Here is a 72,089-nt window from a genome sequence, read left to right as displayed (position 1 = left end):
AAGCATATGTGATCTGCACGGCTCACTAGTTCCCACCTGATAGATCGCCGGTGCAAACAGTTTGCTATTTCCACCCTTTCCTGTGGCTTTGAAATTTATTAAGCCGCCCAGGCATATTACAAATATTCATCAGGTCTTGGGATTAAGGAGATGTGGCCGAAAAAGCACTATGCAGCGCAAATGTCCGCGCACCAATGGCAGTTTTCTGAAACGTGGTAGTTTTCTGAAACTTGGTAACCTATTGTGTTGTGGCGTGGACAGCACATGGGTTTTATTTTGTCTCACAAAAATGACCTGGAAGTATACTTCTGTCATTAGTTCCTTATTTTCGCACCTCGCATGTAATGAAAATACTTTAGTGCAGACATAAATGTCAATTAGAATGGATCACAAATTCATTAATGAATGGATCACTGTAGCTACAAGTACGTGTCAGCAGATTTTAGCGTTGTCTTCCTATAGTAGCAAAGCGACTAAGGTACTGCATGATAAATACTGTGCATTACATATTCATTATATACTTCCTGTAGAAAATATAAATAGTTTCAAGCAGAATGCAGTCGTTTCTGTGCAGATTTTTGTTATGTAGGTAAGTTTTGAAACATGCATAAGATCAATAATATTTGTAATTTACGCTACGAAAGTTCTCAATGATTGCTATGCTGACAGTGTCTTTGCGGTTTGATTCTCGGAATATTCGCGAGAACTTTGGAAAGGCAAGCGAGTTAGAAGTGGGATCACTGGCGTTGGAGTGAGAAAATTATGACACTTTATAGAGACATGGACTCGAATTTAGGCGTCGAGTTGCTAGAAAGTAGGGAGAAATGTTTGACGCATGACCCAATCTGCTTCTTCAAATACGCGCTGATTCGGTCTATCAAGAAATGCGTCTTGCGTGAGAATCTCACGGCTGGAGCCAGCCTTTTGATAAGAGCCTCAAAAACGAATAATATGCGCGTTGATTTAGCGTAGTGCGTTTTGCACTGCATACATGAGTGGTTTCAGGGGAAATTTACAGGGTAAACGGCATTTTATTTTCTGGCCAAGTTTGCAGAAAGTACAGCTCAAACTATTTCATCTGTTCAGGCTCAGGGGTGTATTGTACAAGGCGTAGGAACGACCTACTTAGATTCTGTAATTAAGGCATATGCCAACTACAGTAATCCGTTTGCAGTTATAAAATTCTTGCAAGTTTCGTACAGCTCTGTAAATACTGCTTTATGGGGCGATGAAAGTCTGCTAACATGTAAACAGGTGAATGTTGGAGGTACATCTCCCACTGACTAAATTGGAAAATTATCTGTAAATGAAACACAAAATGCTTCAGCTCACAGACATTTTAACACTTAAGCTGTGGAAGTATGTTCTTTTTTCTGCAGCTGCAAGATGGAAATCTGAGTACTGTCTTCAACCTCCATCATATGGGACCTGCAAAGGGCGTATTGCATCTTGGTACTATGACCCGGGGATAGAAAATTGTAAGATGTTTTACTACTCAGGTTGTGGTGAAAACAAAAACCGATTTTCCTCAGAAGGCTGGTGCCAGTGGTATTGCCTACGTAATTACATAAATTCTTCTTGTAAATTCCAAAAATTTATAAAATGCATACACTTAACAAATGTTGCTATATAATTTAGAATATTGCAAAACATTCGACTCTATGTTGAAAACGTTAACATTGTAGAATATGTCCAACATATATTACAACCTCCAGGATCTTTTCTCAGTGCCTTAACAAACACGTGAGAACGAGGAGATTTCGGCATCAATTAGGCAGGATGACAAACGCCAATGTTCTACATCCACAGACGCTATAAAAACAAGCATTGAACAGTTGTAGCAACGCGTGGCTGAGCAGCTTCGTCTTGCTCCAGCAGCTTCGTCTTGCTCTAACTGTGCTTAACGAGAACTTGTTTCTAAAATAAAGTGATTTAACTTTATATGAGGCTCACAAAGCCGTGCTAAAATTCTTGTGAGCCACGGAATGATACCCTCGACTGTAACGCTCGTAATCTACATGGGACTGGGTGATGTCTTGCGGAGTGTCGACCACTCACTTTTGCTTTCTTTTATCTCTCTTTTCATTTTTTTTTGCCCCGGCGAAGCTGGTTGACATGGTATCCTGTTTGAGAGACAGTTGCTGACGCGCTCATTTTCGCTTTGAGGTGGTTGTAAGAGTTAGCTACTTACTTTTAATAGCATAAGAATGGCTTCAACAATGATGCGGAGCTCAAGTATTTAGAATGTAGACAAATAAGGGGGTCGCCATGGCAAGTACTTGCAGCGAGATGAACCTCCAAAGATATAGCGTCATAACGGGGGTATATAAAGACGGAACATAAAGATCGAACAATAGGCGCATGAGACAATGGCATTAGTGCTTTCGTAACAACAGTATTGCGATTTGAATGTAGCGCTGAACTTTAATTATTATTCACATCATCGTAAAGCATTTTACCGAGACTATAAATAAAAATTCATAATTTACCTTTCAAATGTTTACGAATAGCATTTGAATTTATAATTTACAAATAAACATTTCTAATCGAATGAAGTGCTCAATGATGTCATCAAGCACGTTTTTGAACACGAGCAGCAGCGGAGGCGAATTTCGCTGCTTACTAGCCTTCAATGCGCGGTCTCCTTCCTATTCGCTATCGGCCACTATGACTAAGGGGCTAAGGCAAGCCCACATTCAGGCACCTTCCTGTTTGGCATACGTAGATTTTGCCACACAATAGAAAAATCTGGTAGACAACCCCAAAACTGCAATTCATGCAGGAATTCGTTTGCTTTGTTCCACACCCTTGGGACCTATTCATGCTTCTTCCTATGCGCGAGCATAATCCATCAAGCTTGTCAGGAGCCGAAAACGTCACCTAAACTCCAAATCGTTTCACAAGCTTTTTTAAATTGTCGGAAGTCTTGTGAATATCAGGGAGAACATTACGTTTTTTATCTTTGCGTTCCGTTGTAGCTTCACTAGTATCGTTTTCCGTTTTCATCTTCTTAGGCACTGCTTCTGATACTGAAAAAATGACTGATTGCAGGAAACCAGCTTCTAAACTTACAATCTGTTTGTCAAAGCTTCCCTCTATTGTATGTGTGCATGACTTCTTTAAGGCTAATTTGGTATACTGGGTGACTATTGCTCACTTCACCGTTTTCAAATCAGCCGAATCGTAGTGAAACAATGGGTGCTGGGACTATAATCTTCGCTTATAGCCCCAGCACACATAATTGTAAATGAAGGCTATAGCGTTGTGTAAACACTGGATCCCAATATCCTCTGTTCATGAGTAAAAGTCAACCCTTTGCCAACGCCCTCAAATTTCTGTATTACACCTGCGATGTTGTCGTCATACGTGGAGCACTCTTATATTGGTGTCGTCATACGTAGAACACTCAACTCGGTTATTCTGTGTCAAGGCCCTTTGGGTAGTATCTTGACACACAACAATAATCGTCGTCTGTCTTGCTTGCGTTTCCTTTCTTGAAAACGCTGCGATAGCTTCATTCCTGTCGAAAACGCTCTGCCGTGCTGATAACGCCCGTGTCATTCGTGACTTGTAAGTACCGGGCTCGCAGCGATAAAGAAAGGAAATACGGACAAGACTGATGAAGATTACTGTCGTGTGGCAAGATACAACCCAAAGTGAGTAATTTTGTTTACAAGTGAACTGGCAAGATTTTTTAAAAGTACAAGAAAATCGTAAACATAAAAAACACCGTAGCAATCTGGTCACGGTCGATCCCTTCGTTCACCGCTCTGTAAAATTCCGATGAGAAAATATTGCACAACATAGGAGCAACAGAGGAACCTATGCATATGGCCTGTTTCTGCACGTAAACTTATTCTTCAAGCTCGACGAAGGTACAGTTAAAGTGAAACTCAAGCAACGCTGAAAGCCTATTAACACTCAACCCGGCAGTTTTCTGAAAGGACACTTCGCGGTTAACTTCAATACATTTTCGAACAGCCGTAAGCAATGAAAAGTGGGGATAGAATAAAACAATCCACCTATGTCAAAGGAAAAAGCATGACCAGTGTTGTCGTTCGTCAGTATAAACTTAGTAAGAGCTTCAGAGTTTTTTTTCTTTGTTTCAAACGGGTCGCTCACTTTTTGATGCGACAACACTTCCGCAAAAACCTGCTTACGTCGTTCTGCCAGGTTCGTGTTTGACTCACGAAAGACCGGAAGGAGATTTCCTCCTTGTGCGCCTTTAAGAAACACGCCCCAAGCCATCCCCTTTGCTTTGTTTGATTGAGTAGCGAGGTTGTGCAGTTGAATCTCTCTGCACGTGGAAACAGCCTTCTTCTTTATCTTTGCGGCTTTTACTGGCATAGGCTGCGCCTGTGTGCGTGTGTGCTCTTTGCGGTAGTTTGTTAGCGCAGTTATAAAACTGTTTGCTAATATGCACCAACTCATCCAACCAGCTCCTCTGGTCTTAAAGGAACTTGCGGATACAGCTGCGCTTATTATGACGTGAAGTGCAGAGCGCGCAAAGCACTAAATCATGATTTTTATGGAGAGTAGTGAATGAAAAGCAGGACAACAGTATAAAAATAAGATATAAGATACATATTATCCTCTCGTTATTGTATGGTAACCAGAAAGGTTGAATACAAGCAACGTGGCCTCCAATAAAACCAGTGAGTTGTTCGGCTACACATAGAAACAATTTATTTTGTTTGGTTTACGTCAGAGAGAGTAAAGTTACTCTAAGAAATGTACACAGGCCACCGGAGAGAGAGACGTGCCTCTAGCCTGCAACTCCACGTTGAGCAAGGGGCTTGTCAGAATGACAAGGGCAGAATAACAAGACAAAGATGGTATGATGTAGTTGATCATGACAGGTGCTGCACTGTCTACTGTTTCCGCACAACAGACACCTGGACGCTGTTCGGTGCATCCATCGTGGCGGAGAGGGTTTTACTCATTGTAGTCTAGCCAGAAGACCGCCTTTGGCATGACTTCCACAGCTGTTCTCGCCACTTGTGTATTAGACCGAGCCACGAACTGCGACTGACCTTCAATAATTTTTTTATTGCAGGATTGCCTTAACGAGCGATCCCAGCGGGGTAGTGTCGAAGTCATCGTGTTGTATTTCGGGATATTCGGAAGCCCGCAGTGGTAACAGTGGCCATGCATTCCTGTTCAGACTTTTGGTGTTCATTTCACGCATTAGCTTTGCCCCTTAAGTGCCGATGACGAGGTAACTTCTCATCACAATGAGCGTTCACTGGTGGCCATGGCGAGTTACCTCGCCGCAAAGTTTGTGCAATTTACGTACGCGTGAATAGTACGTGCAGTTTCTTGCAATTTTGACAAATAAGTAATACTCAATGACATTTACTTTCTTTGCTGAACAAGACAATTAAAATGCAATACGCATTCCTGGTATCATATACTGACACAGGTACATGTTTATCTTTATCGGTCGACCGCGTTTCACCGCCGAACAAATGTTATCGCACAGCGCAAGACGCGCCTGTCTGTGTCGAAAGTTTCTGGAATGTTATCGATGGTTCCATCCGATGTCTCTTACCGAGCGTTGTGTAATCTGACTGCATCTATGCGCGACGCGTATACTCTAGAACATAGTGGATGACACGCGGCTCCCAATGATTATACGGGAATGGTCGACCCCAAATGTATAAAAGTCGCCGCACTTGACCCGCTGATCAGATTTTCGACAATCTCCGACTGTGTTCGCCGCTTTCGTTGAGCATTCAGTGTAGCCTGTTTTTTTTTTTTAGGGGGGGGCGCAGGTTTGCCCAATAAAGTTAGTTTCCCAATTCACAGTTTTTATTTTTTTGCTGTGTCCTCAGCCGTCACTACCACGTGACAATATTTTGAAGTAACTGGCGTATTTATGAAGGTATGAAAAAATACACACATTTTAAAGTTTTTTATTTGTCTTGGCAGTAGAGGCTAGGGCGTTAATATGAAGTCATCGAGGACAACACCTGCACCGGTGTGACCGGAGCCATCGGGTTCTGATTCCGCTCGTGCATTCGTTTACCACAAGATCGCTTTCTCCGCTACGGACGTTACCATCTCCTTCTGCATGAAATGTTCATGCTACTGTCTTGCAGAACTGTAATGCGCTTTGCTATCTCTGAACAATACTTAATGTTTCTTTTATAGTTGTCATTGCAATTCGACAGTTTCGTTGTCTCAAACGCTCTTAAAGTTTGATCATGGCTGCCTGTACAGTGAATACGTGTCGTCTTGCCAGTGCAGTTTCAAATACCATGGTCCAACTTTAAGTACTTGTGACACTGCAGCGGTGAGGCCACAACAGGGCGTACCCGATGTCTTACATTGCCCACCATAACGTGAGAAGGTATGGTGTCTCCCTCAAAGAAGTAGCTTAATGCTTATTGAGTGGCCAAAGGCGATGTGAATCAATGAACCTTGCTTTTTAAGCCATCTCCTCCAATTTCTTGTTGCTGATGTCAATGACCATGAAAAAAAAAAGAAATCGCCCGAACTTCCAGACACCCGAGTGCGCAGATGGTTTTCTGTTCTTTAAGGGTGACTTGCATCGCGATGCAAATCGTTACTATAGTACTGAACTGGGTATAATTTATTCATTGAGGGACCACTCACTGGAGGTAACCATTAAGAATCCGCCTTCGTATGAAATTCAAAATATTTGACATGCCCGGATTACAATTGCTTAAGTCAGCGGTAGTCATCTGAAGGGGAGTGGCTCTCTCGTCCTTACTGGTCCAGTGTTGTTTCCTTTGGAATCTTTAGTCTCTCACGACACTGAAGTGACTGTCCGAGTTGATGGCTTCACTGTTGCAGAATAAACAGGTTTGAGAGATGCCCAAGAAGGCGCACCAATCTAGACACCGAAGCGTAGGTGCCGATGCACGAAGCGCTGGGCTCAACGCCACACGCGAGGTCCCCTCCATGATCACCTGAGACGGCGTCCTGCTTAAAAAAAAAACATGTCTATTCTATGTAACAACGAATGCTATCGAAGCAAGGCTTGACGCGAGGTTTGCTGATGTCACCTTGTCTTCGTCCCCATCTCACTTCAGACCATTCGTAAACTCAAGGTTCTTATAGAATTTAACATTATCGATGATGAGAAAGCATTGCCGCTTTTCGACTTTTACGCGGCTTCCACTTTTCTGCGGCATCATCACACGATGGTTCGTTGTAAGGCATTAAGTGCAGAATATTTTGCGTATAACTGTTGCTTTTTTTCTCAGCCAGAAACAAGTTGCGGAAGAATGTTTGCAGCCGGAGGTAATATGGTGAGAAGTGCTATGGCCGAACGCAGCGATGGTACTTTGATTACAAGAACAACATATGCCGTGAATTTAAGCATGGCTACTGTGGACTTGTGCCTAATCGGTTCGACACTTGTGAGCAATGCATAAGGAGATGCAGTGGTAAGTTCGCCAGTGGTCCTACACCAGACCTATTCAATAAACTGAATCATATACATTGATGAGAATACCGATATCTCCTAAAAGAATTGCATGAATTTATATAGCTGATACATGAACAAGGTCGCATAGTATCAGTTAATTGCTCTAGAAGATCCAAGCCAAACCAAAATATCTTACCACTGCGATCTCCCAATTTAGTAATGGATGGAAGTACGGTTGTGGGAAGAAGTTGAGCAATGTCAAACACAGATTCACAAACTGTGATAATATCTAACGAAGTTCGACAGTTGCTTTCTGATCTATGTCGCCACGTTTGTAGTAAAAAAAAAACGTTATTCATCTGCCACTCAATTATATGCGCTATCTGCTTTCGTCACCATGGCTTCATATATTCAGCCAAACTTGAACACAAGCCAACACAAGCCCTCATAAAGTTGCGCGCAACATTAAATAAGCGAAGCCGAGTTCCTACAATCCACGCTCAGTAATTGGACAGTGCAGCGCCAAAAGGCATTGTGAAACACGGATATAAAGGATCACGAGGCCTAAAGATATAATACGAGCTAGCATAAACATGTGACGTTAACTCCACTGGCGCTTGCAATCAGGTACTTCAATAGCTGTGTTATCGTTAGTATTATCCACTAAATTAAACAAGTTACTGCGATCATAGCTAAACCCCACTGCATTTTAGTACAATTATTATGCAAGCTATGGGTTACTGTTGATAAGTGTATGTCTGTTCTCCTTCTGCCTTAGATTCTGATCCCAATGTTTCCTGCACTGTGCCTGATGGCACGAAGAAAGGGTAATGGACGGACACACATTATCGCTCTACGATAACACATCGAGAATGTCTTCGAAACGGACAATCGGTGCTTTCGGCCAGAACTTCTGAACACGCAGCTCCGGGGTTACATGAAATTTCTAAAAAGCATGGAATAAATGTGTGTGCTCGATTCGTTCATGTGCAGCGTTTAGGACTCTGCACTGGAACGTTTTATGCGTCTTGGTACGTTACACAAAACTGGTTATATTGGCATGAGAAACTTTTATCCCTGAACATATAGCGGCAGCACCATCAGTATGACCGGTGACCCGAGTTAGACCTGAGATGGTCTCGGCTGAGCCACGAGCAGAAAAAGACCTTAATCTGCCGCGCCACCACGAGCCAACAAAACAAAAAAGAAGCTATTAGCTATCACAACCAAACGCACGAATGCTATTCAAATGACGCTAGTTTCTCGGTGTGGTGCGACAATACGACGAACTTTAGTTGAGCCTCGAAGGCACCTATTTTTGTACTCCCATCGCTAGTTCAGACTGTTTATTTTTAATGTTTGCCACGTAAAAGAAACTCTTATTCCTGTGTGATCTTGCACGGTCTGAAATAACTTGTATTGCGGTATGCTTATGTTCCTAAGTGTACTGAAGATTTGTTATTGCTGTTGCTCGGTAACACTTGTACACTTTCCCTTCTTTGACATAGACAGCAAGCTCATCCCGTCGCAATCGCAGAATTTTTGCGCAAAACAAACGTCATGGCACAGTTTATGGCAACATCAGTTTTCGGATTCAAATGTCACGGTATTGATGTAGTTTAGGGAGCATCCATTATACTTCTGTTTTGACATCTCCATGACATTGCCATGACTGTATTTTATGGCAGCGGTTCAAAGGATATGATGGCTTAGCTTGAATATGAATGTCCCACAAATAGCAGAGGTCAAGAGTGTAGAATGTTACAGAGCCATTAATAAAGCTCAAAACTCATTGAAGACTTCATAGTTCAAGACGTCAATGTTTGCAGATGTCACGTTTACTGGAGTTGGGCAAATGACGATGCTTTTCATACAAGCCTGAATGGTCCTACCGTGACGCATTAGGAGCCGTCGGGTTATAGGGTGGTATTTTTATTTAGTCCGCGTGCTCGTCTTAGCTAAGGGATTAATGGGGCAATGCTGGGGCGGGTTGTGTATGTCCTGCATGGTAATGTGTCAGTGAAATCCTGTTGCGATGTCCCGCGTTCTTTGCTTCCTTGCGTGCATACTCAATCTCCGCATATATACAGCCCCAGTCAGCCGTATATACATAATTAGAATACACTTTTTATGAAATTTATATATAACTGTAATGCTCTTTCATCGCTACTTCTGCTCCCATAGCGCAAGTTAATATTTATCATTCACGCTTTTTGCTTAGCATCGAGGTGATCATATTCATTTGGGTTCAGCTGCAAAGTCAACCATGTAATGCACCTTTTACGGAACTGATGAGCAGCGATATCGTCAATGAATTAAATTTTGCCAAATGATTACAGTTTCACTACCGTCCCTCCCTGCACACAAGTTGTCCAAACATGAAAACGGTTAACAAGAACATGGATAGCAGAAGTGACGAACAATAGTCGATAAGTGTTCTCGCGATTTATAGCAGGAGCCACCCATGCGATTGGTGGCAGAAGCACCACATCTGTTGATCGTTTTAACAAGGAACTCGGTTTCCTTACCATAAAATCATTTACGCATGTGTAGTGAATTTGTGAGAGCGTGGAAAAATTGTGCTCCAGAGAAACGAACATTTACTGCTAGCTTGCGCTGTGTCTTCCATCTTGTTCTCCTTTTTGTCGTTGTTCGCCATGCGCCATACAACCCGAGAAAACATAGGAGACGACAGAACACGTTACACTAACGTCGTGTGTTGCCGTGCCTGTGGTGCCATGCCCGGCCGTCACATGGCTTACATTCGCTGGGCAGCAGCATGAAGCCGCCAGCCGTAGCAGCTAGTCCTCAGTTGCATTCGATGCTCCTAGGCTCAGTAGCATCCGGTCCTCACGGATGCAGGCAAAACATAAAAAAGTCATAGTTTCTATAATCAGTAATCATCTGATAAAGTAACAGCGATTGCTAAATATCAAAGCAGCGTGCACGGTAATTATCGCGAGGTTCACACACAGAAACCCGTACGTAATAAATAAGGAATGTAACAGTGCAAGCCTGTTATGATGCTCTCCCAAACCACGATTGAAACACATACCGGCATCTGTGTCGCTGTGCCCACTGATCACATTCTAGGACAAGAATTTTATTAAGGGTATAGTTGCAATTCATCCAAGGATAAAGCGAAACAATACGTTTATTCTTATAATGAATACCAAGCATCATTCGGAAAAGGAAGAGGACAATAACATCGCGCAAAAACTTCCGGTAGAAACAGTCCGTCAATGCGACTGTCACGACAAACTACCAGGCATTGTCTTTTTTTTGTCCCTGCAACAAATGCTTGCAAAGTGGTTTCTTCCCACAGTGATGTCTATTGGGTTTGTGAGTAACTGAGTTTTATTTTCATCCACTATTTGTCAACTATCCCCGAGAGCATGAAGAACGATTTTCCTGGAAGTCTTTTGTGGTAGTCAGATTACGAAGGAACGCAAGCATAGTTTTTCGGGAAGGACATGCTTCAACTGGATGTCGTCGACTTATGAGGCTCGTAAGCTCACTATGGCTATTCGCCTGTGATATGTGTTTGCGCAGTACGTTCTCCTTTTGCATGCGCTCCAAAAATACCGTTTACAGGAAATTTTAAACTTAGCATTTCTTCTAGATTTGAACGGTGCTCATTGGCGAATTTCTCTAACAATGTCCTGCTTTGTTTCAAAGGTTCACAAATTCCCCTAACCATATCTGCACGACCGCTGTAATCTAAGCGCAATTGTTTCATTTCTCACGTGCATTGGTTGCACTATAAAATGTACTTCCTCTCATGTGACACCTTGATTCAAGTTTTCTGTCTGATCCAGTTCCATGTACAAACAGATTAAATATCAAATCAATAAAAAATAAACGATACAAGCGAATAGCAGTTCTCGTGAGTATAAAGTGCATTTTACCAGGGCTGACACATGGAGTAGAAGCTTGGAGACTGACAAAGAAGCTTGAGAACAAGTTAAGGAACGCGTAAAGAGCGAAGGAACGAAGATTGGTCGCGGAGGGCTTAAACAGGAAGTGAAAAAACGCGTCGAATGTAAGCAGTGCCAATGTTAGAGCAAAGAAAGTTGGTTTCGTACAATACATTCATTGCATTTCACATAATATCAGAAGAATAGCGGGGAAATCGCCGGTGGACGTGGTTTTCTCTGCTCCTGAACGTCCACAGAAGCCATGCGAACAAGTTAATACAGAGAATAACAAAAGGCAGGCGTTTTCTACTCAACATCGCAAACAATTAGTAACCTGCACTCATAACGTTGATATGCCATTCCACTTTCATGCGGAAAAACGTACGTTGGTCAAACCGGCAGATGCATCAATGAGAAATTAAAGGAGCATCGATATAACATCACTAGGGAAATCTCGATCGGGTCATTTGGGTGCCGAGATTTTTCCTGCAAGCCCATGTTTGCAAGTTTTTCCATTTTGTATAGGGCTCATAGCAGGATGACGAGATTGTGGAGGGCTACGAGATTACAAAATTAGAGGGAAAATGCGTAAGCAAGCCTTCGGAGTCGCTATCTGAAAACGAGATACCATCCTTCAGTTTATCTTTGTGACCATTTCAGTACATGTTTTCACCATGCCTGGCACACGTGTAGGGTTCATTGAAATGCACCATTGAATGTCCGTTTTTGCTGCCACGTTTGTGTCCGCTCATACGGTACATATTTATCGATGCGTGCGAAAATAAAATGTCTAGTTCAAAGTGAAGCGCTGGTGTCTGTATATCTGTTTCTTTCTATGTCCTCGTTCAGACGCGCTTATGCATTCCTCCATGGATTCTAACCAACTAGCCTGACTACGTGCTTCATTCAAGCTGACGTAATTTCGTTGCCGTCTTCTTGCTGTCGTAGTCACAATATTACGGTACCGTTGTCCTTATCCCGTCTTCAATATGCTACCATCGTCTCCTCTGCATTACCTATGTCACAGGCTTTCTAACGTCGGCGTGGAGCCATTGGGGTGATTGTTGGGAAGTCTACTGAAGCGTCGACAATGGTTATAGCTGCCATCACAATCCCAGCATTATAAGAGCACTGTACTCGGCAAGTGTCGCTTCTTTGTCTATTAGATTGCTGCAGCACGCACATGGCTACCATGTTACTTTGATTGCGATATTCTGTGGCTTCTGCAGCATTTTCTTTCTTGCTGTGACCAACAATGAATATTCAAGTAAACATGTGGGATTCAGGCTATTGTGTATGCGATTCGGAAGCGCTGTCTTCCTTTTCCCTGACATCAGCAGCAAAAGAGAAAGAAACAGAGTGATGCTCAGCTCTTAGAAAAACATCCAATCTTGCGCAACATTGCACTTGCTTCCTGGTTTCTGGCTCTTTCTTGCGAGGAATCCGGTTAACACACGTGGCAAACATCGCAGTGCTGCAATCCATTTGAATGCTTCCAGTGTGCTCTTTCCAAGAAATGTTTTTATGTCGGACTCCAAGGCCACGGCAGGGAATAGAACGGTACAGAAAACAGGCCCTTATTATTCCTGGCTTAGCGCTGCTCACCTACATCGCCGAAATTCGTGAAGAGCTTCGACCCGGCGGTTAGGCAGAAGACTTATGATGAACATTTTGAGCTCCTTTCTTGTCCTCGTTGTCTACGCAACCATCGCGCACGGTACGTGAATCTTCGAAGTAGAGGGTGTTAACGCACGTGGCTCTCTTTCTGTCTACTTTTTTTTTTACTCTCCACGTAAAGTATAGTTCATTTTACAAGGCTTCCAAGCGATTTGCTTGCTCTGGCATGTGACGGCAACGCTGGTATCCAATGTAAAGGCTTGCAACTGCTGACGGTTGTCGCAACTGAGTGGAGCACCACTTATAAATGCAGTTCTAAGCAGTAATCATCAACTACTTTTTTTCTCAAATCAGGTATTTACGGCCATAAGCCAGGAGGCGTGCCAGGAGGTCAGCCAGCAGCTTGTACCATTGCGGTGGTGAAAGGGCCAGGCGCCATTCCGCTGAAACGAGTGTCCTGTGTTGCCGTAATTTATGCACTGCTTTTACAATGAAGATCAACCAATCCGCCCGGTTTGACAGTCTTTTGCAACTACTTTTAAAGAACGCCCCTGCTTGGTATCATCGAAGTGGCCCTTTAAATCCGCGCGTGGACTAGAGCATAGGTGATGAATCATCCTTTGGAACCACTGAGAAACACACTCCTACTACGTCCGATGGACGTGAAAGATCTCTTATAGCCTGTGCTATTCTGATTCCATAAATTGTTCAGATTGTCCTGCGAAGAATGCATTTTACTGTCATATCATTTTAGCGACGCTGGAGACACGTTCACAGAGTGGGCTGCAATGTGCTCTCCCACTGTCATTGGTGCATGGAGTTTAATAAGTTGAACTAAGCTTGGCTATAAGAATTCTGAGTCTAAATAGATGCAATGCCAACGTTGAATCGGCTCGCTGGAGGTGACACGACAGCTTTACACTTTACGCCGCAAGCATGAGCTTTTTTCGCCTGCATAATGTAACAATTCTAGCGTTCCTTCAGAGCTGCTGTGTGAGTGCAATATGTCTCACGCTATCATTTTAAAAAAAAAACGACGTTACCGCCATGCAGTACGAATGAGAAGCAGATGCCAAGAACAAGGGGGTTGCGATGAACACGAACCATGCGCTCATTATTTGTCATTACAAATACATCAGGAAAACTTAATTAGGGACTGCGGCGTAACTGCGAAGGTGACGTTGTACGGCAAAGACGTGATGCCAGCTATATCCAGTATAAAGGTGTGGAGCAAGGGTTTCTCCGCAGCTATTTCGTTTGCCTTGACGCAATGCTCAAATAGTTCAACATAGGATTCGAAGTTCTGGATTTAGGGTCGTACTCGTCTAGTCTGCCAAGCTGGGGCATTGCTTGGTAGGAAAAGTAAATGTGTTACTTGTTGGACTGTCGGGTCCAATGATGGCCTATGGTAGCGACCAATTCGGTAGCAGTGGAGCCTCCGTGAGCCACCACATCCTGGTTGATGATGTAGCTGATAATGGTTGATAACATCCTTGTCGCCAAATGAACTAGCGCTGACGAGCGACAGTGGTTCAGGAGCACAAAGACAACTACTAGATTACCAATAACGACTTGTTCTTATAGAGAGAGCTATCTCACGTCACACAGGGCCACGTGCAATTTCCAATTGCACCATATCGTTCGATAAAACGAACCGTCACACAAAACCTGGCGCTGCAATAATCTACAACACAGGCAAGAACTGTGCGCATGATACACAAGGCTAGCGTCGGTAGCAGAGTCAGATGCACGCTGCTTGACGTTCGCCATCGGAACGCCTGCAAAGGAGACGCACGTAGCACATCACTGATTCTCACGCATTCTTGGGCAACTAGCTCAGTAATTGGCTCAACCTCTTGCCCTGGGCCTGTCTGCCCTTCCGCGTGAGCGCGGCGTATGCATGCTACAACGGATGCAGTTTCCTTCAATTACTAGAGTGAATTCTGGCGATGGGATTTTTTAACCACCATGGAAATGATGGTTGAATGTGTGTTTGTCTGATCTTCGTGGATATGGCTTAAGATGTTCTAGTCACTTCGTTTATTACGCTTTAGCTGGGCCTACACCGGTCTAAATTTCAAAGCGATATACATTTTTTTAATGCAGAAGGTAATACGACTCCACAAGAGCACATAATCGCTGCTAATTGCAGTGGTTCCGCTTGTCCGTGGCCCCATGGCTTCAAAATCGGGCTTCTGTGCTAGAGGTACTGTGTTCGAATCGTGCCGTCGGATTATTTCGATAATGTTCATTTAAGTCTTTCTAACGCAGCGCTGTCTTAATATTGACCGCCTTGGAAAGACTCGAAGCCATTTATTGCCGGAATAACGAAGTTTAGGCAAATTCAGGTGATAGGTATCTGATCCTTGCTGTATGAACTGTCCTGCTTGCAGAATCCGTAGACACTAACACCACAGTTCCTTTCGTAATTATACGAAACTCCATGGTGCCCAGGTCACCGACGTATCAGTTTATCGGTAGTCGTATTCGCCCCGCCGACATTCCACGGGAGCGCCTCACTGCTGAAGGTATGAAACCTAGCGCTACTGTTAAACGGGGTCCTAAGAGAGACTCCGCTGGCCCGCTCGGCTGCGCAAACTTCATGGCGTGTAAGACAGGCCAGAATGGTGAACTTTGCGTCTAGGTTCTCTATGCAACGTGCATTCCAGTACGTTCATGCCATCGAAAGTAATTGCCCAATTGCCGATTGTTGGTAAGGCGTTTCTTCTGCAGTACCTTTCACAAACAGACGATTAGCCGCACGTTTATTTCATAATAATGAAAGGCCGAAAAAAGCCCAAGCTGTGTGTATGAGCGCTGGGATGAGGAGAGACGGTTCAAGGGGACAAACTAAAACATGTCGAAAGAAGCGTTGACAGCAACCACATACATTTTGTCTTCGTCGTCTTTGGTTTGCCCGTCTTAGTCTTCATCGCGACACAACCTCGCTTGAAATGGAGCGCCGTACCGGAGCAAGCTAACATGCCACAGATACAGTTCACACGCAGTGCTACAACAGGCGACATGAACGACATCGGCTCTTGGTTGTATAATTGGCGGGCCAGAGTCTTCAGAAGCAATCTTGCAAGAACATCTGAATGCTGTTGCAGAAGTCGATACGCACGTGAATAACGCGACAGAAGCTTTTGTGATAGGCTAAACCAACGAGACGGTGCGCACAAGAGTATGACGAAGCCGGGTAAGCACTTGATGTACCTGAGGTGCTTGTCACAACGGAACTTCTGGGATGCTTGACCCGTAGTAAGCGAAACACGTGCCATCGGACGGAGCTGTGGTGCCATAATAATTGCATCGCGAGCGTACGCGCTGGCCAACTATGTTGCAAAGGGAAGTAGGGGTCCAGGTGCACAACATAGTCGCGGTCCCAACGTCTCATTTGCAGTGGTTAGCAGAAACGTACTTGGGTAGCATGTTCATCAGCATCCTCTTAAAGGCCAACTGCTGCAATGAATTTTTCGACCACGTTAAAAGCACCATTTCAGATAATCTAGACATGTGGTAGCCTGTGTGCAAAATCTTATGCTTAAAACACAGGTCAATCTGTCACAAAGAGCTTGCAGAAGTGGAAGTTTTTTATACCGAAACTAAAAAAAGAATACCACCATTATAGCCTGGCTGAAGTGACGTACAGTGAAGAATGTGGAGAACCAGGGCCCGTTCTGTTTGTTTTCCTTGCTTGTATTCCCTTCCGGTGTATGAGCGAACAGGTCCCGCATGTCTGCTAGCCAGAGTTCGTATAATTTTCCAGCTGCTTCGTGCGCTGTGACAACGCTGTTGCGCGCCCGCGATGTTCATTTAATACGAAGTATTCTCAGAGTCCAGCCACGTTTGTCTGTCCCGTTGTCTACGTTTTAAAGCAGGGCCTCGCCACGTCCTGCCTCCATTCGAAGAGCGCGTTAGGGTTACAAAGCTGAAGGGCCCCCGCCGTGCTTGCTCTGAAATCTAATGTGGCTGGCGCTTGAATAGAACCTGCGCTAGAACCTTCGTAACAGGAGGAAAATGGCGCATAGCATGCTAGGTTGGCTGACGAGCAGCCTGCTGTTCGGTTTGACTGAAGCGGGCGTGTTAAGTTTGCGTCTTCGGCAAACAAAGAAGCGCTCGCTCACGGCGCACTTAATTGTCCGCTATAGCACTGCGGAAACAAGTGCACGACGCTCTGCTGCGGGTCACGCTTTATGCACCCGGCAAAATTCCAGATATCTTATTGTCCAACACTTCCAGCTTCAGCGGCCGCTGCCTGGCACGCTGAAAGCGTCGGACTCGTCGACCCATCATACCGATCGGATAGCTACCGCCACCTGCAGTAAAGGGTGATAAGTAGCTCAGTCTTGGCGCAGCCAGGATAGAACGGCTCAGTGTAAGTGTGCGTCACATCACGGCCAGACATGCGAGATTGCTGCCATGATAGAGCTTCGCCAATTTCGCTCTGGCGGGACTACATTTCTGCATGGCTTGCCACCGCATCTTCACCATGGCCGCCGCGTTGCATTCTCTTTTCGTGACAAATGCGGCATACGGTTGCTTCTCGTTTCTGGCGCTGCGTCAGAAATGATTACTTGTCTGCTTCCGTCGCCCAATACCACTTCGTCTACTTTTAGGCGTCCGCGGTAGAGACGCAGGAAATATCTTTCAGATGATCTACTACCGGAAATGATCGTTTGAGAATATAACCCTACATTACAATTTACCTTTGAACGTTAACTTTGGTTTTCGTGCGCCATTGCGGCATGTAGCACTGTCAGTCACCCAGAGAAAGCGTTCACCAAGAAAATCTTGATGGGGAAGTTCCTGTGCTGCTGAAGTGCAACTTGTGCAGCTTCGTCAAGTGCAGTTTACATACTTTGTGTGCGTTGGGTGGTCCGCTTCGTACTTGCCTGCTGCACCGTGATGCACGTTTTCGCTATGAAAAATGGAAAAGGAAAGATGTGTTCTGCCTTCCTGTATTCAGCGTTGTGTACTGCACAACCAATTCTCATGCTCGAAAACCTGTTCACCCGCCGTGGTTGCTCAGTGGCTATTGTGTTGGGCTGCTGAGCACGAGGTCGTGGAATCGAATCCCGGCCACGGCGGCCGCATTTCGATGGGGGCGAAATCCGAAAACACCCGTGTATTCAGATTTAGGCGCACGTCAAAGAACCCCAGGTGGTCGAAATTGCCGGAGTCCTCCACTACGGCGTGCCTCATAATCAGAAAGTGGTTTTGGCATGTAAAACCCCATAATTTTTTTTTAAAACCTATGCGAACAGCCGACGTCTACGCAACACATCGGCATTCTTGCAGCAGCTGAAATCATGAGCGTAACTGGCAGAACGCATGCCAAGAGACGCCCGTCAACTCGCATATGATGAGCGAGAAAGGCGCCTGGCTCTCTAGACGCAACTGAGAGATCAGCTGCGTGCGGTTCTTCGATATTCACCATATCTGCATTGCTACCGCTTTGCCGGTAGGTGCACGCGTCGTCTGTATAGCCGCTGTTTAACGGCTGTTATAACAACATTAGCCATTTACCAGCCCTGCGGCTTTGCTAAGGTTACTTTGAGAGCATACGCTAGAAATTTATTGTAAATTTAGCCTGAGTGAACTTTCGTTGCAGTTGGTCTTTAGGTCGTTGTGTAAGACTGTTTGCGTGGGGATGACAAGCTTTGGTGACTTGGTGCTTTGTACAGCTGTAGTGCTCGGTACAAGCGGAGGATACGTCGATCACCTTAGACAACAAGTAACGTCCGCGATCCGTCAGGAGCAGCATCCGGAGCGTCCACAGTATGGCCGGAGAAGCAGTCAGCGTCCTGATGTAAATGTGTGGATTTGTTCACGACCGAGATGTCCTCTTGTACACGCAACGGCCAATGCATTTTGTAGAGTCTTTGAATGAAGACAGCCAACAGAGAGCGTGGTGGTCAGTTATTACGCGGAATGATGGCCATGGAGGTAAGGCCAAACTTTATTACCCGAACCAACGTGAGATAGTCTCGTTCAGTGGTAGAGCAGTTGCGTACGTCCGCGTCGAGAAGGCGGCTAGCGTAAGCAAGAACAGACTCTTGGGTACGCTGAATCTGACCAACAGCGCTGTTGCCACGACCACTGGCATATCTGCGGACCTCTGTAGGTGTGAAAGGGTCAAAATGGGCCAACATTGAATGGGTCGTCAGGAGCTTGATGAATGTTGAGAAGGCTTTGGTTTGCCGTTGTGCACGTCAGAAAGGACATGTTTCTTCAAAACTCGGTGAGATGGCAAGCAACATCAGGTAAAGATTAAGCAAAATGACGGAAGTACGAGTACAAGCCAATAAAGCTTCAAACTTCCTTAACCGAGCATGTGACTTGGAAGTCTCGCACACCGCTAATTTTGTCCGGGTCAAGCCCAGTATGCTCAGTCTACTAGGTGCCCGAGAGCGCTAAACTTGCGGCGAGTGAAGCAGCATTTCGACCAACTAAGCTGTACTTTGGCAGCCCGAAAAACAGCAAGCATAGTCACTCGGCACTGAAGGTAGCTGTAAAATGTTGCGGCGATAAGTATTATGTCAACAAGACAACAAAGACCCATTGGCTACTTCCAACCTCGAAGAAGAGTGTCCAGCCTTGTTGCGAAGGTCCCTGGCACACGACAGAGCCCGAAGGGCATAACTCTGAACTGGTAAAGGACATTGGGTGAATTGAAGGCAGCCTTCTCGCGCTCCTTCTCACCAGCTTCAATCTGCCACTTGTCAGAGCAGAGCTCAATAGATGACCAATACTTCGCCCAATGCATATAATCAAACGCATCGTAGACGCGAGGCAAAGCAGAGACTTTGTTAAGCTGTTGGTAGTGAATGGAAAACCTACATGTGTTGTCTTTTTCCTTGACGGGGACAACTAGGTAGACCCACCTACTTAATGACGGTTCGGTGATGTTCTTTTTCAGCATCTTTGCGACGTCAATTTGAACTATGCTTTGCTCGTGAGTAGGCACACGATAGGGACGTCGGTGGTTGTAACTAGTGTCATCTGTGCAAATACGATCAGTGGAGATGGTTGTCTGGCCGAGAGGGTGGTCGTTAAAATAAAAACGTATTGTGGTATTTAGCAGAAGGCAATGAAGATCATCAGTTTGGGATGGAGCAAAGTCTGAAGCGAATATCGTGTTGGTGTCATGGTAGGGTGAGGAAGAAGCGAAAATGGGGCATTCTGGTACAGGTCTGATAGAGGTGGAAGCAGCGAGTGTGAGCGATGATCATGATTATCATCATGATCAGCCTATTTGATGTCCACTGCAGGAAGAAGACATCTCCCTACGTTCTCCAATTACCCCTGTCATGAGCAAACCGATTCCAACTTTCACCTGCTAATTTCCTAATTACATCGCCCCAACTAGTTTTGTGCCATCCTCGACTGTGATTCCCTTCTCTTGGCACCCATTCTGTAACCCTAATGGTACACCGGCTATCCAACCCATGAATTACATGACCTGCCCAGCACCATTACGTTCTCTTAATATCAATTAGAATGTCGGCTATCCCTGCTTGCTCTCTGTTCCACACCACCCTCTTCCTGTCTCTTAACGTTATACCTAACATTCTTCTTTCCATCGTTCTTTGCGCGGTCCTGGTTTTCTAGCTTGTTTTTCAGTATATATTTCAGTATATTCAGCAGTATTTCAGTATATATTAGCACCGGTAGAATCCACTGACTGTACATGTTTCTTTTTAATGGGGTTTGTAAGCTTCCAGGCAGGATCTAATAATGTCTGCCATATGCCCTCCCCCCATTTTTGTTCTGTAAATTTCCTTCGCATGATCAGGGTCCCCTCTGAACAATTGCCTTAGGTAAACGTATTCCTTCACCGACTCTCGAGACTGACTGGCGATACTGAACTCTTGTTCCTTGCCAGGCTATTATTTATTGTGATCTTCAACCGCACTCTTACGCTCTCTGTATTAAGCTCCTCAATGATTTGTTATCACTCGTGCCCAGTGCTGCTGAACAGGTCAACGTCATTTGCAAACTCAGGATTCCTGAGATATTCGACATTGATCGTTACTCCTATGCCTTTCCAGTTTAATAGCCCCAATGCTTTTTCCAAGCATGCACTGAATAGCATTGGGGAGATTGTGTCTCCTTGCCTGACCCCTCACTTTTAGCTATCATTCTGCTTCGGCAGAATTAGGGTAGCTGTGCAATCTCTGTAGATATCTTCTAGGGCAATTACGTAAGCCTCCTGTACTCCTTGATTACGGATTGCCTTTATGACAGCTCCTACCTCTACTAAATCAAATGCATTTTCGTAATCTATGAAAGGCATATAGAGGTTGATTGTACTCTGCAAATTTCTCGATTACCTGATCGATTACATGCATGTGATCTATTGTACAGTAATCCCCCCTGAATACAACCTGTTCACTTGGTTGACTGAGGTCAAGGATTTCCCTCATTGTTTCGGAAATTATCTTGGTGAATATATTATACAATACTGTAACGATGCTAATGGGCCTATAATTTTTCCATTCGTTGCCTTCTATTTCTTTTGCGAATTAGTATACTGTTGGCATTCTTCCAGTTCTCTGGGACCCTTGAAGTCGTGAGACATTTCGTACAAAGGGCAGCAAACTTTTCAAGCATGACGTCTCCTGTATCTTCGACTAAATCGACTGTTAGTCTGCCTTTTCCTGTCGCCTTTTTTCGTTTCATTTGTTATAAGGATCTTCTAACTTCATCGCTAGGTAAAGAAGGAGCCTCTGCAATCTTTTTATTATTCCTTCAAATGGAGCTGTCGTGGCTTCTCTGGGTATTGTACAGGTCAGCATAGAATTCTTCCGCTTCTTTTACATCTTCGAAATTTCTGATCATATTACCCTGCTTATCGTTCAGTGTGTACATCTTCCCTTGTCCTATGCCAGGCTGAATTGGTCTGCTTCTGCCCTTATTGCGTCTAGGTTGGCTTCTTTTTTCTTGACAAATTTTGCTCTATCTCTTGAAATTAAGGTGAATTTATGACCTAACTAACCTATGATCAGTGCACATTACCCTACCTAACACTTCTACATCCTGCACTATGTTGGAATTGGCAGAAAGTACGAAATCAATTTCATTTATTGGTTCACCATTAGGATTTTTCCAGCTTCACTTTTGTTGCCATGATTTCCGAAAAAGTTGTTCATTATGCGCAGTATATTCGTTTCCCCAAATTCTACCGAAACCTCTTTTATAGTTTTTCCAGAATCCGCGCTGTAGTTGCCAATTTGCTTGTTTACATGCCTACTTTTCCCCCACTTCTGCATTGATGTAGCCCACTACTACAGCATACTCAGTTTACAGCCCGCCGTGGTTGCTCAGTGGCTATGGTGTTGGGCTGCTCAGCACGAGGTTGCGGGATCGAATCCCGGCCACGGCGGCCGCATTTCGATGGGGGCGAAATGTGAAAACACCCGTGTACTTAGATTTAGCTGCTTGTTAAAGAACCCCAGGTGGTCAAAATCTCCAGAGTCCTCCACTACGGCGTGCCTCGTAATCAGAGAGTGGTTTTGGCACGTGATACCCTATATTTATTACTGAGTTTACACTTTTGTCATCGCTAATGTCACATTTTCATAAATCTCATCCAATTAATCGTCATTGAGACTGGAGATTTGAGCTAATGTCACATCTTCATAAATCTCATCCAATTAATCGTCATTGAGACTGGAGATTTGAGCGTAGGCTTGTTCCACCTTTAATCTATACCACTTATTAGAATTTATTACGACTAATGCTACCTTTTCATTAAAGCTGTATAATTCGTCGATGTTGCCCGCTAGATGCCTAAGGATTAGGAATCCTTAAGGATGATGTAAGTTCGTTCAGCATCGCAAATGTCAGACGAGTATTCTAGTTTGGCATAGATTAGTGTCATGTACGCTATTTCTTTTATGATGCATTTCCGCTTCCTTTAATTACGTTTAAATAGACAACGTGCAGCAAGTTGTCTATTTGACAACTCTAAAAGCGGTTTATTTATTTTTCTGCCTTACATTTATCCATAATATTTCATTTTGCATTAGCCCTCTCTAGTTCTCATAAAAAAACGAGCACTTGATATTAGCGGATCCCTCAAGCTGTTACTTAATGCAAATGCAATTTTACCTCACGGCATTTCATATAACTTTCAAGGTGCAGTACCAATATTAGTAATTGTGTCTAGGTGTTAAAGCTCCAACCATAAAGCGCATCAATTGAGACCAAAAAAGCGGTAATCCTAGTTGTCCTATTTGTTTCAGCTCAACATACGAAAACGAAACAAGCCTCTATTCAACCAGAATTGTGTACCAAACCATGGGATCGTGGACCCTGCAGGGCAAATGTGAGCTATTGGTTTCATGACAATAAGTATCATGAATGCAAGATGTTCAACTATGGAGGTTGCCGAGGAAACGGCAACCGCTTCTGGACAGAAAAAAAGTGTCTAGAGAGATGTGAAATATGCGCTGACATTGTAGAGAGAATGCCTACAAATCAATAACAATATATATATATATATATATATATATATATATATATATATATATATATATATATATATATATATATATATATATATATATATATATATATATATATATATATATAACTCCGGTAGGTCCGGTACATAGGTAGTTGAATAAACGATGGGCACACTTATGGAAATTGAATTTTCAATGTTATAACACTTCGGCCGTGACACGGCCTTCGTCAGAATAAACACAAATACAGGCGCGCACCCGCTTTTATGGGCGTGCGCACGTGAGCATAATCAGCAGTGTATGCACGTGTACACTTGCAAATAATAACAGAAAAAGTACAGCAGTGTGTATAAATTAAGCACGCTAAAGGATCTATATATATATATATATATATATATATATATATATATATATATATATATATATATATATATATATATATATTCCCATGTTCCCACCTGCGGCAAGTAGTTTTTTCATCCACTTTAATTTCCATTAATTTATGATTTCATTACTTAATTTACTAAGCACAAGTAAGTTCCCGTATGTTGACACTGGTGTCATTGGTTGTTGGCTTCTTATGATATGACTAATAAAAATTGGGCCCCACGGTTAACGCCCTTTCTTCTCGTTTATATATATATATATATATATATATATATATATATATATATATATGGTCTGTATCTGTTGCAATTACGTCTGCGACACATCTTACCAAGCATGGAGAAATGTAGACGCGTGAACCAATATGTTCCATCAATTAAATTGTGCATTTTGTAAAAGCTAGCTTCATGCAGTAGTGGTGTGTTTTTTTCCTGTCCTGGTCAGTTTCGTGGGGATAACTTTTCCATGCAATCAAAATCAAATACTGCAAGAGCCTCTCCATAATAATGTTTTACGAGCATCTTTCGCCTGCATGCCATCAAAGAGATTGACATGGATCACAATAGCCAGCCAAATGATTCTAAAGAGCAACTTGGGAAGTAATATGCCAGCTCAGAAGGCTTATGCCTATACGCACATGCCTGGAAATATAAGCTTACCAATACGTAGTGCTTAAACCCGGAATTCCAGTCAACCGCAAACAGCTGTTTCAGGAAACGATAGTTTTTCCACAGGGTGATATTTGCGGTTCATTAGAGAACATTTGCTGTTCGTTGGTACTTAGAAATGCAGTACATCACGTGAAATTTTGACAAGAAAGCCCACGACTCCGTTAGTAAAATTCCATTACAATGTAATGAAGAACATCGCAGTTACGCCCGGAAAGTAAAGCATCGATTACAATAGCAAAGCTGTATGAAGCTATACCAAGTACGGTAGCTTTGTAAGGTCTTATAAGTTCCGAAACATTCGCTTACCAACTCAATTAACAAGCATGCGAGACATGGCCACATCTGACTCGATGACCGCGGACGCTCGCTGCGAAAACACTGTAGTGAGGAAGCGCGTCTTCAGCAGCGAGCTAATTGACCTTCGTGCTGTCTCTTGCTTCAAAGCAAACAAAGAGCCGAGAACACAGCACACACGAAGCTATCAGCCCTCGGTTCACTTAGGCTTTGTCCCCTTCGCAGATTGCTTTGCTTCGCAGAGCGCCATGCGCAGCCACCGCCAGAGTAGAACGCGCCCCTCCCCATCGGCTGCCCCCACCGGTGCCTTGATTGGCTTCCCACAGACCTACCTCCTACCTAGCTACCTACCTCTTGTGAGATCAAGCCACCGCCCTCGGCTACCCTCGCCCGCTTTCACTCGCACACACAGCATACGGCGCGTGGCCACGATGTTGTCGCACTTGGACTTTATACCGAATATCACGGTGACAATGAGAGCGAGAATTCTAGCTGGAGCGTCTGTATAATTGCTATCGCAATAAAGTTATACTGAGCCCAACGCCATTGAAAAAAATAATTGTCCAGATTTTTAGTATCCAGACTTGTTTACTGCGGTAACTACGGTGGTACAGTTGAAATAGGTTCGCGGTAAAGTATTCCAAAATAGTATTCGATTTTGCCTAGTATTTATACAATCGCAGCATACTTCAAGAGCAGGAGCAAGAAGGGAAAATACTAGGCCGCAGATAAACTAAGCGTAGCGCTCCCACCTAAAGTATAACCTGAGCCTTCCGACTACCCAAGGCTTACGTGAGACACCACGTACCTGTCAAAGAGCTAGGTTGCGCTCTTTGACGAACGCACTCATTCAAGTACAAAAATAGCTGAACAAGCCAAACAAAACTATTTGCTTTAAATCAAAGGAAAAAAGCAAGAAAATTAATTTAATAAAGATATGTATGTATTAAAAAAGAAAAACAATGCTTTAATAAAAAGAACCATGTGGGCTTGAATGCGCGAATTTGTTTCAGTGCAGATATTTGTTTGCTATTGATCGCTTTGTTACTAATTCCATATGGAAACGTGCCGGAAACCGGTATATCTGTGGGGTTGTACAGATGGCTATTTGTAGAACCGACTCGTTCTCTATGTGGTACCATGTGTTAAACCCAGATGAGAACCGCTACTCAATTAAGCAAAACGGGTAACATTTATTGGAAAGCTCAGCAGACATTGTGCGTACACTTATGCAAAAAAACTTGCCAACTTTGAGTTTTCACCACCGCGGAACTATAGGGCTTCTCGCTTTATTTTGGAGGGGGGGGGGCGTAACATCATTTTTCCTAACTGCGATAACAATCTGGTTTCACCCGTAATTTTACAGCGCCAGAAAGAAGAAGACTTGTTTGCAGTGCAGATCCAGAGCCAAAGCCATGCAAGGGACTTTTGCAGTGGTGGTTCTTCAGTCCTGGAGATAAGACCTGCCATCGTTTGCCAGCAGGATTGTGCCCAAGCACGCCAAATAAGTTTCTACTGTGTGAAAAATGCATGAAGAGATGCAGTGGTGAGCCCTAGACGAATTTTACACATAACTTTGGCCTAGCGCTCTGTGACGTTATCTAGGTACACTTTGCCACAGTGGTCACCTAATACCCTCTTCACAGTATTCCTTTTTACTTCAAGACTTGTGTACACCTGAACGTTAGTGCGGCAGAGAAAAAAAATGCCACCGAGAGTTACCAACTTTGAAGTTTCAATTTTGGTTAGTAAATCCGGCAGTTTTTCTCCACGTGTGTGAAACATTGTGACAGTAAAGCTGAGCAAGGCCAGTATTTACTGAATAGGAGCAAGCAGTATTAGTGTTCCTAATTTAGAGTCATAAGCAGTAAGATCGCCTATGATATGGTTTTCTTGTAGTTATGATGAGGGATCAATTTGTTTCCACATGCTTCCTAGTGCAGCTTCGGAGGGCAGCAATACACTACGTAGAGTCGATGAGGAAACAAATGGTGGCGAAATTTGTTGCCTTTTGAGCTTTGTTACAGTTTTACAAAAGTTTTCGTTTGGGAGAACGTCATGTGCATTTACCAGTATTTTTCTGCTTCTTAAAAAATATTCTAAAGCACTCCTGGACGGCGTACGCGTTGTTTGCATCTCACATTGTATCTTTTTCTATTTGTTATAACGAATATTTTTTGATGCCATCGAACCTTGTACGCCCCTCGCGGTCATAATTATACATGGTCCACACATTCAGATTTTATGGTGAATTACGTGATTTCCATCTCGCTGTGAAATAATAAAACAATAATCCAGCATCAGAATTGGTATTTTACAAGGAAATAGTACCCAAGCTTGCACCAAGTGAAGGATAATATATGTACATAAGAAGTTGATCGCAGCAATAATAGGCATAGCAGGGTGTGGGCGTAGGGCTGTTGGTGATTCATGATTTCGGGAAGTTACCGCAAGCTAAATACTACACTTGAAGAAAGAGACAACACGAAGCGGTTTTTTGAAATAATATAGCATAGCAGAGTGCGGATGTAGGTCAGTTTGTGATTCATGATTTTAGGCAGTTACCGCAAGAAAAACGCGAGAGTTGAAGAAATGGCCAACCAAAAGCGGTTTTTCGAAGTAATGTAACATAGCAGAGTGTAAGTGTATGCTATTTGGTTATTCACGATTTTGGGAAATTACCTAAAGAATGGAACAACACGAAGCCCTTCGTGTTGTCCCTCTCTTCAAGTCTCGTGTTTACTTGCAGTAACTTTCGAAAATCAATAATAGGCGTTCCAGTGTGGGATTATATACACTAAACAGGTTTATTACGTTAATCCTGGTATGGGAAATAAACCTTCTCATCGCCAATTAGACAAGCTTGATTGTATGCGGTAGTTCATTTATAAAAACAGCGAGATGAAGCTAGAAAACTACAAAACCTAAACCTTTCTACACCAGCTGTCCATACACTTCTATGCCTCTATCTTCTATGCTTCTAAGCTTCTATGTCTCTATCTACTAGTTTGAATATGTTCTCTTAAGCATTTTCTTTCAAACCACACAATTCTGAAATTTGCCATTTCAAGCTTGCATGTCGACGTTGAATTTCAGCAAAAGTTTTAATTATTCCCTGAGCTCAACATTCCGTACTGGTAACCAGCCTTATTACACTACATAAATAATACTCAGTTCGTATATGTACTTGAACAGTCTAAGTTGAGTGAATTTCTTTTTAGTTGTGGTGCAACCTGCCGAGCATACAGAATATGGCGTTTTCTAAGGTGCGCATTAATTGAACTTGTAGAGATCAAGACATAAGGGACATTTGTTGTTCTCCCAATCGCTTAAGCACAATCCACGCTGTAGTTATTTGAAGCTCTTTGTGCCATCATGTATTATACAATACCTAAATTTAGATATTACTAGCAACAGTGCGGACGTAATGATGAGATGTTCACCCGGGCTATGATATAAAATGCCAAACTTACAGCGGGTGTAGCTGAGTTTCTTGCTTCTATAACTTCCATAATGCTCTGAAATATGCACTAAATTACCCCCAAACTTGTTTTGCGAACAGAGTGCCCCGTTTCGAACGTGCACGTTTTCTCGGAAAAAGTATTCGGTTCACCGTGTATCGCTCCACAGGCAGAGGTGATTAAGCAAGTTCATGAAAAGTCTGCGAATAACAGTTCGCAGTGCTCCCTTCAGTTGATAGTCGGCGTTCGTGTTGTCCACTTCTCTACTCTTGTGTCCTGTCTGCACGTCTCGCTTCTTTTTTGCATAATGAATCCTTACCAACTAGCTCAGCTTTCTGTCCTTCTAAACAGTTATGAAAGCTTCACATTTGTGTCAGAGCTTTGTAACAGGGTGAAACTAATGTGGAAATGCAGCAAACTGCTCCCCTTTTCGCTACACTGGACGCTGAAGCTTTTTCATGCCGTGCTCCCTGGCGTCGACACTTGGCAATTTGATCCCCTGCTTTTGCAACACGGGAAATATTTGTGACACAGAACTGAAATAATGGTGGCCCGGGCAAAAAATAAAATGCAACGAGGCGTTCTCTGCAGCAGGCCTGCAAAAACACCCAGAAGGGCAGCTTAGTTGTACTTTCAAATATGTTTGTTATTTTTATGAAAATACCGTGTTTCAAGTACTTTTTTTCTTGAAGAGCTGATCGCATTTGAGCACTCGTGACCTGGAGCCATAAGAACAGTTTGGGAAGCAGCAGCTCAGAAATGAAATTACAAGCCGCGGTTTCTTGTTTAAGGAGCTGCGTCCTTTAAACCACAAACCTTGTTTCTGTTTCCTGTCTCTTGAGACAACCAATGGCTCATGAACTAGTCATGATCTTGACGACGCATGGCCTTTTGTTTTTAGTAGTCCGTGGTGTTTAGGGAGAAAGACTGGAAGGGAAGTAGGACATGTGAGACCTCTTCTTGGTTAAATTTAATGTTACCCTTATCTACCTTGAAAAAATATCTAAGGAACCTAATGATGTTTTTTGTAGGTCAATTTCTTAATGCACGTTGACTATTTCTTAAATAGCTTTGCGGAAAGATTCATCACAGAGAAGCATTAGATACACACGTGTTGACTGCAAACGGATATTCTGATAATTTGTGAGCAATCTAAAATAACGTATCTCAAGCGCTTTGAGTTAAAATTTTTATGTTCTTCTCTGTCCTTTTTAGTGGTAGATGCAAGGGAATCTTGCAGCAGAGAGTACAAGCGAATGGAAGATGAGGAGAAGGCTGCGAAACAAGGACTGACGCCGACGTTAGTGGCAGGCCCTACAGGGACTCCACTTGGCCGGCCTTTATCTGGACCTGGGTTAACAGGAGGGACACCCATTACCGAAGGAGCAGTAGGTTCCACAAATGAGATAAGCGTTCCGGCCCTCGGAGGAATTGTGCCGGGAACAAGCACTCCGGGATCGTTTCCTGTCTTTGTTGCTCCTCCACCTCAGACGGTAGGGTCCACACAAGGACATCCTGTTACTTTACCTGTAATCCCTGGCAAAATAGGTGGAGTGCCTGGGCTGGTGCCCAGGCCAGAGGGCACAGAAAGTGGTGGTCATAAGCCGGTAATTATAGTCGCAGTGCTAAATCATGACGGGGCTGAAGCAGAGCGTGGACAGTCAGGTGAAGTAACCAACGGTGTCAATGGAATCAAAGGACAAGCACCAGAGCTATAAGTGTCCTAATAAATGTCTAACGTTAGAAGCGTCGACGAAACAATTAACGCCTCTCTTTTCAGTGTACGTAATCGACTTTATGGAAGTGGCTGCGTATATATATATATATATATATATATATATATATATATATATATATATATATATATATATATATACCCGTAGAGCTGCCAATTACGAGTACCGTTTATTGCTGTTTTCGTTGTGAACCAAATAATCCAAAACAATTTTCTTATAAGAAAATATGAAATATTTGATCAGTAATGATGTGCATTTTTAGTCTTCATGACGGATTTTGAAAGCACAATGGCACCTGTGCCAATTTATTGCACTTGACCAAAGCTACGTTGAAAGGGTGATGCCGCATTATGTCTGAAAGTCAACAATGATACGCCATATCTTAAATGACCTTTGAAAGAATTTTCCAATATATTTAAGTACTGAAACAACCACACGCTCTGTAAAGCACCAATAGAAGAGAGGAATAAATTCTTGCGTTGAGCTAACTCTCAGCAGTAAAAGAAAACATCTTGCCGTTTGGATAGTGCCTGCCAGTTCATTGGTGCGTATCGGATTCCCTGTATGGAGGAGGAAGCAGATAAGGTGGTGAAATATTAAGATCTTTCTGCAGACTTTTCCTGCCCACAGTTCGCCACCTTACCCTGTGCATTTAAAGCCCTATCATGAATGTAACAATGAGGTGGAGGTGCATGATAAGAAAGTGAACAACGGAGGCACCGCCGCTTGGACTGCGCCAATGCGGGGGGTTTACTTTATTGACGATTAGCTCGAAGCTCATTCACATCGTATCCAGTGCAGAGAGCAGCCTAGTAGTTCAAGCCAAGCGCCCACGCAAAGCAGGCAGCAACACCGATCCTTTAGTCTTTGTCAGCCTCACTTTATGAAGCATGTGGCCACAGCGATGCTTGGTCTGTCTTCGTCACTGCAGTAGCTATATTATCGCATCGAATAATATGTGTAAAGGTACACATGCTCTATTCTGTCAACGAAACAATGTATGGAGGTCCAACGGACATACTTAAATATAGCTGAAACGATGCTTCTGTGAAGTCGTTAATTAAACGCTTTGGCAATAACGGCAATTAGTACTGTGTTGCTTACTTTAATATTATATGCTGTCTTAACTAAGGAAGTATTTACATTGGTCAAGCACAAAGGTAGCAGCACCACAGCTATGCAATTTTACAGGTAGACTCACTACATCACTTCAGCGTTATGCCGCAATACAGACCCCAAGTTAGACGGATGCTCAGCGTGAGGCATGCACGCAGCGATGCCACAACTGTGAAGGCCATCTGCCATGCTCGCCGAGAGAAGAATGGTGATGACGGGCGAACGCACAGAAAAGTACTACACGTGTCAAGGAACATTAGGAGATTCTGTTCCACTTGTTTCTTAATGGGTCATACGCATTCTCGAGTTTCTTTCAAGGACGGACGTATCTCCTTATTGCACATACCCAGCAGCTAAATTACTGTCTATATTCTATCAAATGATCCACCAAATATGAATTTTTGTTTGATTAACAGATCGCCGTGCTTTCGAGATATTTGTAAGGCAACATTACAAGTTGAAGTGTTACATAGGAAGATAGTGGGGCGTGCCCGTTTCGGAGTGTGGCACAAAAACGGAAACACACTTAGTAGTACATGCTGAGTTGTTAAGTAAAAAAAAATAACGTAAATGAAAGAATTCCTTCAATACATCGTGGCCTTCTATTAACAGATCGATGTGCTCTAGAGATTCACGCGACATATAGATATGTACATATATATACATATTTATATATATATATATATATATATATATATATATATATATATATATATATATATTTCTTTTTATGCTGGACGGTGGTGGAAATGCTTTGTCAGCTTAGAAGGGTTATGTCAGTTTGTTCACTGCTGCTTTCTTTCGATGGGCGTATTACCTTTTCTATATATATATATATATATATATATCTATATATATATATATATGTATATATATATATATATATATATATATATATATATATATATATATATATATATATATATATATATATATATATATATATATATATATATATATATATATTGGAAGAGAACATACGTGTACGTGACGAAATCTCATCGTGTAGGTTTAACGCGAACGATCTGACCATTACGCTCGGCGTCGAAGGAGCGCTGCGGCTTGTCCCGCTCTCTGCACTGCGGTCTACTGAGCCCGATGTTCTTTTGTTGTAGCCGCGAACGATGCTTTACGATTCCCTTCTTCAGCAGCGGTTCGTACGTGTGCGAGGAGTCGCCATAACATGTGGCAATGAGTAAACGCAGGTATCAAGACTCCGTGGCACTCATGTCACATTCCTTCACCCGTGGCACGATACATTGCTGTTGATAATGATGATGATAGTAATGACATTTCGATGGCATCTTCTTCGAAACAGGATGGGGAAAAATAGTCACCCAGCCTGTTTGAGTTTACCAGGTCCACCAACATGTAGCCGGCAAGTGCTATATGCAAGTGCTACATCTCGGGACAGCTGAAGAAATATACCGGAAATGCAACGTCAATTTGTACGTATCTGCGCTACGTGGCGTGCATGCCAAATAGCACAATACTATGATAATTATGATGATTTAATGACTATTCCCTTTAAAACGGGACTGTGAGAAACAGTCACCAAGCTTTCTTGAATAGTAAGCTGTGGCATCCATGTTTTTTTACATTCATATTGATTTATCGCCATAATCCTTCTTTTTCTATCTCAAACTTTCTTTAACTGCCTTGTATGAGTACCTGTGCATATGCTGCATGGCGTACTACCTGGTGAAATATTAAGCAACTGGAATGCGATATGTACACATACCGAAACTACGCGGCGCACATGTGCCGCGGGTGCCTTCTCGTGCTCTAGGACGCGTCTATGGAGCATTTCTTGTACTGCACGCGAAGAATGCAGAGCAATATATTCGGCTAAATGCTATGTTGAGTACCAGGCTAGAGACACGCTCTCCAGGCCAACCTCTCCTCCTTCCTCTTCTAAAGGCTATGTTCGTTTGTGCGCGGAACACATGGGAGCAGTGCAATCATGACGCGCAAGCGGGCATGTCCCGTGGTGATATTTGTATTTCGTGGGAATCCGCAGTAAGCTGAAAAACACTAATATTGAACAGATTGAAAGACAGAAACGGTTTATTCAGACCTTCCGCAAACCACTCTCCAACTTTCTCGATGGAATTTTTCCCTAGCTTCATCACTTCAGAAGTTGGTTAGCTAATGTTCACTAATTATTTAATTAGGTAAAATACAAAAACTAACACGACACACAACATACAAAAGTGAGCAATATACATTTAGTCGCCTCGTCTTAGAGTGCACCGGCATGTTTTTCTTTTGCTTAAACTCTGGCTAAAGTAAGCTAAAACACCCTGTATAACAACTACTATTGACTTACAAAAGCGCTCTGCGCAACCAGCGCCAACGTCTTCTCAATATGCGAGAAATGCATGAACATATGGAATGGTAAGTTTCTCCGCTGCCTTCTGCATGCTTCCTATAATAGTGTTAACACTTTCTTCTGCCAAACTTTGAACGTACACGAATAGAACACATATATTCTTTTAAGACACACCTAAGCAAACTTGGCCACTAAATTTATCTTCTGCAGCTGCTCTACCCATTGCTCATGCTTGTAGCCATCGAAAAATTCAGATTTCAGTAGAAATAAATGCTACTGCTAAGGTGATGGTAAACATAATGCGTAAGAAATTGGCACTGCATGAATTCAGTTATATGAACTTGGAGTTAAGGGTTACTTATTTAGCTGCGTGAAAAATGTAAACGCGCGGACAACGTAAAAATATGCTCTAACAAATGTCGTCACCCCGTGATTGAGGTTAAATCGCGCAACTCTACCTTTACGGGGAAAGCCAAGGCGCCAGAAATATCTAACAGCAGCCGGGTCCCTCATGACCAAGCTTTCACATAGCCACTAGGATTTCGACGGCACTTCACGCAAGGTGGGCTCGGCGACTGCGCATCTGCACAGCTCGCTAAACCTTTTGCTTTTGCAATGCAGATCGTCACCTTCGCTACTGTGCATTTCCTGCTGCCTACGATAACCGCTCCTGCTACATCAGCTTCGTCGAGGTGCGTGGTCGACTGCCAAGGAAACGAGCCAGCCAACATCCAGGTTTTCCGTACCAGCGATGCTTCATACCCGGACATCCAGCAGAAGTGGCGGCCGGTGGTCCTCAGTCGAGGGTGGCAATCCCCATCGTCAGCAACAGCAACGCTGTCACCAGATATAAACTGTGGGCGGCCGTCAACACAGCTTTGTGGGCTCGGCGACTGCGCATCTGCACAGCTCGCTAAACCTTTTGCTTTTGCAATGCAGGTTAGTCAACCATACGCTCTCTTTGCTAAAAAATCTAGCAATTATTTCCTGATGCAGTTGCCGAGCCCGCACTGCTGTGCCGCCATTGCTGTCGAATGTGCTCATATTATTCATGCCTTGCTGATTTTGGCCGGTGATGTGGAAACAAACCCGGGTCCTAACATTCCTGAAAACCTACTAACCGAATTGCGAAAACTAACCGCCGGTCAGAACCAGCTGATCACTGAAATCCATGGTCTTAAGTCGCAACTTACTTCTACCGATAAAGCAATTACTGATCTAAGCAAACGAATGAATGACCTTGAGAGTCACTACCAGACGCTTTTTCCCATTCGCAACGAAGTGGATGCAATGCGCACCACGACTGAACAGGCTATTTTTCGCATTTCCGAGCTGGAAGCACGTATCGACGATGCTGAAAATCGCTCACGGCGGGACAACTTAATTTTTTACGGCATTCCTGACCCTTCCAGCTCGGAAACCACTGCCGACTCCGAAAGGTTGATTGTGGAACTTTGCCGCGATAGGTTGCAACTAACCATCGACCCAAAAGAAATAGAACGTGCACATCGCATCGGTCGTCACTCCGCCAATCACTCTCGCCCCCTGATAGCAAAATTTACTTTTCATAAAACCAAAGTTAACATGCTTTCGAGTGGGCGAAAGCTTAAGGGCACTGACTACAGTATTAGCGAGGACTTTTCGCGATCAGTACGAAGTGCCCGAAAACATCTCGTTGCTTTCGCAAAAGGTAAAGGCGCCCCGTTTTCACTCCGCTTTAAGACTTTGTTCATCGGTTCCAGAAGATACACCTTTGATGCCGCCTCGAGTAGTGTCAAAGAGTTGTCATAGCAGCTACATCATCCTAAACAAAAAATAACACAACACCGACTTGCTCCAGAGATAGCGCTTCGCTTTCTATAATATACACGAACGTGCGCAGTTTCCTCCCAAGGCGTTAATTGGTGTCGAACATAGTTTCATCTACCAGGTAGCAACATACTATTACTAACTGAGACATGGCTGAGCAGCGCCGTTGCTGATAGCGAAGTTATAGCCGACCTGCCCGGTTTCTGCCTCTATCGGAACGACCGCACAGGAACCCGTGGTGGTGGTGTGCTAGTCGCTGTTCGTGAGCAGTTGCCATGCTCGCTAATTAACGTCACATCAGATCTCGAGATGTTATGGGTCATAATGCATACCTATCCAAAAAAATGTGCTACTTGGTATCTGCTACAGACCGCCCAGTGCTACTTCTGACTTCTGCCACCAACTTAACAACGTCATAAGCGAACTGGTAACCACCCACCGAAACGCGCAAATCCTGCTCTTCGGTGACTTTAACTTCCCACAAATAGACTGGCGTACCATACAATCATTCTCGGTATCCGGACACACAGAGGCCAAAACTTTTGTCGATTTCTGCCTCAACTTTAATCTTTCCCAGCTAGTAATTGAACCAACCCGGATTTCGCAGCAAACTGCTAACGTCCTCGATCTCATACTGACCGACCACCCTGACAGCCTTTCATCCTTTCTTATTTACCTGAGATCAGTGATCACAAAGTCATCCATGCCACTTTTTCGTTCAATTTGTTGACACGGGATACCTTTAAGAAAACAATATGTCTATACGACAAAGGAAATTACGGAGCTATAACTGAAGCTATGAATACATTCTTTCCTATATTCGAATAAACTTTTCAAGACCATTCCGTTAACAGCAATTGAACGCGCTTCAAAAACAAACTAAGTGATCTTGCACATAAATTCATTCCTAAAGTCACCTTTCGTTCTTGTCAGCAAAAACCATGGTTCACAAAGGCCTTAAAACGCCTAGAAAACAAAAAGAAGCGTCCGTATCGCGCCGCCAAACAGAGAGGACGCCCATGCGAATGGGATAAATATTATGAAGCCGAACAGAGCTACATCGACGCACTGCGTCACGCTAAACACTCATTTTATCACAATGATCTACCAAACCTATTAATCAATAACCCGAGGCAATTTTGGAGAGTTATAAACGATAGCGAAACGCGCACTATTAAGATAACTAACGAATCGAACGAAATTATTAATGATTCCGATTGCGCCGAAGTGTTCAATTCGGCCTTTGCTTCTGTGTTCACTAACGAATCTAATGCGCCTCCCATTTCATCATCGCTTAGTATGAACTCGTCAATGCCAGCCATTGCTTTCAATACAGACGGTATTTGTGCGATCATTGACAAAATCAAGTGTTCATCATCTTCCGGCATAGACGAGATTAACCCAAAAATTTTAAAAAACACGAAGCTTATTTCTGCAGCCTATTTGTCCTTGATATTTGCCCAGACTCTTTCTTCAGGTTTCATTCCAGATGACTGGAAAATTGGGAAAGTCGTTCCAGTTCACAAATCAGGTAACAGAAACTCGCCTCTTAACTACCGCCCCATCTCCCTAACAAGCGTCCCCTGCAAAATCATGGAACATGTCATCTACTCTCTTATCATGAATTTTCTTGAATTGAATCACTTTTTCCATCCCGCCCAGCACGGATTCCGCAAAGGTTTCTCCTGTGAAACACAGCTGGCCATTTTCCTGCACGATGTTCACACTAACCTTGACAGTAACATACAGACTGACGCAATTTTCCTGGATTTCTCTAAGGCCTTCGATAAAGTTCCTCATCAACGTCTAATATTGAAACTTACAAGACTTAATTTGCATCCTGATGTTTTGAATTGGATCATTGAATTTCTTAGCAACCGCTCCCAATCTGTCATTATAAATAATCACCTATCTAACCCTGTGCCAGTCACATCAGGCGTCCCTCAAGGATCGGTTCTTGGCTCCCTATTATTTTTAATATATAATAATGACTTACCTTCACATGTGTCCTGTAATATCCGAATGTTCGCCGATGATTGTGTCATTTATCGAACTGTACGTAACACCAGCAATCAAACAGCCCTGCAGGAAGACCTCACCAACATACTAACACGGTGTGACGATTGGTTAATGAAACTAACTGTACAAAAATGTAAAGTTATGTCTTTCACTCGTAGCAGTAATCCCCTGGTATTTCCCTACCAAATTAGAAGCATGCCTCTCGAACTAGCAGAGTCCTATAAATATCTAGGTGTCACTGTATGCAATGATCTATCCTGGCATAAACATATTTCTAATATCATATCATCTGCTAATAAAACACTAGGTTTTTTAAAACGTAATCTCCGCCAGGCACCTCAAAACGTAAAACTGCTTGCCTACAAGTCACTTGTTCGGGCAAAACTTGAATATGCATCTGTCATCTGGAGCCCGCACCAAACATATCTTATCACCTCACTTGAATCTGTTCAGAACCGCGCTACTAGGTTCATTCACTCACAATATTCATATGATGTCAGTATTTCCGCACTTAAAACACAATCCGGACTAACATTACTATCTAATCGCCGACGCATTGCTAGTCTTGAGCTCTATCACAAGTTCTTTTTCAGTGCCCTTCATCATGCGCCATACATCGTTCCTGCAGCACGCATCTCTCACCGCACCAGTCATCCGCAGCAAGTCGCACGGCCACGTGCCCGAACCACTCATTTTTCCGCCTCGTTCATTCCTCGAGCAGCTAAAGACTGGAACGGCCTTCCTGCTGGCATTGTTAGCATCACTTGCCTGTCTTCATTCCTACAGCGTGTGATTGATCACTTTGAATATAATTTATGAAGTGTACCAAATGTGGAACTTATGTTAAACCCACCCCTTATGTAATACCCCCTCCGGGGGTCTTTAAGGACAATAAACTGAAACTGAAAAAGAAGTTATGCAAGTACCACGTACTGCAGAATTCGACGTTGGGTGGATTAGTTTTCAGGCATCTGGCAACACGACACAGCATCAACGAATGTGTTTACGCAAGGCGACGAATTTTACAAGAGGAGGGCGCGAGTGTGTGGCCATCTTTTATTTCTTGAAGCGCCGGCACAGCAACACCCACATAAAAGCCACAGCAGCAAGACGACGACGGTTGCGATTACCTTGGTATGACGGCTGTAGCATGACGACTAACATTTTTAATACTATGACAGCAGAAACGTTAACATATCTGCCGTTACCTGGCGAAATTTTGAAGTCATTAAAATGCGGCGCAGGGTCTGCGTAGCAATACTTACTACGAGGAGTGATCTAGAACAGGTGTGGCCCAATCTCGAAGGCGGTCGTGAATAACACTGCATGTTAAAGCGCTAACTATGATGGGAAAAAAATTAACAAACTGGCACACTCCATCCTTTATGAAGTGTCTCACTGCTATTCGATTTGAATTATCCTAAATACAGTACTCAGGTACCATATTTGCGCTTTCTATTCCCATTTTTTTTTACTTATAAATAAATTTGGCATGCGCATGTGTGCTCTGTGATGCTCAAACTGTGCAGCGTGGCCCACTTCCACCTATTTAGGCACAACAATGGGTGAAAAAAAAAAGCAACAGTAGTCCATAAGAATGAAGAAAAAAAAGTTTGATGTTATATATCATTTATTTTGGTTGTTTTTATTTTTTTACGTTGTTCATTTGCCACCCGTCACCGTAGTCTTACGCTTATGATAGCGTGACTCAAGGGACCACATACGTTGTCGGCGTACAACGGAGCACAATGCGCTGTTGTGTGTACCCGCACAAACATGGTATAACGCTCATACGACACTGAAGTTCTCTCGTATATTGAAATGTTAAATAAAGAATTACGTTAAAATTGTCGAATCAAGGTGTCGGACTCATGCCCTCTTGATTCAGAGCGGACTGTCACATGCACTTCACCGCTACTTACGCAGAGTGATACAATGTGGCTGCGATGTGACAGCTTCTACCATATCGTACACTATATATGAAACAGAGTACTCACGGTTTGCGTTAGCACAAGATATGCGTGCGCGTCTGCGTGACCTAATCCAGTAAAAAATAAAGCGTATTAAGTTCATGCTGGTATGTTTAGCAATAGTTGGTGCTGTGTCTTCATGTCAGTTCCAGAAATCAACAAAGAACAATGGTACCAGCAGCCGGCTGCTGTGCTGGAGGCCAAAGGTTCGATCCCATATTGCGCCAACTTTTTTATAAAGAGGTCTGATAGCAGGCGTGACGGGAACCTACCTAGCGCAAAGTGCCTTGAATGAGGGAAAGGAGGCTTCGTATTTAAGGGAACTTTTTTTTATTTTGGGAGTGACCGCAGCGCCCGAGAGCGAGGGGAACGAAGAAAGAAGCACCAGCGTGAATATTTCTGGACATTACTTTGTAGAGGCGCTCACAGATAGTACGCGTCAACCCCAAGCGACTACGCTTCGGTGGAGGATCCCTAAAATATTCTCAGACACCAGCGCACCCCAATCAGCGCAATAGATGCTACAGAAACTATGTTTTTCAATTACCATAACCACACTTTGCCCGCACAAGGCACTGTATAGTTGACTGCGCCTTCACTGTCCTGGTGTGCAGACGTTGTTATGGTTGGAAGTGACGTTTTAGAAGTGTGATAGATACTTGAGAGGCTCAGTAGTAGCTATCGAAGACTAAGATACTTTAGATTCCGGGCATTTTTTTCCATGGTGGCTACGTTAGTTCGTGCAAGTCCGAGTGCGCTAGTTCACGCAATACTAAAAAATACATGTCTATTGGGCACTTGTTAACGGCAGGCCCTGCAGGCATAGTAAAAATATGTGTTTTGGATAGCACATTATTTTAGGGACATTACATAAGGATATTACTGTGGAAGCTTTACAGCTTCATCTAAAGAATAAGTAAATTTGATGGTTCTGAGCAGCTGGGGAAGATTGTTCCGCTTTGTTAGGATCTGAAGAGTGACTTGTATTGTCTGTGACGTTTAGTGTGAACCTTACGTTCAAATAAGCACCCGTAACACTTTTTCGCCCACGCGCGGTGCTTTTAGAAACAAAATATTTTTGAAAATAAAATCAATTTTTAGGTACGTGCCAAAACGACGACATCATTTGGAGGTGCGCCGTATTGGAGCAATGAGGATTAATTTTGACCACCAGCAGTTTTTTCACGGGCACCCAAGTTCACGGTACAAGGATGTTTATGCAAGGCGCCTCCATCAAAAGGTGGCAGCAGCAGTCGGGACTTTATCCTGCGCCGTCGCGCTTACCACCGAAAAACCAGTCACCACACCACCTGGCAGGTATTTCAACGGTATTTATTTATATTTCATTTCATTTCATTTATTTTTTCCCTTAAAGGCCCGAAGGCATTACATAAGGGGGGAGCAAAATCATAGTCAAAGAGAACAAACATTTTTTTTGACAAAAGAGAACAATAACAAAAAAAGAGTATGTAACAGTAAAATGTTCTTGTCACGCGTATACAATGCAAAGTAAAATTCACGGGATTGAAACACGAGAAAAAAAAGAAAAAATATAGATATATATATATGAAACACTCAATGAATACACGAGAAAAATACAGTGAAAAAGGAATCATAAGGGAAAGAAGTAAAAATAGAAAATAATCAGCTGTTCAGAGTGCCGAATTGAATATGACAGGAACCTTTTGCCCTCATGAAAAATGGTCATTTAGTTTATCCCGGAATGTTTTGCGGTTAGTGCATGATGCGATGGTATTTGGCAGGCCATTCCATAGTGCTTACTATATCTCCATATCTTACTAGACGCAAAGAAAGTTATGTTGTGCGCCTTTTTGCAGAGGCAAAGATCAGGATAGGAATTGTAGGAATTTATTTGTCGTTCCATCCTCAATGATGTTCAGTATCAGTCCGATCCATTGTGTCTTCATAGGACATGATACCGCGAAAAGTGTTTAGGGAACGATGCTACGTCATGGTCACAGGGATGTCTCCGTACGTAACTTGTTTGGAAAGTTTTTCCTACTGAAGCTTTTGGCGCACCGGAGTGTTTCTCCGGTGCGCCAAACGACGACGAAGTGTTTCTACCATAGAACGCTTGTACCTTTGTCTCGCTTTGTTTATTTTCAAACTCTTGGAGCTGCCGCTCCCTTGTTGCGGCAATGGATGAAGAAGCCCTCGAAGACCTTCCTGGAGTCAAGCCATCACGTGGTGTCGCGTCCAGGAAACGTGGCAATGCGTCAAGTGACACGGACAGCGAGGCAACCGAGTTGTACTCGGACAGCGTCGACTCGTCGGACGACGATTTCACACTTGTCATGAGCCGAACTACAAAAAGAAGACTGCTACGGAGGTCATCGTCGCCAAGTGTCTCCACCGTGAAGACAACACCACAGCGCTGGCCGTACACCATGCTCTTCATGCCTGTGGACCCAGTGTCCAATCTGCGACTCCTAAACAGGCAGGTCCTTTCTGCTTTTCTTGAGGGAATCGCACCAAACGAGATCAAGGACGTGAGAATAAACTCACGGAAGAATGTCCTAGCAGTAGATGTTCTACACCGTAGTGCACTGCAAAGCCTACGGCACGTAACGGAGATCGACAAAGTACAAGTTCGATCCATGATACCTACAGGCTGCAATGGCACTGTCGGCGTCATTTATGATGTCGATATTTCTATACCAACCGACGACTTCCCTATATTAATAAAGCCAACTACCGAAGGCACTCTTATCACGCACATCACAAGACTTGGCAACACACGATGCCTGAAGCTGTGGTTTGAGGGAGACAGCCTTCCCTCACACGTCAAAGTTGGCCACGTCCGCCATCCAGTCCGCCCATACGTACCGAAGCCCCTGCAGTGCTACAAATGCTGCAAGATGGGACACGTAAAAGGTGTCTGCAGGAATAACCTCGTGTGCCCACGGTGCGCTGAATCTCATTCAGCAGATGCCTGCCGCGCAACTGTGTTGAAGTGCCCTAACTGCCATGGTACTCATGACGCCTCATCCAATGATTGCCCGCGGGTGAGGAACGAGCGAGCAGTGCTCAAACGTATGGTACGGGACCATTCAACACACAGAGAGGCTGCCGCTACTATCAGGCGACGACGACATCGCCATCGAAGAGCATCACGAAGAGTAACATCGACTGAAAGATATACACCATCATCTTCCGGCAAAGCGGCTACCGTATCAACGCCGACTTCAACAAAGACAGACACTGCGAAAACGAAGAAAGGGGCAAGACTCGCACCTCCTGAAGAGTGGCCAACACTTCCACGAGCACAACCTGCATCCGAGTCACATCAAATTGCGCCGTCCTCAATGACCTCACGAACCGAGGATGCGACGACGACTGAGGATCGCCAAGTCATAGTGATGCTGAAGTCACTTATGGACGCCATGCGCATTCTTCTGAGCAGCATGAAAACCCCGTCGGCACAGAGCGCACTGCAGGTGCTGGACACCTTGAGTCCGGTGCTTGCGGCTCTAGGGTAAAACCACGGCCCGAAAATTGCCGTCGTTTCAAGAGGAGATCAAGAATGCATCTGTCTTTCAGTGGAACGCCAGAGGGCTTAAGTCACGCATGTCCGACTTCAGGCAGTTTGTATTTACGCACCAATTCCCCATTATCGTGATTTGCGAGCCCAACCTGACAGCTCCCATCAGGCTGTCCGGATATGAGTGCTTTATGTCCTCTGCCCACGGGGAATGCAGCAAGGTCGTTGTGTTTATACGCCGTGACTTGACTTATGTACATCACACAGTGCCTCCTGACGAAGCAAATCAATACGTTTGCTTAACAGTGAAGAAGAAAAAGCTCACGTTCACAATTCTTGCAGCTTATTTATCTCCAACACGCCGTCTAGATTGTGAGCGCTTACGGGGAATATTGACATCGACTCCACAGCCGTGGGTGCTCACAGGGGACTTTAACGCCCACCATTACCTATGGGGAAGCTCCAAAGTGAACTCTAGAGGCAGAACGTTGGTGTCCTTTGCCTATGAACTGGAATTTTGCCTGTCAAACGATGGAAGCCCTACTTATCTGCGTGGATCAGCGTATAGTAGCTGCTTGGACCTTACCTTCGTTTCACGTTCGCTTTCGAGAAGAGTGCACTGGTTTTCGGATTTAGAAACGCGGGGTAGTGACCACATCCCCACCTATTTGAAGATCGAAGGTTTGACTATCTCCAAGTCTTCCAGAACCGTCCAGTGCACCGATTGGCCTAAATACAAAACAATAATGGAAGACTTTTGTCGGGACGGCACCTCCTATGACCTACAGGGCGCGATAAAGGATGCCATACAGACAACCACGCATTTGCTTTCGAAGAGTTCTTCCCGCACCGATTTCGACATCGAACTAGCGAAACTTCGAGCGATTCGCCGTCGTGCGGAACGAAGATATAGACGCACGAAGTCCAATTATGATTTGAGATTGGCTAGACGAACACAAAAGAAAATACAGCGTCACATGAACAAGCTGGCTTCGCGACAATGGGTATCCTTTTGCGAGTCCCTGGATCCGCGAAAACCTTTGTCGCTTATATGGAGGACTGTTCGTGGCCTTCGCACAACCGTTGGTCAGCGTCACCCGTTCAAATCTCTGGCACTCCATCTACAATGTAGAGATATTGATGTCGCTGAATCCTTCTGCAGAAAGATTGCTGGCGAAGCAAATTCCGATAGAACAGGTACGGGAACGCTCGACCATCCACCGTTCTCACGTGATCCCCGCATGGAATGCCCTTTTTCTATGGAAGAACTAGACGCTGCGCTGGCTTTGTGTAGGCGTTCTTCAGCGCCAGGACCTGACGGCATTACATACCGTGCCCTGTGTCAGCTAGGAGACCACGCTCGGAAGGCACTCTTGCTCCTGTACAACGACTCCTGGCAGACGGGTACGGTTCCGCAAGAATGGAAGTCAACTCGCCTCATTCCACTTCTGAAAGCTGGCAAGTCGCCCCTGGACATTTCCTCATACCGTCCGATAGCACTTGCCAGCTGTGTCGGAAAAACAATGGAAAGAATGATTTTAACACGTCTGGAATGGTACTTAGAGTACTATGAAATCTACCCAGATGCTATGTCCGGCTTCAGACGTGGCCGTTCGTCAACAGACAACGTTGTTGACTTGATAACATTTGTGCAACACCAAAAGGCCCGTAAGCGACTATCTGCTGCTCTGTTTCTAGACGTTAAAGGGGCTTATGATAATGTCACCCATGAAGCCATCCTTAGCACGTTAGAAGCCGTCGGACTTGGTGGTAAGATGTACATGTGGGTGTGCAGCTACTTACAGAGGAGACCATTCTATGTAGACACAGAAAATGGCCCGACATCCGAGCATTACAGCAGCCGAGGAGTCCCTCAAGGCGGAGTGCTTAGCCCGACTCTTTTCAATCTCACCCTCTGTGGATTAGTTGACAACCTGCCAAGCACCGTACGCCTTTCCATCTATGCGGACGACATCTGCATTTGGACATCAAGCGTGACACGACTTCAGCTTCGCGCTCGGCTTCAGAAGGCTGCCACAATGACTTCTTGCTACCTTCGTGAACAAGGACTTGAAATTTCATGCGGAAAGTGCGCAATGGTGGCATTCACGAGGAAGCCAATGTCTGGTTATGGCGTATCTATTAACGGACAACTTATACCATACAGCAGAACTCACAGATTCTTGGGAGTCGTAATTGATAGAGACCTGTCTTGGACTCCGCACGTCAATTACGTAAAAAAGCGGCTGACTGCTATCTGTCACCTGTTCAGCTTCCTTGCAGGAAAAAGTTGGGGAGTATCTGTACACGCTATGTTACAGCGGTACATGGCGTTGTTCGTTGGATTCCTGAGATACAGCCTGCCTGCAATATCCAACACCTGCAAGTCTAACCTGCGTGCGATACAATGTATTCAAGCCCAAGCCCTTAAGATATGTCTTGGGTTACCACGCAGTGCATCAACTGCTGAAACCATTGCCCTTGCGCAGGACTACCCAATCACTACGCACATTACCGTTGAGACATTGCGCATGCATCTCAGGCATAATGCCAGGACCCCCTCGCACCACTTGGCGAGCCTCACAGCTGCAAGGCCCTGCTCGACATTTAGCGGCATTGTCAGTGCACATCGTGCGTCGTTTACGTCAGGGTACGCACCTGCGGCCAAGCCAGCGTTTCCTCCGTGGTGTTTGAGCCGTCCACAAGTACATCTAATGATTCCAGGACTACAGAAGAAGACAGATTTACCGGCCTCTGCTCTAAAACAGTTGACCTTACTTCTTTTGCATGAAAAGTACAGCAACCACGTGCACATCTATACCGATGGATCAACTACGTCATGCAATTCCGGTGGTGCCGTGGTGGTACCAACGCGAGGAATGACACTGCGGTTCAAGACATCGCATGTCACGACCTCAACGGCGGCAGAACTAACGGCCCTGCGTCGAGCCCTGGAATTCATTGATTCGGAAAGACCCAGAAAATGGGCTGTGTTCTGTGATTCCAAACCGGCATTACAGTGCACGCAGTCAGTTCTCCGACACGGATGTCATGACCAATTGACATACGAAGTCGTGAAACTTCACCATGACGTCCTACAGAAAGGCCACGAAGTCGTTTTTCAGTGGGTGCCTGGCCACTGTGGAGTCAGTGGCAATGATTCCGCCGATAACGCTGCTCGCACAGCTCATCAAGAAGAGCACAGCGTTCCGATTCCGCTTTCAAGGACTGACGCTGCAAGGCAGCTTCGACACCTGGCACGTAGCCTCACAGTGACCGAGTGGAACTCGCAAAACTTACGACTGACACGACTACATCGACTAAACCCCTCCCTGCAGCTCCGACCTCCACCCGGACTTCCTCGACGTGAAGCTACGCTTCTCTGTCGCCTTTGGTTAGGAGTGGCCTTCACAAAGGCATACTCTACATTAATTGGAGTGACTGACAGTGCAGCATGCGAGGTCTGTGGCTCCGAAGAAAACATCGACCACCTGCTGTGCCATTGTCCAAGATATGACCTAGAGAGACAAGAACTTGCCAAAGCTTTCGAAAAACTGGACAATCGGCCGCTTTCTGTGCAGGTGCTGCTGGAACACCGCCCCCATCGCCCGTCGGCCCATAAAGCAGTGAAGGCACTTTTGTGTTTCTTAAGGACGACGGGCTTGTGCGACCATTTGTGACTACCAATGCAATTTCTGTAAGGCCACACACGTCATCGAACTCACTGCAATTTCCTTCCCTCCTCTCTCTCCCTGTTATCTTTGTTTTCCCCCTTTCCCATTCCCCCTGTGTAGGGTAGCCAACCGGACGTGATTCTGGTTAACCTCCCTGCCTTCTTCTCATCTCTTTCCCCTCCTCCTATATTAGGATGTCGCCACTTGCTATCTTTGTTACCTTTAGCCTGCTTTATTTCGCCTGTTAACCATTCGACCACAAGAAGTGGTCATAGAGTTCCTTCAGTCTTGACAGGTTTCTCACAATGAATCAAATTAAATCTCTCACGATTTTCTGTGACATGGCTGACGAAAGTGAACGTGTCACTCATTCGTCCTCTTTTTGAAAGAGAACAGTGAGGTAGCGCGGAAAAGAAGTTACAACCCGAAACGTTCACCGTTTTCCAGTAGTGATGGAAACCATCCACCACGGTGCCCAACGAGGGGTTGCTGCGACAGCTCTATAAAGAGATTGGTATCCACCAGCTGTACATCCTCTCAATAACCCAGCGCGACTTATCCAAGGTGGGATAAATTGCACCAGGTTAACCCTTGCCAGCAGAAAATGGGGAAACAGATGAAATAACAAGGGGACAGGAAAGATGACGAAGAAAAAAGAAGTTAAAGGGGCGTGGAGAGCGATAGGAAAAGGCTACTGTCAATTTCCCCCTGGTGGGTCCCTCCCGGGGTGTCATCTACGGGAAGCCGGGGCCAAAGAGGCGTGTAGCCTCCCCTGAGAGGCCTTAAAGGTCCGAACACTCAGACATCAAATCAACCCCCAGAATGCACCTCTCCGCAAAAATGGCGAAGCCGCGCACGGCTAGACGCAGGAAAGTCCAACCCCTATGCTTTCGGGTACATGGTGTCATGACACACTATGCCGACACCATGCCATGTTCTGCCAAATTTTTTTATTTCGGATGCCTTCTTTGAAGCGACGGCAGCGTCACTGTCTGATGCCCACGAGTCAAGAAAGATTCCGAAGCGAAATTTGCGGCTGCTCGGCGCACGCTCCTAATTCAGCCCCTCTAAAACGATTGTATAAGAAGGAATGTTAAAACGTTCTTAGGTTACTTAACATTACTTTGGTGACTAAGGATTCTTAGGTTACTGAACAGACTTTCTGTTATCTATGTAGATGTCCTTGTGCAACCGTTTTATTTTCAAACCAAGCTGCGTTACGTGGAAGGTGTACCTTGATATGTCGCTCTTCTACGAACCTCCTTTATGCCTACTTAGTTCACTGGGTTTGCGCCGCTCTTCATTAAACCTATTCCATGCCAACGTGGGTAATTTATTTTAATTGATAAGCGCCACAAAGTAAGTGTTGCTCTTCAGTAATAAAAAATTATATTAGAAATTTTGCCGGTGCCAGGTTGAATTGAACCCGCATCGTATAGGTTCAGCCAATGCTGTCTTAATATACGTATATTGAGACCCGCGCTGAAAACACATTTCGCCCAGGTACTTTCTACATGGAGCAGCTGTCCGGGTGGAAGCAGGTGAAAAGAGCCACACTGCAGCCATGTCCTCAGAATGAAGCGTTTCGGCAGTGGTGATACGTTGTTGTCACCGCGCTGCTGCCTAAACGCTAGTTGCATTAATACCTACCGTAATCCTGAGAATTACTTCCGGCGTATTTATATTGTTTTTTTAGCATTCATCTTAGAGATGTTTGTATGTTTTGTTGGTGGCAAAAACGACGCAGTGTTGAATACTCTCTCGATAATTACAAGAAATGCACCTACTTCGATAGCGTTGCAATACATATTTAACGTCTGTATTCAATCGTCGCAGAGAATGCGAGAATCTATGCGCAAAACCTGCACAGTATGGCCGCCGATTACTCACGGAGGAAAAATAATTGTGCCGGCCGTGGGCGCTTAGTAGATGGGAAGTTTGGCTGCTAAGCATGAGGTTGCTGATTGAAATCCCGGCCACGGTGGCTGCATTTGGGTGGGGCTAAATCTCAAAACGCCCGTGTACATAAAATAAGGCGCACGTTACAGAATCTCAGGTAGTACAAATTATTCCCTGGTTCTCTCACTACGGCTTGCCTCGTACTCAGATCGTGAATCTGGCACGTAAGCCTCCACAATTTAATTTTTTAGGTGTCATTGCGTTTGTTTCTAAATAACGCTCTTGCCCGAGCGTAGCAACAATTTCGAACACCGCACCATAGAAATGTCCATTTGTCTTCTTCAGCGATTCTCTGGTCGTTTCAATGAATACAGCTGTCAGGCCATCGTGGAAAATGGCATCTATATAAGGACGGTGAGTCTCGTCAGCCATTTGTCCATCGGAAAGGCTGAGCTTCTTTTGTAACGTTGACGTCCCAGGCTCACAATGAAGTTTCAGAGCTTCTGCCTTGTTCTTCTCGTATATGGAATCAATGTGCAGGGTAGGTATTTTCCCAAATGCGCATGTTAGGCGGATTGCTAAGAAAATGGAGGGTAATGCTCTTCCGTTAGATAAAAGGTTGCTTGATATGTTTCTCTAAATTTACTGTCAGACTGGAGAACAAGCGCCTGCGTGTACTATCAACCCTTACAAAATTCACATATTTAATGGAATAGTCGAAGAGACTCCTGCACACCAAATACTACCACGCCATATTATCTTGTTTACGAAGAAGGTTACGGGTGTGCCTAGAGAAGACAGCGATTATATCGTGGAGAAGAAGCAGGCAACTGAAAATAAAAACCAATTGGCATGGTACTGGATGTAGGTGTCATGCTGCACAAAATGAGGTTCGTATGAGGTAAAAAAGTAAGTTCGAAATCAACACGGGCATCGTTTAAAAATTCTCAATATAGCAACCACATCAATAATTTTGCATCAATAATTGCATGTGAGCTACGAGATGGAGACTTTTAGAACTATCAGAGTTGTATGGTAATTTAGGTAGTTTTTAATGTAGTGCCAAACTTACAATGAATAGCAAAAAAATCGGAACAAACATGCTATTTTCGTAGAGTGTAAGGACAGTAAACGAAGTCGGAAGGCGCTAATAAAATCCGTACTGTCAGTACTATAAACATGGGAAAGACATCCACAGTAGGAATAAATATAAAACGTTTTCCAAAGTGCAAAATTTTTGTTCTGTACAGTACTGCCGAACACTTTTACGGAATCAGTACAGGAATACCAACATTCATCGTTAAAGGTCTTTGAAGCACGAACAGTCGTCTGTTTTCCACATTCCAAGGAACACACTACCAAGAAAATTGATGCTAAGCTGGAGGTGGTATGCGGGGACTACCACCGCACACTGCCACTAGCACAGCATAAATACGTGCACGCAACTAAGCCTCGTCTATGCAATATGATGCACTCACTGAAGACGATAAACCTTAGCTGCGATACTAAGGGACGACAAGGCTGAATAAACGTACACTCGCCAACTGAAAAAATTACAAAACACGGATTGACGTTTCGGCGCCCAATACGGGTGCCTTGTTCACAATGAGCGAATGCATGGTGGTCTTTAGAATAAATAATAAAGACCACCATGCATTCGCTCATTGTGAACAAGGCACCCGTATTCGGCGCCGAAACGTCAATCCGTGTTTTGTAATTTTTTCAGTTGGCGAGTGTACGTTTATTCAGCCATGTTATTTCCTCGCCAGACGAGTTTTCGTCAAACCCTAGACTTCAAGGGACGACAATGAAGCCATTATTATCAGTTGTTCTTGCAACACATACTGTTAATATGTTACCTATCACGGTACGGTATTGAATGTTATAATTTTATGATCCTGTCTATTTTGATTGTATGATGCATTCATGTATACACTCATTTTAAATTATTACACGTTATCGCAAGCGATAATTAAAGTAAGGTTGACAGTCACGATCATGGCGCGCCGTTAGTAAAGTTATTTCTTGCTCCTCCTGCAGAAAAATGAGTACAATATTTCATCTAGAAACATGGCTAGTGATGGTGGAAAAGGTGGTGGGTATTTCGGTAGATTCGAGGAGACTATGTAGCCACCACCAGCTTCTCGGCTTTTACAAGGTGGATCCGTCAGCTTGAAAACCCCACTGTGAGCATTTTTCACCCAAAATTTGGACATGTGCATGATAAGCAGAAATGCCAGAGCAGCAACACACACCATTGTTTGAATACAATATTAAGTTCGACAAATAAGGCTTGCTTTCTTCTTTTCAAACATTAAGAGCTAACTAAAATAAATACGGAATTCTACAAAGAGAACGTGACGTAATATGTCCGCAGTATACCTATATTAGAAGCACACACACACACACATTTATATATATATATATATATATATATATATATATATATATATATATATATATATATATATATTCAGAGAGGAAATAAGCAGAAATAATATGTACCTGTGCACATCAGTGGGAATAGACGTCTTTAAATACAACACAACATACATTTTTAGAAGTATTTCATTACAATAAGTGTGTCATGCTGGCACTAAGAGATATCCTAAGGGAACGTTACACGACCTGCCACGAAACGTTGAGAGCTATAACAGCAGATCCGCAATATCAGTATACATCAGCCATTACTCTTACAAAAATAGTTTAGGAGAATGCTTCGCAAAAAGGAGCATTTGGGGATTTCGTGTTGACTGCCCGTAGAAGGCACATCGATCTACACTATGACATAATATTTACACTTGTTGTCATAAATATGATCTGTTTCAACAACAATGATCGGTATTCAATTTATCATATGAGTGTATGGTTATAGTATCACTCACGCTTAGTGCTATCAAAACTACTGAAATAGGAGTCTATGAAAAAGGCCTTTGACTTAGGCTGAGGGTTTAACCACATACCTTCTTCTCAAATTACGATCGAATAAACAAGAAAAACAAAGCATTATATTTTGTAAACAACTTTCTTTAACATTTCAGAAGCTGTTGGTCGGGAATATCACGATTCTAGACCTTGAAAGAATTTCCCCCTAAGCGCGGAGAAAACTGGCAACCTAACTTTAGCACCTTTTATTGGGACTTGTTCAAATTTAGTTCTGGACTTGCTTTGTGACGTATATTGCCAATTACAAAATGCAGCTAGAAAGTTTGCAAGGCATGTCTATATGGAAGGAGTACTGATTATAGCACCATGCTGAGGTATAGAACCAAAAGATTGCATCAAAAATTGAGCGTTTCATCTTCTTTGATTGTTTACGAAATGACCATTGTATGCATTGGAGCTCAAAAAGAAGTAGAACCCCAATGTAACTTGTGGCGTCCTATAGGAATGAATATCTTGCAACTGATGTCGCCCTAATAATCTTTTCATAATCGGTATCGCCTTGAGAGACAAAGAGAGTTACAAACATTATTTCTTAGCAGTTCTTAGACTGAATCATTACTGTCAGCATTCAGTCCCCTGTGTTCGTGCTGAGTCCAACTGTCTCAATAGCTAGAGGCCGAATACTAGGTTTCAACATGTGTCGGAATTATGTAAAGCTTAGTGAAATTTGGTTAATTGCTAGGATATGCATCTCCAGTTATAACGCAACTAATGTGCCTTTCTTGCAGTAATGGAGATCAAGAACTATCATTGAGCTATATTTGCACTAGCGACTCAACTTTTGGTAGAGTCGGAAGAATAGCTCACATTTATTTGTGTTTAAGTAGCACTACGTCATAAGATACACATTGCTCGTGCAGAATACCTACAGACCAGTGATTAATATTACAAATATAAACTTTCGCAACTAACAGCCCAAGCTCCCGAAACGACACAATACCAATTCAATTTTTTTATTTTCAGCCTTTCTGTCAAAAAAGAAAGAACCAGGAGCATGTCTCAAGAAGCCTGATCCTGGGCCGTGTAAAGCTTCCAAACCAAGTTGGTATTTTGAAGAAACGGTTGCAGGTTGCAAATATTTTATTTACGGTGGCTGCAATGGAAACAGCAATCGGTTCGCATCTGAGGAAAAGTGCGTAGACTATTGCTTGCGTGAGTATACTTAATAATACATTTCGGATAGAAAATTTGCAAGTATTACGTATTACTTACAATAATTCCACATTTGCGCAGTTCCTTTGTGCAAAACTTTGCCACTCTTGAAGATACTTATTTTTTCTGACGCATACAATTGGTCGAATCAATGCGAGTTTCGTTCACCTTTTATAACGCACGAATTTAATCCTGTAATTACACCAAGGGCTCATGTCAGCCATCGTGAACAAGGACAAACCGCAAACACACAAAATACAAACGTGCGGTTTTCTTACCACCTCTTCTTTTTCACTTAATCATTTCATAGAAATCGACGCCATAAGAGCAGCAGCAATAGAATGCACAAATGGGGAAACAACACGCGTAGGAGTACGCCAGCAAGCATGGACGTAAGGCCTAATATATGAGAGCGTCGGGAAAAAGTCGTCGTGGTGTTGCTTGTTACCACTATGGCAAAGCGAAGAAACGAATGTTACATGGTTGTGAATCTTAGTGTCTAACGGCCTCAGGTTTCTCAGGGCAGCTTTGGACGGATTTCAGAGCGGACTTTTACCGATATTGTAACTATCTACGAAAAGCAGGAATTTTTCCGGATCAAAGCGACGCGAGCGCCAAGAGTGTCGCTATCCAGATAAAAGTACCTGACATTATAATTGGGGTGAACGTTGGTGATGGCCCATATGCGAGCTACAATCTCCTGCTGAGTAATAGAGCAGGTGTATTCTGCTCTAGACAGCGGATGGGCTGTAGTACCCAATAGCGCTTTCGAGGCGACTCCAATGCCCCGGCCGTTACCCGGTGTGTGGCTTCATCATCATGCAAGGAAAAAGGAAGCTCTTTCTCGAGGAGGTCAGTAAGCGGGCGGGCCTTTATAGCATTCGAGACAAACTTGCTAGTGTAGGCGCACGCCCCATGTGTTTGTAAATATGAGGAAATGGATCGTTCCCGACAACACTAATTTTGTACGGACTATAGCCTAAACGAGAGGACCGCCAAGGGCATTTGCCCTCAGGGAAAAATGAAACATATAATGTGTTCAGCTAGTATATGAGCTTTAGGAAGCTGCCCATAATAGCCGACAGATTGTTGTGGTGTATTGTAGACTTGTATTTCCATGTTGTGCGTGTTAGGTGGCCTGTTTCAACAACTTTGGTGACGTTGCTTTCAACAGCGAGGACAGCCTGCGGAGCAGCCGTATCAACCGGTCAGTGCCGTAATATTTGTTTGAAGTTCACAGCGCATTGTCGTTTAGTTTGTGAATGTTAGAATGTGGTCGTGTTTCTCAGCGGCGTAATTGACGATGGATTTGGTGTCGACTGGTGCGCACTCTTCCGGCTTGTTGTGCACCGTTCTACGGGTGTGTACTGTTCATGAGTGGTGCTGTTTGTGCATCGGGCAATGGTGACACGCCGGCTAGATTTGCCTTTCTTGTCAGAACATCCGTACCATCTTTCGCGAGTGCTTTCGGAAACTGATCGCGTTCGGTGTGTGTGTGCGCGCGCGCTTCCGATATGCGTCGAACGCGTAAGAACAGCCGTACAGTATTTCACGAGTGCTTTCGGAAACTACCTGCATTCTTTATTCGTGCGCACACGTCTGACATGCGTCGTTATTGTGGCAGCGCTTTGCAAAGGTGTTTTTTATTTGGTGTCTGCGTCCACAAATGCCAAGATGTGCTACATTTTCGTCATTTAAAGACCCTGCTTCAATGTAGGGACACTTACATTTTGGTTGGATCGAGGTCAGCTTTCAACGAATGGAACGGCATTCCAGTGCGCTTAACCATCATGGGCACACGAACTGCTTTGTCATTTCTCCTTTAATTTCAAATTCAGTTTTCTGTAGTATGTAAGCAGATAATGATCACCAAGTTGCGATGCTAATCTCGTTTTTTTGCCACTGCTAAGCGCGTAGGACAATTTTTACTAGGTTAAGCTCTCTCAGCAAGTTGTGAAAGACTTAGTGAGTGAGTGAGTGACGAAACTTTGTTCTGAACGCCTGCAGAACGGTTAGCCTTCCCCTGTTAGGGAGGCGTTACCGTGACGCGGCCATGACGTCTTCGCGGCGTGTGGCGCCTCTACTTCGGCCGCGGCCGCACTATTCCCTTTGGTCGACCGCGCCTGCCCCTCCTTTGGGGTGGCAGCCTCCCTCTGGTTTCGCTCGGTCGTTGCCTTTCGAGGGCCGCCGAGATCTGCTGGACGGCCTGGGTTTGAACATCTTGGTCATAGCATCTCGTTGCGGCCTCGAGCCGCGGCGGGATCGTTGTTAGTGTTGCAGCTTCATGCGGATTCTTAGCACAGTCCCAAAGGATGTGAGCTGCAGTGGCTCTTTCCTTTCGGCACACACAACACAGATCACTTTCATAAACACTTGGACACACGTGCCTCATCAGCACCGGGGTGAATAACGACCCCGTTTGAAGTTGTCGGTATAAAACCGCCTCCTTACGGGTCAAGCCCGGATGAGGTGGCGGCATAGTCCTTCGCTCTAGTCGGTACCATTTCACAATTTCATTGTACGAAGTCATTTTGTCCTTGGTTTCCCACCACCACGACGGGTCGGCTGTAGTAGCAGCGGCACGCTTGGTTAGTCCTCGCGCCGCCGCGTTCGCCGTCTCGTTGTGGTTAGCGTTGCCGCGATCCGACACATCACTGCCCATGTGGGCCGGAAACCACTTTATCACCACACACCGACTTTCACTCGCGAGATCGACCACACGCAGCACACGCGCGGCTTCACCACACACCCTTGCTCTGGCGTAATTTTTCACTTCCGTCCTAGAATCACAGAGCACAGTCGTGCACTCGGGGTCGGCGATGGCCAAAGCAATGGCCACCTCCTCGGCTTGATGCGCCCCTCGAGTCCGCACATTCGCCGCTGTTCTAGTTGCACCGGTCGATGCCCCGACGACTGCAGCGGCGAATGCCTTTCTGTCATGGGGATACTCTGCCGCGTCCACAAACACGGCACCCCTGTCTTTGGCATGGAGATCGATGAGCGCCTTGGCCCTCGCCGCCCGCCGCTCTTTGTGGAACTCAGGGTTCATATTTCTTGGCACCGGACATACCCGTAGCCATCTACTAATTGCGTCCGGTACAGGCACCTCTGTATTTTCGGGTCCCATTTCCTTTGGTCCCAGGCCTAGGTCACGCAGCACTTGTCTGCCCGTTCTTGTTTCTGATAGCCGCGCGAGCTGAGCGGTCCTCTGCGCCTCGGCGATTTCCTCCAGGGTGTTATGCACTCCCAAGGCCAGGAACTTGTCGGTGCTTGTGCAGTCGAGAAGTCCGAGTGCAGCCTTGTACGCTTTGCGTATGAGCGCATTGATCTTATTGCGTTCGCACTGCCTCCAGTTGTGGAAAGCAGCAACGTATCTAATGTGGCTTATAGCGAAGGATTCCACTAGCCGGGTGAGGCTTTCTTCCTTCATGCCTGCTGTTCTGTGCGACACCCTCTTAATGAGGCGGATGGCCGTGGTGACTTTGGCCGCCAGACGGTTGACCGTCTCGCCGTTGACTCGTTTGCGCTCAATCAGCATCCCCAGCACTCGGATCTTCTCGACAGCCGGGATCATGTGACCACCGCTCGTCTTGATCTTTATTGTGTCTTGCTCTCTCGCAGGCTCGTTGCCTTTCGTCTTCCTAGCTGCCCTTTTCGGAGGAACCACCAAAAGCTCAGACTTGCTTGGGGAGCAGACGAGCCCAGACCCGTCCAGCTGCTCCTCGATAGCGTCAACCGCCTCTTGCAATGTATTCTCGATGTGTCCGTCGCTTCCTCCTGGGACCCAGAGCGTTATGTCGTCGGCATAGATGGTGTGTCGGACCCGCGCGACTCGTGAGAGGCGCTCGGCCACCCCTATCATTACAAGGTTGAAAAGCAATGGCGAGATGACTGAGCCCTGGGGGGTCCCGACACTGCCGAGCTTCTTCTTTTGGAGCTGCAGGTCACCGGCGATGATTTCAGTAGTCCACTCCGTCAAAAAATCCTTGATGTACGCATAAGTTCTCTTGCCCATGTTTAGCCGTGACACCTGGGCCAGAATCGCAGAGTGTCTTACTTTGTCAAAAGCGCTCTGCAGGTCCAAACCCAAGATGGCTCGCTTGTCTTTCGTGTTGGTAGTATCATCGAGGATGTCATTTTTCAGTTGTATCATGGCGTCCTGTGTTCCGAGCTTGATTCGGAACCCGATGATGGTGTTTGGGTAGAGCCCCGAATCTTCCAGGTACCTCTGCCACCTGTTCATGAGTACATGCTCCAACGCTTTGCCCACACAGGACGTAAGCGAGATCGGCCGGAGGTTCTCAATGTTGGGTGGCTTGCCCGGCTTGGGAATCAAGATGGTCTTGGCTGCTTTCCACTGCCGAGGTAATGATCCGGCTCGCCAGCAAGTGTTGAAGTATGCCGTGAGGTTCGCTATCGCCGCTTCGTTAAGATTTTTCAGCGCTCTGTTCGTAACGCGGTCGGGACCAGCGGCGGAGTTGCTGTTGAGATCGTGCAGGGCAACCCGTACTTCCCATACTTCAATGTCTCGATCTAGCCACTCGTTTGTTTCGCCTAGGTAGTCCGGGTGCGTTGTCTGTGGGAGTGACCGGGAGGTACTTGTCGTCGAGGCGTTTCTTCACTTCGTCTTCCCCGTGCTCGGTCAGCGCCCTGTGGATGATCTTGGCCAAAGATTTAGTGCAAATAATTTTTCATACCAGCAGTTGTGCATTTATGAAATTAGATTTTTAGTCATTGATGGCTATTTGTTTCGATATTTTTTTATTTATTTGTGACAAAGTGCTATGGATTTTGACTATATTGGCTATCTATTCACCAACTCATTTACACTTTGTTTTTTGGTTCTGCCCTTTATTTTTTATATGTGGGCATGCATGACCAATTTCATGCCGGCCTTCTATGGTTTGACATAACCAGACACTAACATGGCTAATGAAAAGAGAGGAAACTTGTATTTGATGGTATTTAGGTTGAGGCACTTGGCTATTAGGAAAATATGCAGCTTCAAGTTCGGCCAATACTGTGTCTGAGTGACATGTTTGATGCAAGCAATATTAGGACGTGACAAAGTGCATGCATCTTCTGTCACTGATCAAACTGCCAGCGAGAAACTCCTATGCCAACTCGTCCTTGTTTCAAGTGCTTCTAATGAGCTATAATTGCATTGCCAGATTCAGTTATTGTGTGGACAAAAACATGTAGCATTTTATTATGAAACTTTGAAGGTAGTCAACTCCTATATTGCATTGAAATCTTAGGCAGATCTACTCTGAAAAAGGGATTATTTTCTGATTATATCTTTCGACAATATCATTGTGCTATCCAGTGCTTATTGGCTGGTCGGGGAATGCGTCATGCAAAGGCAGTCGTATCGCTATAATTGTTTATCCGAGAATATGTCCCGAAGTGAAAATCATAGCTTCAAAAATACAGACACCAGCTTCGATGGGGTTCTATGTGCTCATTGCATGAAATTCCTGAAGTTGAACTCCGAACCTTTTATTCGCTCTGTAATTTATGCTGGTATATGTGTCACAATGGTTCATTGTCATCATAGAGCACATCGATCATGCTTTTGCATGTACTATCAACAACTCAACACAAATCTCACTGTCTATAATGAGCTCTTGTATGCACTACAACTTAAGTGCAGATACTTTGTATGCAGTTCATAGCCATCCTCAAAGATCATGTTGCTGATACGACTACTGTTCGTACACATCTCACACCTCCTCACACACCTCATACATAATCTACAATCATACAATCATACAGATCTCACCCATTTTCTCTCAGAGCTTGTTCAATATGCATATCATACCGTTCATTTCTAGTCAAATCTCTGCGACGCGCATACATCTCGATCAATTCCTCATAGAATTCTCATAGACATTTTTCAATAAGGCAGTATGTGCAAAACAAATCAACACACATTTCTGTAATCCAGGTTTCGGTGTTTCTACGCTGAGCTCACATTGAAGACGGTGGCAGATAGCAGGGAACATTTTGGCGGCAGCTGTGTTTGTCACCACTCAGGCAAATTTGTGCCCCCTTGCTGCATAATATTAGGATTGACAGAGTGCAGGCGAAATGAGGACCACAAGCAAACATTTTTCATGGTTGTACTGCGCTCGGAAGAATTGAATCCCTGACGTCGCCTACTAGGTATGCGAGAAATCAATAAAAGAAGGCAAGGAGAAATCATAAATGTATAAGGCACAAATTCGCCACTGTCCCCATAGGATAAAATTCCACCGCGTTCTTCTGGTGACCTCGTGGGAGGAGACTACAATAATGACCCCAGCGTTTTCCTCAGTGACTGTGGCAGCAGGCTATTCTACATATCAGCATGTAGTTTTTTGAGCGCTTCATTCATGGCGCTGAGCCGGCCTATGTGGGTATATGGGCCTAGGAGGTGGGTTATTGAAGGATCGGAAAACTGAGCAAGAGGAAAAGCTGTGACTAAACCTGCCTTTGTGAGAAGCCGCCACTTAGGACAGCACACGTAAGCACTACGAATTGCTTTACACGCTTCAAGAGTTCATTGGTCATTACCGCTACAACCAATTGCTGCTTTTACGACTCAGTTATTAAGCCTATCATGTCTTCTAAGGAAGCGATTATGCTGCGCTCTTGCTGTGCGCTAACTATCGTAGCTTGAGCCCCGCAGCGGGTGAAGCCTAACTAAAAGCCGAAGATGTTAATCGTTGTGGCGTGTAAAGCTTTCTACATCAAACGAAAATGACTGAACTAATTAGAGAGGAACACTAGAAACTAGACAAATAAAATATGTGTGCACTTGCGGTGGTAGCTAGGCCATCTCATAAAACGGCGCAGAGCTTGTCTGTGTACCGGTAATAGTTCGCTGTTCGCAATACAGCACCCTGCTAGGAACTACTGGGTCAGTCACAGCAGCCTGAGGCCAGCCCATGTCCTCACATGAGCATAAGTTAGGCTTTTAATCATTCTTCGACAAAAAGAATATTGCGAATAAGGTCAACGAGCTGTGGTATGAGTCCTTTTGAAGGGTCGAATGCTGAGCCAAACGTCTGTACGCTTCTTGCACAGCGCTCGGTGTGTTAGCTTTCAATGTCACTTAAGCTTATCAAGTCGTACTGGAAAAGCAATGCAAATTATAGGAACAAAGAGTTTGCTTTTAATTCCTTGATATATGTGTTTATACGCCTGGTTTAACCAACGCACACAACTCACAAAAGAAGTCAAAGCTTAGTATCGTAGAAATTAATAAAGATGGATGGCCTCCTGCTGTGAACCCATACTGCCAAATTGAAATTATCTCGTTACTTTTCTTAATACATAATAAATTCAGCAACAAGGAAAGCCCTCAGTTGCAGTTCTTTTTGCAACAAACGATGTCTAAGTATTATAGAACGTCATTTGGAGTTTTAAACTTGGGTAAAACGCAAACCATTGTGCTTGGCACCCGGCATCATATATGAAGAAATTTCTATTGAACGCATGTTACATAGTCACAGCTCCACGTAAAGCTTTTAAATGATCAGCGACAATTGTAGCTTTCTTTCCTTGTTGGGCTTGGCTTGGCACATACATGGGTGACCTCTTTAATTTTTCTCGAACCATAATATTTACTACGATGGTCGCACAGTTTTGTAACCTTTGTATTTACGGAGTGCAGACAGCAGTGTCAGCAACACCACTTGCAAATTAAGAAGCCCTGTGACACGTCACTTGATACTGTTGTTGCCTGCCTATAAATTTAATTGAAAAGAAATAGCCCAATTTATTTATTTGCATGTTTCCAGCCAAGTCGAGACGCAAACCAGTGTGTAGCAGGAAAGCAAAGCCAATGAAATGTAACTCTGTGGTGAAGTATTGGTACTTTAATACTACTGGAAACACCTGCCACCGACTAGAAGCTGGTTTGTGCCCAACGACTGGCAATATGTTTACATCCTGCGACAAGTGCATGAAGAGATGCAGTGGTAAGTACCTGCTCCATTGTCGCATAGTTAGCTTCAATTCGTAATAAAACTGAATTTTCTTGATTATTCATAGCATTTTACTAAAAAAGAAGTCGCTTACTGCAACTTTATATCTGCAACCTCGTCTTATCTACTGGTGAATTTCCCATGCTCATGAAAAATTAGAAAGTAGGGGAACTGCATAAGGGGGGTGCATTAGATAACCTCAATAATTTCAGACGCATCTCAGTCCTCCCTATCTTTTCTCAAATCCCTGAACGCAGTTTAATAAAAGAATAGTTGGGCACTTGACAAAAAACAAAGCAATAGCACCGGCGCAATTCGGGTTTCAGAAATAAAAGTTTACTGAGCGAGTGCTTTTGCATGCGAAAGACCACTTAAGAACTGAAAAGCAGACGTACACTATTGGAGTATTTCTGGATTTCCGAAAGGCTTTTGACTCAATTAATCACGATAGTTTGTTTCGAAAGCTACCCTGGTATGGCATAAGAGGTGTAGCATATGCTTTAATTCGAACTATGTCAGCTCCCGTAAGCAGTTTGTTTGTCTAAAAGATTCATAAGTCCCAACTTCTTGATTTAAGCTGTGGTGTTCTTTAGGGCTCAATCCTAGGCCCAACTTTGTTTCTTCTCTGTATTAATGATATAGTTAACATCCAAAATACATCGTGCATAACTTTGTATGCACATGACACCAGCGTTTCCTTCTCTGATCATAACATTCTAGAGCATTTAACGCTGCCAATACATAAATGGGGGACCTCAACTTTTGGATAAATTCAAATAGAATACAACTGAACTGCGAAAAAACAAAGTATGTCATATTTAAAATTAAAGGAAAGCAGCTGATGGGCCACTACGAGTGAAGGTTTGTGGGGCGCATCATAGAAAATACGAAGTGCATAAAATTTTTAGGCGATGGTTTAACGAAAACCTGTATTGGCCCAGTCATGTAGAGGCTATCACAACTGACATTCCTAGAGCGATTGGAATGATTAACATGTTAAAGCATCTTATTCCAATGAATGTAAGGAAACAGCTACATTACACACTAATACACTCTCGTCTACACTATTCCCTTCTGCTCTGGGGAACGTCTACCGAAACTAACCTTATGTCGCTAGATAGGCTGCAAAAAAGAGCCGTAAGGCAGTTTGTAGCCTACCTGTTTTTGCACATAATAAACCGCTTTTTTATAAGCCTGGCATATCCCATATAGACCACCTGCTTTTGCATAAGCTATCGCTCCAGACGTTCCATCTCCGTTAAGCTGATCACATACAGTTTAATCAGACGTTCGCCACCAAAGACATGACCCAATCTCTATACCGCTTACTCGTACAAACTACGGGAAACAGGCATTACACTTTCAAATGTGGAGGATACTAAACAATAATTTCACAGTCCTAGAACAATTACAAACTTCGAAATCAAGCTTGAGGTTGCAGAAATCTGTTAAAACATATTTTCTTCGCTGCTTTATTGTATAACTTCCTCTGTACCTCAATGTTAGTGTTTTGTTTTCCTTTTTTCACATGTTCTGATTAAGATTCGAATTCTTTATTGTTTTGATATGTTCTCATATTTTCGAAATTGTAACACTTCTTGTGCTGTTGTTTGCTGCACAGTGTCAACATGCTCTGGGTGCTGCGGCTTTTGTCAGGCAAGAATACTGCCTTTTGCTACAGCACCTAAGACAGCTGTATGTCTCAAACAACAAATAAATGAAAATTAAACAAATGTTTTGTATATAAGCGGGACATTAGTGTCTAAATTTCTTGCAGAAGGAGGAATAGTAACAAATGCCTCTTTCCTTACATATTCTGTTGCAAAAACAGAGCACTGTTCATCCTCATAAATCACAGATTTGATCACTCACTCGTCTCGGCTCAGTGCTTGTCGTAATCTGCACTGAAAACATGGTTTCTGAATACTATATTCTTCGTGTAGCAATAATGGCGGTACGCAAGAACGTTCGTGTATCACAATTCAGGCAATTAAAAAATATGATGTAGTCTAAGCTAATCTGCATCCCTCCACTACGCCATGTCACATAGCTCTCCATCTGCTTTCAGATGTGAAACACAATACCAAAATATCCAACCTTGTATGTGGTAGTGTAAGCCTTTTCGTTTGCTCTCTGATGATGGACGCTGACAAGCACCACCTACTATTTTCTACTTTTCATCGCAGTGGTCGACACGATCACCTACAAATTGGCGCCTATTACTACAACACTCAAAATAGAGTAAACATGTCAGCTCATATTGTATTCAACTCATATTGTAACTTCAGCTTATCTGAGAGCTTGCCATACTTCGAATGCTCGCTGGGCTATACTCAAAGTACAATGGAAGCATTTGAAAGCAACCATTGCTGCCATATGAAACTGAAAAATATCTATAGCAGCTCCACAGCCACCGTAGTCCTCCATAAAGTAAGCAACAAAATCCCAATAAAGAAAGGCCTCAGGCAGGGAGACACGATCTCTCCAATGCTATTCACAGCGTGTTTACAGAAGGCATTCGGATACCTGGATTGGGAAAACTGGGGATAAAAGGTAATGGAGAATACCTTAGTAACTTGGATTCCCTGATGATATTGCCTTGCTTACTACCTCAGGGGACCAATTGAAATGCATGATCACTGACCTGGAGAGGCAAAGCAGAAGGGTGGGTCTAAAAATTAATCTGCAGAAAACTAAAGTAATGTTTAACAGTCTCGGAAGAGAACAGCAGCTTACGATATGTATCGAGGTACTGGAAGTAGTAAGGAAATATAACTACTTAGGACAGGTAGTGACCGCGAAACCGGATTAAGAAACTGAAATAATCAGAAGAATGGGCTGGAGTGCGTTTGGCACGGATTTCCAGATCATGAGCAGCATGTTGCCATTATCCCTCAACAGAAGAGTGTATAACAGCTATGTCCTACCCGTACTCATGTACGGGGCAGTAACTTGGAGGCTTACGAAAAGGGTTCTACTTATTTAAAGATGACGCAATGAGCTATGGAAAGAAAAATGATAGGTGTAACATTAAGGAATAAGAAAATTGCAGATTCGGTGAGGGAACAAACGCGAGTTAATGACATCTTAGTTGAAATCGAGAAAAAGAAATGGGCACTGGCAGGACTTGTAATGAGTACGGAAGATAGCTGATGGTCATTAAGAGTTACGGACTGAATTCGAAGGCAAGGGTAGCGTAGCAGGGGACGGCAGAAAGTTAGGTGGGCGGATGAGATTAAGAAATTTGCAGGGAGAAGATGGCCACAATTAGTGCATGACCGGGGTAGTTGGAAAAGTGTGGGAGAGGCCTTTGCCATGAAGTGGGCGTAACAGGCTGATGGTGATGATGATGATTGCCGCCGTAGTGGTAATAATGTTGTGCATAAGAACACGGCAGTGCTTTTAGCAAAGAGGGTCTGCTATATTTCGGGCAGTGCAGGAAGCTGTACAATGATTTTTACGTAATTGTTTTTCTTTCAATTTCTAGCGACGAACCCACTGTTGCCGTGCAGTCTGGAATACAAAAAACTGCGCAATACGGTAACTTCTGCCATGCCCACGTTGACACTCGGGCGACCAGTTCATACAGGACCGATACCGGGACAGGACGTTAGAAAAGCGGTACGGAAACCCGTGATTGGAAGACCAACAAATACGACAAAATGGGAGTCAACGAGACTATGAAGAGCGACAGCAAAATTACCGATAGTGTCAGCCTAAATGTCATCGTAGAAATCCAGGCCCTCCAACGTTACCCAAACAAGGTAGCCTAACATCAGTGTCGGCATGAATGTCGTCTTGCCAACTCGGTCCAAACAGGCATTTATTTCCTGATACTGAAGAAGAGCAACAGGGCTTGCTCGAGCACCAGAAATACTGTCCTTTTCTAATAAAAGCACTTGCAGGGTGAATAAAGCTGCCAGATTTGGGCACTTCGTTTGCACACACAATGTCATTAATAATTAGTTGTCTCATAACCATAACTCGGTAAATATTCCTGCGATACATATATAGGTGAAAGAAGGAAACTGTCATCTAGTTAAGGGTAACACAAAACTATGAAGCATAAGGAGTTATATTGTTTCTCAGACATTCATGTTGGTTTCTATTGGCCCTCCAACATGTTCTCGGGGAGATGAAACTTTTAATGTAATGCTTGTTTTGAGAGCTACTCCAAGACTGACGTCTCTTCATCACATGTCTCGGCGAGTGGTAGCAAGCGCACGTGAATGGAAAGCTTGGTAGTGCGAAAATTGCAGAATTGCCGAATCTACTCTATTTTATAGAATGATTTACCAATTTTTATGCGTCTGCTTGTGGTAGACACTGACACCCATCAGGAAGATGGACCCTTTGTCTGATTTTCATTCCATCTGGGCTTTATATTAAGATATTTCTAGCTGATTTTTCGTGTCTGGCTTTCTGACATTCTCATGCCACCAAATATGAAGTCGAAGAGACAATATCCGAGTGTCCTCTTGATACCACAATGAGTGCTATATATTTGTGCGTGTGTGCGTCGTTTACGAACCAGAGTTTCTTATGCTGACGGCATTGTTGTACATGCAAAAGTAATTTCAAAACTGTCTTGAATGGCAGAATTGGAAATCCTGCTATCTTAAAGAGAAACGAGAAAGTATCTAGCGAAACATTTCCATTCAAAATGGCAACAAGGTAGCAGCTGTTTTTCATGGCCTCATGAGCACAGAACAAATAGTGGCTATAGCTACTAATAAGGCGTTCAAGGTCGACAACATTCCACCTGTCTACAAGGTAACAAACGTACGGAACATCTGCAACGACGGTTGTTCGTTTAAAATCAAGAAATGCGAGACCTGTCTCAAGCAAAAACATTCAACGTGCGGCCAGTTCACAAACACGCACCGACTTTGTCATCCAATGTCAACGGCATCCCAGGAATAGGTGATCTGAAGGACTTCCGGGAAAAAAATAAAGGAGCTATTCAAGTTTTTGAAAACAATTGTATGTCATTGTGCTTGATTGCTTGACGCACAACTGCGTTCTTCAGGTCCAGTAAGCAAGTCTTACACAATGAAGCTGCTTCACCGTTCTATAGTTCATATTCTAGTAGTCACCTTCGTTCCAGGTAAGTATTTCTTGTGGGAAGACCGTTTGTCGCACCTTTACCATACTGCGTTACTGATAGTCATTTCGCCACATGCAGTTTGTTGTTTAATATTCTCGAATACAAAGAGTCCAGCTTGAAGTTTGAATTTATCTCTGGATTGAGTGAAAGCAGGACACGCATGCACATGGAATCTAAAACAGCCTCTATGCTAGCTTCCCCGTGTAGGTTGCAGTATAGCTGGCAGCGGTCCACCTTTTCCGAAAACAAAATATTCCTCGTGATGATAAGCAACAGTGGTAGCCTTGCCTCCCCCTGTTTCACAGCTTACAGGTAGTTAGAATACGTAATATAAAATATCATCAATTACGCGTACGTTGTTCAAATGTGGGTCACTTGTGCATCCGAGAGAAACTGTAGGTGCAGATGTCGCTCCTTTTTACCTTATCTGCCGTAGGCAATATATAGTAGGGACCTAAGCAATATTTTCATTTATTCAAGCAAAGCTATGCAAAATGTCTTTGTTGACGAGAAAGCTTTCTATGCTATAGCTGCAGTGCTTGTAAAACTCAAATGTTTTTTTTTTATAAAACCTAATAATTCAATATAAACTTGCATATTTGCGATATTTCGTTCTCTTTGCGGTAAATAATATTGATATCTTTGCGACTTCAGTATTATCTTAAATGTGGACCAATCATTGTATTTTTGCATTTGGCAACACTATAAGTCTCATTGGTATAAGTCTCATTTTCCCTTTATAATGTTATAAGATGCTTTACTCGAAATTCCTGTCCAGGGGCAGAAAGATGGTACGAAGAGTTTGGCAACGCATTTTTGTTTTCTTCAATGTGTTACGTATGAGCGATATTGTGTAGTTGGCAAAGTGAGGAAGCCAATAAGGAAGCCTTTAACATGTGCAGCTGTCAAAGTGAGGAAGCCAATAAGTTTTGCTTTGGAAGGCTATCACTGCGGTATTTACTAATAATGAAATTGAAATGTGCTGCGGAAGTACTGAACTGCTTTCGCGGACCCAGTTACTTGGTACCGCACAGGTGGGGACGTACTCATCGCGGTCATGTTTTCGGCCCAGAAATATTTATTGCTATAATGTTGCGCCGCATTGACGACTGCCAATAAAAGAAGTGAAATGAAGTAATACGTAATATTTCGTCAACTTTTTTCACAGAAGTTCACAGAATTTACCATATTACCTGGAGATATTACCGCGATATTTTATTTAAACACTTCTCCATATCATTAGCTAACATTACATCTTGAGCAAAGAGTAAATGGTCCTACAATTACGTTGTGGCTGCAATATTTTGCAGCGCTTGTCATTTTAACACTGCCTTTTGCAGTACCTTTAGTGCTTTAAGGTGAAATACAAAAATAAGAGATAAGAATGTGTGTTAACAGCGTGCTTCACGTGTCAAATATGGGCCTGTCCGTGTGATTGGGGATAGCGGCGTGCTTAGGTGGGCAGTGTGGAGACTCAGTCACGGATAACGACACGGCTTACATACAGCTGAACGCCGAAGGTTTTCTGACTGCGAGGAACAACCCTTGAAAGCCCCGTTAATATTAGCTGTAATGCTGGCTTTTGACCTATTATATCAGGGTTACCTGACTAATACAGCGTGAGGTTAACAAATCTGAGATATTATATTTGTGGAATGTACAGTGAGTTCCCGTTTAGAATTACTTTGTTTGCAATTATAATTGAGATCACATCTCTGGTGCACTAAAATGTGACCCCATTGTGTTTTATTGCCGTGTTTGTTAAAGAGGAAACAAGATGAGCGCTAATAGCAGCATGCTTAAACAAGTGCTTCTAAACATACTTCTTAACGTCATGTAACCTCTTTCCAATCAATACAACTATTATAACATTCTAGAGAAACACTGACAATAACAATACAAAAACTGGTCACGAGCGCCTCAAAAGGTGCAGTACATTAAAAGCCTTTGCAATGACAAAGACAGCAAAGTAGTAAAGAGTTTGGGGCACATCGCATTCCTAAATTGATACAATAGGCTGAGATCACAAGTTTTTCATACATGACACATTGTTTAATATTGTGGCCTAAACGCATGCCTAGCTACCAGGGTTGCTAGGTAGCAAAGGAAACTTCTATATGTGTTACATATTATAGATTGGAATATATCTGAACCCTTCAGTTTGCGGATGACCATGTCTGCTTCAGCAACACTGGGGAAGAATGGTGACATGTGACACATGACCTGCACTGAGGAAATGTAACAGTAGGGATGACAAGTGACATGCAAAAGACAGCGGTATTGTTTACAAGCCGGGCAAGAGAACAAGAATTCATGATCACCAGTGAGCATCTACAGTCTGTGTATGATCGAGCATATTTATATATATGAAATAGTCATAGGGGACCCTGATTATGCGAAAAAAATTTACAGAGGAACGATAATGGGTTGCTATGCATATGGCAGTCATCGCAAAATCCGCAATAGAAGCTTGCCGCTGTCTGAAAAAAAAAGTGTACCATCATGAGATTGTACACGGGCTAACATATCGGGAAGAACATTGCAGGTTAGGAAAGCTCAAGAACAAGTTTCGGACCGTTCAAACAGAAATGAAATGAAACACGTTAAGCCTAACACTAAGAGACAGGAAGGGACGGGTCGGATGAGAGAGCAGACGGCTCTACTTGACTACAGGAGAACAAAATGTTGTTGGGCAGGCCTAGTAATGCGTAGGGCATATAACCGGTGGACAATTAGACTTAGAGAATGAGGTGCTGATGGAAGCAGAGCGCCGGTGAAGGGGGACTTAGTTTAAGGGGGGGGGGGTGATAAAATGAGTAAATCTGCAAGCGTAAGTTGGAATCAGTTATCGTAGGACAGCGTTAATTAAGGGGCCTTGGTTATACGGTGACCCTGGACATATGCTGCTCCTGCTGCTGACGATAATAATAGCGCTTTTAACATCAAATAAATGGATCTTCCACGTGTTTTCGGGAAAGATCTTCCCCCAGAATTTTGTAGGAAACCGCCAGATGTTGGGAAATGTGAAGCAAAGTATCCCTCCTGGTATTATGACTCACGAGGCGGCTATTGTAAGATGTTCTTCTTTAGCGGTTGTGGTGGCAACAGCAACCGATTCAACACAGAGGGAAAGTGTCAAGAAATCTGCATACGTAAGTATACATAAACAAGCATAAATTCTAATTTGTTGTGATAAAAAAGCCTAAAAAATTGTACTCATATTGAGAATCGCTTCAACACGTCTCCCCTGACAGCTCTGATGCCTTTAAGCTGTGGTAAAGTACACAAACGAAACATCAGTTCCCGACGTATAGTAGGCACGCATTTCCTATTCAAACAATAATGGTGAATCCAGTACGCCTAAACATGCGTACTCATGGGCGTTAAGAAAACGTCTTCTCAACTATACTTTCTACAAAATGATGTTATGCATGTGGCCTTTACATGTGTAAGCGTTCACAAGTTGCAAGCGTTAAATGCGACCTTATAAACATGCAACAACTTTGGCACTCAGCACTTGTGCCTCGCACTAAATTCAATCGCCAGGAAACCATCCTACACATTTTTATCATAAAGCCAAATGGCTCATTGTGCAATAAATAAAATAATGCGATCATAAAGTACACTGACTGATTCTCTCTTTCTCTGATATTCCGCTTTTTACATGTCCACATCATGTGACATTTTGGACTGGCGATGTTTCAATAGGTTGACGAATTGCTCTTACATTCTTGCAGCTAATAAAAAGCCAGTAAGTCTCTGCAGCTTGCTTCCGTATCTGGTGCCATGCAAGAGTCCCTTTCGTTTATCGTGGTATTTTAATCCCAAAACAAACACGTGCCATCAGTACAAACGCGGTTTCTGTGGAGGAAATGACAAGTTTTCAACATGCGCAAAATGCATGGAAAGGTGCAGCAGTAAGTATTATTTCCGGTACATCATTCTTGGTTGATAAAATATTAGGACGATGCATTTCCTAAGCGAAATAGTTTTTATGAGCTCTTAGAAGGATCGAAGGGTTCTTGACTTTCGACAAAAAGTAAAGTATGCGCACTTCTTTATTGCACGATAATATTGGCAAAAAAAGTTGAAGAAAGCATTCGGTGCCGCTTGGTTCATGAAGCGTTGCACTGTTGGATGACCACGCAGCTTGCAGCAAAATCTGTGACAACTGCTGAAAAACAACAAAGGCCGGACAAGCGAGATATTTTGGTTGCAGCGCTACTACTGCAGAAAAATTTCCAATGTTAGGGCTTTGCAGATGAATTCATTTCACTTCTTAGGTGGCAAAATCTTAGGACATTTCGTCTGTAGGTAGCATTTACCAGCTGTTGGCCCTGTTTGATAATAATAGTTGCAGAATAGAATATTGGCTCGAATTTGACGTTTCTAAGAACTGTAGCATGAGAAATTCTTTTGAATAAGGTTATATATTGCGTTCCTTTGTTTTTGGTGTATCCTTCCATCAAAAACAATGTAAATATATTGTCATAGATAGTTCAACTCATTTATTCCTCAATGCGCTGTTGATTCATGTGTTCTTATGAAAACCAAAGAAGCTATTGCCTCATCTAGATCCTAAGCTTGAACGGCAACATCTCGTGCTTGGCTATGGAGGTAACCACATACATTAGAAGATGCAAAGAACGACAAGTAGGGCAAAAGTATTGTATTATTGTTAGTATATTGAGTCAACTTTACATCGGATGCAAAGTTGTCTTTCTCTTTAGGTTTTACTATTGTGTTCTACCTTCCTTCTATGTGCTTTTAAACATCTTATTGTAGTAGAACTATCAGAGAGTAAGTTTGTCAAGTTTTAGCAGGCATATAACCAATTGGGCAGCATGGATAAATAAGTTGTTCTACAAGCAATATTTAGAGCCACACGGCATCACCATAAAGTAAAGAGGTCCTATTAGTTCATCTCTTTCTTGTAGAAAGAAATAGTTCACGTGATTGCGAGTTAGAAGGAATAAGCAGATCCATTTTTCCGGGACAATTTTCTGAAGCGGAACAAATCACACACGCGATAAATCCCAGTGAAATTGTATGGAATCAGAAACACTCACTAATTTATTCGCATGTGTTTATTATGCGAATGCAGAGCCACACAGCACTAGAAGAATGCTTGTTTGGCAGATGTCCAAACTAACCTCACGTTTTAGTTATTTGGCTTCCTGTTTCGCGACTGTATATCATGGCGCTACAAATATCGATGTCGATAACTTCGAAATACAACCTTTGGGTAAAGAATAAATGGAACGCCAATGCGTATCGTGACACTTCTAAAGGGATGATCCTTATTGACGATGTTACTCAAAGAAATTCTGCTAGATAGTAATTGCTTCCCCCATTAGTCGCCTCTATCTCAAATTCTAAAGTGCGTCTTGGACTAAGCAATAAAAAAGATATTTAAAGATACTACTAATTATCAAAATGGTCACTGCTATATGTCATATAACTGACATCTAGGTTGCGAACTGATGCACCTTGACAGGTTATGCTGTACTTATGTTCTACGAAGGTATAATAAAGGGGCTTCAAATGAATGAAGCACGTATTATGAAACTTATGACTAATATATCTGATATTGGCAGCAAGACAACTTCCTGGCAGAGTGGTAGTGATTCCATAAAACAGCAAATTTTGCAGCCTGACAAACCAGTTTTTTATCATATGCATGTATGTCAATATGGATTTGGCTGGTTGACGGGCTATAATTGGCATGAGCTCCCAATTAGAGTGTGCAGCAAAGCATCACTTAGAAAAGAAAGCTGTACCTGTAGAAAAACATATCTGTAAAAGTTTTCTTAGAAAGTATTTGAAGTTAGTAGCAACAAATCTTTTTGATTCAAAACCTCTCACCAAATGCTGAATTTTAACAAGAGGTAAGCGGCAACCTTTTCTGAATTTTCTGTGGATGCAAGGTGCCTTTTCTCGATCACACACTGATATTAATAAAACGCGTCTTTGATAGGTTTGACAGACATAAAGCAGTTGAATTTCAATGCGCTTATTAGTTGTCACTTGAAGAAATCATGCAGTTGCGTGCTACATTTACCTCAAATAATCATTCGCCACATGAGAGAAATTCGGGGAAAAAGTCATCTGCATTCAGTCATGCATGACTCTCTGCATAACAGGCCTATATTAAGGTAATTATGATCAAGTTCTTGAAGAGCACCTGAAAACGAAGATATAGTTCGTGCTTCTACGTTCCGTGATAACTTTTATACGTTTTCTTGCAAATACGACTATTCCATATTCACTGGTGCCTTGAGCCTTTTAGTGTCGATGATTTAGACGCCGGTTGGAAAAGTCAACCGAGTTTCAGACTTATGCCAGAGATTTTAACATGACTTGTTTGCTGTGGCTATGGGTTAAGAAAGAATGAACGAGTTTCTACAATAATACATTTCACATTCAAGCACTTTAAACCTGTAAAACGCGCTCGAATGCATTCTTTCCTCAATACTTACAAGGTTAAAACAACTTTGTGGGGCTCGGCCAAGATTTGCCTTGTGCTGGTTACATTGTAGTGGAAGGTCAGGGTATGGAGCCCATGAACACATGGAGTAAACGCAGTAGCATAATTACGCTAAACATCATAGCGGGTGCGCTTTACATGCGTAGCATTGCACA

General features: G+C 43.6%; 2 protein-coding genes and 2 long non-coding RNA genes across 4 annotated transcripts in view; all 4 read left to right on the top strand.

Annotated features, from left to right (window-relative positions):
* Positions 1-8,480, top strand: part of LOC135920996 (uncharacterized) — a 9,840-nt gene extending 1,360 nt beyond the window's left edge. The window contains exons 2-4 of the long non-coding RNA XR_010570403.1: positions 1,380-1,559; positions 7,233-7,415; positions 8,175-8,480. This is a non-coding gene — a long non-coding RNA (uncharacterized lncRNA). The remainder of the gene's footprint in view (positions 1-1,379; positions 1,560-7,232; positions 7,416-8,174) is intronic.
* An 8,788-nt stretch (positions 8,481-17,268) lies between these two features.
* LOC139047818 (uncharacterized) lies at positions 17,269-29,933 on the top strand. Its single transcript, XM_070521952.1, has 4 exons — positions 17,269-17,308; positions 23,181-23,263; positions 26,121-26,300; positions 29,431-29,933. Exons 2-4 carry the CDS (start codon positions 23,236-23,238, stop codon positions 29,931-29,933), a joined length of 711 nt encoding a protein of 236 aa, XP_070378053.1. The 5' UTR covers positions 17,269-17,308; positions 23,181-23,235.
* Positions 29,934-34,301: 4,368 nt separating this feature from the next.
* On the top strand, positions 34,302-35,190 carry LOC135920995 (uncharacterized). Its single transcript, XM_065455284.2, has one exon. The coding sequence runs from the start codon at positions 34,333-34,335 to the stop codon at positions 35,188-35,190; it is 858 nt and encodes a 285-aa protein (XP_065311356.1). The 5' UTR covers positions 34,302-34,332.
* A 13,524-nt stretch (positions 35,191-48,714) lies between these two features.
* LOC135921001 (uncharacterized) lies at positions 48,715-64,230 on the top strand. The gene is made up of 4 exons (XR_010570409.1): positions 48,715-48,813; positions 52,182-52,370; positions 60,155-60,334; positions 63,828-64,230. It is a non-coding gene; the product is annotated as an uncharacterized lncRNA (long non-coding RNA).
* The last annotated feature ends 7,859 nt before the right edge of the window (positions 64,231-72,089 follow it).

The sequence above is a fragment of the Dermacentor albipictus genome, chromosome 7, assembly GCF_038994185.2.
Source record: "Dermacentor albipictus isolate Rhodes 1998 colony chromosome 7, USDA_Dalb.pri_finalv2, whole genome shotgun sequence".
Lineage (NCBI taxonomy): Eukaryota > Metazoa > Arthropoda > Arachnida > Ixodida > Ixodidae > Dermacentor > Dermacentor albipictus.
This window is presented reverse-complemented; position numbering and strand designations above follow the sequence as displayed.

Coding starts and splice junctions, on each gene's coding strand:
- LOC139047818 (XM_070521952.1), top strand. CDS start 23,236: ATGGGATCGTGGACCCTGCAGGGCAAAT. Junction 23,264..26,120: donor GTGGACCCTGCAGGGCAAAT/GTGAGCTATTGG, acceptor GTAATTTTACAG/CGCCAGAAAGAAGAAGACTT. Junction 26,301..29,430: donor ATGCATGAAGAGATGCAGTG/GTGAGCCCTAGA, acceptor TGTCCTTTTTAG/TGGTAGATGCAAGGGAATCT.
- LOC135920995 (XM_065455284.2), top strand. CDS start 34,333: ATGCAGGTTAGTCAACCATACGCTCTCTTTGCTAAAAAATCTAGCAAT.